This window comes from Sciurus carolinensis, chromosome 3, assembly GCF_902686445.1.
Source record: "Sciurus carolinensis chromosome 3, mSciCar1.2, whole genome shotgun sequence".
In the NCBI taxonomy this organism is placed as follows: Eukaryota; Metazoa; Chordata; class Mammalia; order Rodentia; family Sciuridae; genus Sciurus; species Sciurus carolinensis.
In genome coordinates, this window is record NC_062215.1 from 57,662,818 (window position 1) to 57,725,945 (window position 63,128).

The 63,128-nt window shown below is 39.0% G+C and overlaps 1 protein-coding gene across 1 annotated transcript; it reads right to left on the bottom strand.

Moving 5' to 3' along the window:
- Positions 1-14,649: 14,649 nt before the first annotated feature.
- LOC124979378 (putative olfactory receptor 3A4) lies at positions 14,650-15,600 on the bottom strand. Its single transcript, XM_047543829.1, has one exon. It carries the CDS (start codon positions 15,595-15,597, stop codon positions 14,650-14,652), a length of 948 nt encoding a protein of 315 aa, XP_047399785.1. The 5' UTR covers positions 15,598-15,600.
- Positions 15,601-63,128: the final 47,528 nt, after the last annotated feature.

The window sequence follows — 63,128 nt, forward strand, 5'->3', positions numbered from 1 at the left end:
GCCAGAGAAAAGACCTGTAGTCACCTGTGGCTGTGGTGTCAGGGGCAGCTCTGTCCCATTTAAAACTCTCTGGGGAATGTCAGCAGTGCCTGCAACAGCAGCACCTGGGAAAAAGAACTGCATGCATAGGTCGCAGGATGAGCAGCAGAGACACCCAGAGAGTACACCTCCAGGTGTCTGGAGCAATGGTCTCGGGGGCAGTTGTTTCCCACCCCCCCCAGAGAAGACCACTGTGTGGCAACTTTGGTGGCAGCTTCTGTAGAGGCCAGAGAAGCTTCAAAGCCACAGCAGCCAGAGAAAACAGCTCTGAGCATTGCCTGGTCATTTTTGATGGAATCCTGTACTTGTATTTCCCAGTTTTCTGATAAAAAAGTATTTCTATCAGATCTAGAGTGAGAATAGAGACTTTTTTTTTCTGCCAGGCATGTGGGAGCTCTGGAAATCTAGGATCATGTCAATCCAATATTAAGGGTAGAGATAAACTGACATTGTAGTTCCTGCTAGTGTTCCTTTCAGTTCAACCTTCACTGTTAAAGTATAGACATTTTGGGTCCTAACCCTAAACAAAGGGGTTTGTCACCATTGGGCTCCCTATTCCTCCAGGTTCTATCCAGACAGTAGTTCACTTTTTTTTTTTTAAATTGTCTTTGTGGTATCTGCAAGAATGTATTTTGAAATATTTTTCCCAGTGATGCCATCCAGCAGAGTCAATTTGGCATGGGCAGTGAGACTCTTGAATTTAAAGTGGTTTATTGATGATTCAGGAACCCGGGAACACCGGCGCTCGAGGAGAGCCAGCTTATATTCCCTCCAGGAGGTGGAGGGTAGGGCCAATGCTAGTTAAGCGAAGATCAGGCGAGGAGCTAGCTGTCCAATCATGGTAAAGGTCAAAACGAGCAGGCACGAGCAGGAGCACTCGGGAACACATGTGCATGTGTTGTGTGTGTGGACTTAATTGAATATGGCCAATGATAAAGCACCTGAGTGTGTTTATGTTAACCGACTTCCTCACCACCGATGTGATCAAAACAACTTCTGGCTGGCTGCCAGGTGCCATCTTGGTGTAGCCCACATGGCATAGCCCCCAAGATCTCCCCCTTCCTTATATGAAATGAAAATGAAGCTGGCAGGGATCATGTCTGTCTTAGGTCCCGAGAATCAACATCCTGTCCTTACCTGTCATCAAAGGATACCTAAGCAGGGTTGGCCCTTCTGTCTTAGGTTGGTACAGTGTTTTCCCATGGTTACCTGTCTTTGACTACCAATCCAGCATACTAAGCCATATATTGGGAGATTGTCCTGCTTCAAGGGCTGCCATGGCCTGTTTTATTATCACATTATGAGCCTGTTGACTTGTTTTGAGGCATTTGTAAATGTAGAATAGAATTAACACAAGCACACCCAAGCTTAAAATTAGTGTGAGACTTAAGAGTCCCCCAAATTTGGTGCCAAATTGTGTTAGTTTATCTAATGCTCCTGTGATAAATTCTCCCAGTTTGACTTCCACCTTAGTGCGCTTATGGTGAGGATTTGTTGTCGAAGCCTTGTTACTAGCTTGTCGAATCTGTCTGTTGTGGGATCTGTGAAGATAACTGTCTAGAGAGGTTGTCATTAGAAGTCACAAAAAGGAAAGGGAGAGTTAGGCACACAGGAATATATGAAAAAACAATTGTTTCACTCTCTGTACATATTTCAGTATTAACTCTATTAATCTTTTGATCAGTGCACTTTCCTTTACTTATAGACCCTCCTTTTACAAAAGCCAGGGGGCTTATATCCATACATACCTTAGGCCCGCATAAGGACCAGATGGATAAGGGGTTGAAATTACCTTTATATTCCAAATTTTCTATAAAACCTTCTGGGCTTTGAGATATGATATATATTTGATTAGGTAAATACCAAGGTCCAAAAGTCAGACTACTGGAGACCTTTTTATCAGGTCCTAGGTGCTGACAAGCTTCCCATAAAGGAGGCCAAGTAATAGGCCTTTTGAAGGACTGGCAATGGCCATACCAATGGATATGAAAATCATTCTTATTACTAATAGCTTTGGGCATGTAACCGGTGACATTTGTATTGGAATTGTTTTCTTTATTTAAGGTAATACCTGCCAAAGTACGATTAATCAATTGTACACAAGGTGTGCCATTGCTAAAGGTGAGGCATAATATATTCTTTAGTGATAAATTTAGGGTAAATTTGGAGTCCAATGGTGGTGTGTACCTAAGGGTAGCTTGCCCAGTAGATTCATCAGTGGAAAAGAACTGAGGAAAGACTGCACCATTTATTAGCTTGTCCATATGCTAACTGTTTTATTAAAGGCATTGCTTGTTCTGAATCCCCACTCTGCCTGCTGTTTGTAACAGACAGTCTACAAATTCTGCATATGGTTCATTTGTGCCCTGTATAACTTTGGATAATTGCCCTTGCAAGTCCCCATGACCTTGTAATGTTTTCCAAGCTCTAACAGCAGTGGTAGCTATCTGAAGATAGACTGCTGGATCATACATAATTTGTTGCTGTTGTTCAGCGTGTAGTCCTTGTCCCAGTAACATATCTAGCTTTCGTTGATGGAAACCTGCAGCTACGTTTCTATGAGCTGTCTCTGCACAGAGCTCTTGATTGGTTACTTTCCACATTAAATATTGTCCACCATGCAAAACTGTTCGACACATACTTGCCCAATCACTAGGAGTCAGATTAAGTGTTATGATGGATTCCACCATACTCATGGTAAATGGAGCTTGGGGCCCACAAGTAGCAACTGCCTCTTTAAGATTTTTTACTGTTTTAAATTCTAGGGCCTGATGAAATCGCTGCCCCTGACTGTCCGCCAAGACCGGGCAGGACAGTCTTAATGGACCTTCCACAGGGTCCCAGTGATCCCCGGTCTGTTTATCACTTGGAACTCCACTACAACATGGTTGACAAGAGTCCTTACAAAATGTCAGGTCTTCCCACCTTTTATCATGAGGGGGAGCTGAGGGGGTAATTATCTCATGGTCTTTCCTGCCCTTTAGCAATTCTGCAATGTTAACTCGCTTATTTTCTAATTCCTCCCCAGTGTCTCCTTCCTCTTCACAACTTTCTTCCTGTTTTTGGCTACTGCAGCTAACTTCCTTTTTAATTTGAATTATCCTTTCAGACTGATTTCATGATATTTCTGAACTCATCTTTTGCTGCTAAATAAGTTTGATACAGGACAAACAAAGACCACACTAATAGTAGTACAAACACAAAAGCAACACAAAATACACGCACTACGGAGCTCATTTACTATCCTATTTATTTTTGTATTTCACTACCTGGCCAGCTATCCTGAGCACCTAACTGCCTTAGAGACAGAGGCTACAGCTTACCTCGCTACTTACTGTTTGGGTAGACAAACGGGTACCAAAACTCTTGAATTTGACAAACACACAAGTAACACAAAATACACCCATTTTTGCAACTTCACTACCTGGCCAGCTATCCTGAGCACCTAACTGCCTTGGAGACAGGGGCTGCAGCTTACCTTGCTACTTACCATTTGGGTTCTTGGGAGGGGAGATGAATGCAGAGTTCCCCATATGGGCCACCACTCGATGCTGTCCAACGAAGTCAATTTGGCGCGGGAGACAAACAGACAGCGAGACTCTTGAATTTAAAGGAGTTTATTGAAGATTCAGGAACTCGGGAACACCAGCGTTTGAGGAGAGCCAGCTTATATTCTCTCCAGGAGGCAGAGGGTAGGGCCAACGCTAGTTAAGCGAAGATCAGGCGAGGAGCTAGCTGTCCAATCATGGTAAAGGTCAAAACGAGCAGGCACGAGCAGGAGCACTTGGGAACACATGTGCATGCGTTGTGTGCGTGGACTTAATTGAATACGGCCAATGATAAAACACCTGAGTGTGTTTATGTTAACCGACTTCCTCACTGCCGATGTGATCAAAATAACTTCTGGCTGGCTGCCAGGTGCCATCTTGGTATAGTCCGCATAGCATAGCCCCCAACAGCCCATCATTGACAGTTGTTCTCAAAAAGAGGTTCAGTCCAAACTAGCTAGCCTGCTTTAGAAGAAGTCAAAGTCCATTTAACTCCTTATCCTTCACATAAGAATGGATCCTCACTTCTCTCCAACCTTGACTTGGGAAGCTAATATGTTATTCTCTTTGAGTCTAGCATTTTCAAATTTCACAATGATTGCTTTGCAGTCAATCTGTTTTTATCCATAATGTTTTGAATTTGGGGATTTTTTTCAGTTCCAGAAAAAAATAAAAGTTGTTTTTTAAAAAAACGATTACCTGGATCATTTCTTCACCCCATTTTCCTTGAGCTTTCTCTAGGGAGATTTTATTATTCAAATATTAAAATGTTTGCTTCTCTTTTATAATTTCTTTTCTTCTATTCCCCATCAATATTTCTCTTTACTTTCTGAAGTTTCTAAACTTTATTTTCCAATCATTCTATTGATTTGGATGAATTTCTGTGGTCATATTTTTCATTTTAATGAACTCTTTGCTGCTATTTTTCTTTCCATGATATCTTGTTCTTATTTTATTGGTTCAACATCATCTTTGTTTTCTCAGGATTCTTGTTATAGTTTGATTTTTCTTTTTTCTTTGTTACTTTTCTTGTTTAGTCCTCTTTCTCTCTCTTCCTTTTGGCTCTCATTATTGGTCTTATACTTCCTTCCTCTGATGATTTGGGCTTTCCTCACTATTTAAGACACAGGCTCTAAAAATATGGCTGGAAGTTTTGTGAAAGTGTGAGGTTTTGGACCAATAGGCATGACTTGTTTTATTGGTTAGTTGGTTTAGTTGCCCTCTAACTATTTAGTATACAAATGCCTTTTCTCTTATCCTTGTTAGTTTCCTGAAGGAGAAACCCTCCTGTGACTTGTCTACACTTACATTAATTATCTCCTATGAGATACAGAATACGATCACAAAAGGGTGAAGTAACTGGCTTTCCTGAGAAGATGAGTTGGTAGTCAGGGTAAGGGTAAGGAGGGATGAAGCATTTCTTCACTCAGAAAATATTTATTGATAGCTACTTTGTGTGCTAGGTTCTAGATACATGTCAAGAAATAATACAGAAATTCTTTTTTCAATCTCAGGGCCTCTCACATGGTGGGGCAAGTACTCTACTACTGACCTACAACCCCAGCCCCAGAGAAATTCTTAATCTCATGAAGAACTCTGCCTAGTCTGAAAGGGGAAGTGTTAAGCGTGCATCTCAGGTTTGGACACAGCTAACCAGAGGTGTCTGGGCTCCCAGACTGTCTAATATTTGAATACAACTTCAAAATTATATTCTTCTTACATTTATTAAAATATTATTCATTGTGGTATGTTGAATAGATTTTCAATTAATAATAACTACAACTCCCTCACTTGGCTTGTTAATGGATTTAAAATTTATATTGAACATACTATTTGAACTTATTTAAAATTCTCTTTTATTTAATTTCCTCCCACTATTTGGGTTTCTGGACATTAGGGACAGAAAATGTTTATATGAATCTAGTTTTAAAGTTTTGTCCAAATATGTGTGGAAGATGGTTGTTTTCCTGACTTTTTCATCAGCAAATTGAATCACATTTATTATTTCTTCAGTTTTATTTTCTGAAACTCCAAACCAGACAGTTTTTCAAGATAAAGATTAATGTGTTTAAAATTTAGGTAATATGTATGATTACACAAATGGTACACCTCTACTTCATGTATAATCAGAGAAACAAGTTGTACCCTATTTGTTTACAATAAAAAAAGAAAAAAATCTGGACAGACATAAAAAAATTTAGGTAACATAAAATATAAATTATCTTAAAAATGACTATACTATGAGTTGTTCAATTTTAGAATTTTTAAAATTTTTAGTTATAGATGAACACAATGACTCTATTTTATTTATTTACTTTTATGTGCCTCACATGTGCTAGGCAAGTGCTCTACTACTAAGCTATAACCCCAGCCCCTCAGTTTTAGAATTTCAACCAATGTCACCTGCTGTATTCAAAACACATACCTGACTGATGTCAGAACTAGTGACATGTTTTTATTTCCACCACAAAATATTGAATGAAGATAAGTCATTCTCCTAGCATTGGCTAAGAGAGATTTTAAATTTCCCATGACAAGGCTCTTTGTGTTTCATCAGGAATAAATGGAGCTTGGGGTGTCACACTTTCTTAGCCATGAAAGAAATTGCACAAGGCAATCCATGTGATGCCAAGGAAATTGATCATTTATTTTGGGAAAAATATCTCATATATAGGTATTATAAAATTTATCAAAATAAACGCAGAGTGGATTACCATTCTAGCAAAAGGATCAGTAGGTCTGACTATGTAAACATTTTTTATATATGAATCCATAAAATGTTTTTTAAAGGTATGGAAAATAATCCAAGTTAAAAGACAAACAATGAACTTAGGGAAATATTTGTAGAAAATATAAAAAGGTTAATATCTTTATGCTCTACAGATCCATAGAAATACATAAAAAAACACTGAGATTTCAAAACATAAATAAGTCAAGAACATAAAGGCAAGTTACAAAAGACAAAAATGCAAACATGGTTAACATAATTTGGCCTCTCAGATTAGCAATGATTTAAAATAATGAATTCTTGTGATGACATGGAGAAATGGAAACAGATTTCTTCCAAATGGAGAAAAGATGTCACCTTCCTGATGATAGATAAATTATCACTATGTATCAAGAATTCCAAAATATTCATATCTAACATTAAAATGTCCACTTCACAATAGTAAAAAAAGAAGTATTACATATTGAGAAATAAACTTCATAAAAAGGCAAAAACTCTAGATTTTAAAAGCATACAAAACTCTTCTCTAGAAATAGTACCTAATTCATGTCCCTATCTGGAAAAATCCAATATTGTAAAGATATCAGTTCTCCCCAGATCAATCTATAAATTTAACAGATTTGAGTAAAATCCTAATGGGAGAAAATCCCAGTTGGCAAAATGATGCTACCTATAGTTAAACTGCAAGAGAAAACAAGTGAGACTAATAAAGTTTCGGTAAGAGAGAGAGTCATAATATCCCTTCCCAGAAAAACAAGCAAATCTAACTGTAAGAAGAGGCAGGCTGCAGTGCTGGAGACACTATAGCACCAACACAGGATGGTGAAACAGAATATAAGGCTCAGACCCAGACTAAAGTATACAGAGGTAGGGACTTTGGGAAGTGATTGTATCATGGGGGCTGTGACCCCATCAATGGATTAATCCATTGATAGCTGAATTGACTAGTGTGAGATGGGGTCTAACCAGAGGAAGTCAGTCACGGGGGGTGTGCCCTTGGGGACTATATCTTGTCCCTGTACTCTCTCTCTCTCTCTCTCCCCTTCCTGACTTCCACTAGATGAGCAACTTTCCTCTGTCACACTCTTCCATCCTAATGTTCTGCCTCACCTAAGGCTCAAACGATGGAGCCAGCTAACCATGGACTGAAACTTCTGAAAATGTGAGCCCAAATAGATCTATAAATATTTCCTCCTTTAACTTGTTCATATATTTTGGTCACAGTAACAAAAAATTTGACTAACAGCATATGTATATACACACACATATATGTATACACACACACACACACACACACACACACACATCTAAATGGTGACACTTTAAATTTTTGTTGGGAACAATTTTGGGACATAAGTTATAGAGCTAAAAATATAAAGAGGATGTATTATTACACCATATCAGGTACTAAATTGAATTTGGATAGAAAAATTATAAAATATGAAATATATAAAATAAAGACCTGAAAAGTAGTAGAAAGTAGATGATAATTTTTGTAAACTAAAAATGAGGAAAATAATTTCAAGTGTGAAATTTTTGTAAACTAAAAATGAGGAAAATAATTTCAAGTGTGACAGCAAAGACAGAAGTCATAAAGTAAATATTTATATATCTGACTATATGAAACTATTAATACACCATTAGCATTAAAGAGATAAAACCGTAATAGTAAAAATATGACAAAATTTCAATTTTGCCTTAATATGAGGGAAATCTCAGTCTCTTTTACAAAGAAGTGCAAACTAAAACAACAAGGGAAACAGCAATTCATGTATCACATCATAAAGATTTTTTGAATGATAATATCCAGGGTTGATTAGGATTAGGGAAGTAGCCTCACACTGAATTGGTAGGAAAGTCAAATGATACAATCTGTCTAGTTGAAGTTTGTCAAATTTATAAAACTGTTGAAATTTCCAGGAAATCATGCAAAGTTCTATCTAAGTGTGGCTCTTGATAGTGAAAAACTGGAAGCCATCCAAAGGGTTAAGATAAGGGTTTGATCCAAGAAATCATGTTGTGGTTATAAAACGACAGCCATTGCAAACTATGAAGCAGATGGATTTATTAATAGGGAATAAAAAAAATAAAAACCAAAAAGCTTATGATAGGAAGAAGAGCAGGAGAACAGGAGACCAGTGGGGTTTGCTGGTGAGAGCAAGAATGGAAATACTAGTAACCAGTCAAAAATGGAATGACTGGCTCCTATTTGCAGGAGGCTAGCTCAGGCCCAGGTCTTCTCTTTTTTAACACATTTTCCCTCACCTCCTGACATGGCTATAAGTCTTGCTAATGACACTATTGAAATCATGCATTATTAACTTGTTTCCTCCACTCTCTAAGGTCCCAGTTCCTGTCAGATTAAGTACCAAAAAGAAAGTAACTCTTTCCTAGGGGCCTTTCCCCCGGTCTTATTAGCAGAAAACAACCTGTAAATCCCTGGGCTTCCCTCAGCTCCTAGGCTGCTTTATCCTAACTCTCATATGGGAGCTAATTAGAGGATTCTGTTTATGGAACTCACAAGAACGTCAGTCCCCAGTCCTAGCCTTGGCTGTCTCAATGGAAATAGTTGCTGGAGGTGAGCCTCCTGAGGCCCTGTGGAGCTGGGGAAGTTAACAAAGTTTACCAATTAGTTTCCTCTTGTCGGATACATCAAAATATACTGAATATTGGGGACTTGAGATTAATCCCAGTGTGTGGGGGAGATTCGTTTTTTTTCTATAGGTCTGAGCCCTTCACTAGTTCTTTCATGGAAGTGCAGTCAAGTGTGGTACAAGACCCGTAGCACTGGCCAGAGGATTGGAGTGGGTATTATTTAGTGGACTTGGGTGGGTGAATCCATGCTCTGCCCCTTATTTGAGAGAGAGTGAGCACAGATTCTAGGATTATACTAACTCCTTCAACTAAAAATCCAACAGAATTTCAACAGTTACACTATACCTAACATCAATTCAATAATTCTGAAACTCAAGTCACTTAATCCTCAGAATAATCATTTCATAAATGAAGAAACTGGAGCCTGCAGAGCCAACTGGCCTGATGTCACATGGTGGTGTTAGCCTGGGACCCAACTCTCACTGCTCCTCACCCCGTGATGCCTTCACTGGGTGGCTTGATGCAGCAAGGGCCTGGGCCTCTCACATTTCTCCCTGACATGTAGAAAATGCAGGAATCATGTTTTCCCTTCCTGATATTCTGTCCTGGAAAAGCACCTTTCACTACTGAATAAATGTCTGAGTCCCATTAGGGCCCTGTTATCTTTGTTGCCCTGGATTCCACAAACACAAACTCTAACAACAAAGTTAAGTATTTTCTGTCTGATGTTTCAAGACTCCTTCTCAAACTCACTTCTTTCCATTTTCATATATTGTTGCCTCTCAGACCTTCACATCTCTTCTTGGCCCACTGCCATCATATCTAATTTGGGCATACTGATGCCCAATAACCAGGTCTATACATCAGAAATCCAAGGTGGTGAATTGTTGATGGCTTTATGCACCTGTTCTCAACTTTATTGGTGAGAACTCTCCATTTAATTGCCCAGAGTCATTTATTACCCTCAGTTCTTTGGCATCCTGTGTGGGTTTGAGCATTTACCATATAGTAGGTGAATGAAGAAGAAAAAAACCTAAAAATCTTGGAGGAGACTAATTCTACGGAGAGAGGAATTGAGACTTTAGGAACTCATAGGCTAAGGTGCTTAGACCTGAATTAGAAATGGGGTCTCCATGTGTCCTATTTATGTCTTTCTTCATTCAGCTTTACTGCCTTTTGTATTTCTGAAACTCATTGCATCTAGAATCAGTATCACTCTGAATGAATTACTCAATGATTTTCTAAAGGCAGGGAGGAGGTAAAGACACTGGCCTAGAAGCCACTACTTGGAGGCTGCTCTAACTTCTAATTTCACAGGCTCTGGCAAATCACTTAGCCTGTCTGTACCTTTTTATATCTGTGAAGTGAGGATTTTTAAAAAGCTGATTTTCTTACTCTCAAATCATAGCCCTGGTGGTCACTGTGGATAATACTCAGCGATAGTGTTGCAAAATCCAAATGAGAACTTAGATTTTAAAGTGCTTTATAACTAGTGTTATGGGCTATTAGAATAGTAATAGTAATAGTAATAGTAATTAGTGCTATGGTTCTCCTGAGTCCCAGCAGCGCATTTCTCTGTGGTGGACACATGGTAAGGCTCTGGGTGTAGGCTGGAAGGGGGATGTAGGATGTGGGAGGTAGAATGGTTGTGATGTGTGGGCACATCTCCAGGTAGACACATGCGGATGCTCAGCTTCACAGTTGAGTCATGGTTCCCTCAAAAGGTCACAGGTGTGTTGAGGACTGATAATAGCTGGAATGTGTTCCTTTGGATATGAACCATCTGAAGTTGGGGCTGGTAAACTAAAATATTGCTTTTACTGTTAGGAATCTGTGTACCTACATTCACAAAGGGCAACACATGCATCTCAACCAAGATTGGTCACTATTTTCAACCAGACTTAGGTAAAGAGGGTAAAACAAGACAGTAGGGAAAGGGTGCTAGGGCTGGGTAGATGCTGAAGATAGTGCCAGATGAGGTTTGGTGTGGCAGAGCATGAATTTTCAGTTTTTTTCAGGGCCAGGTCATAGGGAGAAACAAGGAAGTCTACTGGGAATATTCTCTTAAGGATAGGGACAGTTTCATTTAACTGTTAATTCAGGAAGGAGGTATGAACAAGATGACCACTTCATGTCTTCTCTAGGTCACTGAATCCTGGGAAAGTGGACAGAGTGGCCTTGTAAAGGATGGAGAGGCCAATGTACTAGTTTTCTCAAAAGTGAGGGTGTCAAAAGAAGGTTAGTTGTAGGTGGACACAATACCTTTTATTTTATTTTTGTGTGGTGCTGAGGATGGAACCCAGGGTCTTACACATGCTAGGTGAATATTCTACCACTGAGCCACAACTCTGGCCCCACCATTAGTACTTTTAAAAATTCATTTTATTTTTTTTAAATTACAGAACTCAGTGAAAAACTTCAAATAATGTCAGAGTAAATGGGATAAAATTCAATAGTCCTTCTCCATTTCCCAGTGCCCTCCAGTTCTATTCCCCTCCATAGAGGGAACCATCATCTGCAATTGAAGGTTATTTACCAGGATGCTCTTCACCCCATTCAGATGTCACATCACCATCACTTTCTAAATTTAGCAATATTTGCTAAATATCTTTTCAGGTCAATAATGAAGTTCTTCTTTTTAAACCAAACTATGCTCTTTAAATTTATTATATGAAATGCAAATTAGTCATATTTGCATAGCAGATTTAGACACTATTCACTTTAGAACAAGAATTAAAAAAAGATAAATCCTCGTGCATAACTTTTGATTATTTATTTTCTATTACTATCCCACCTCTCTATAATGTTCTCCCAGTCTTTGGATGCTATCATATTTCCCACTCTGGTGCTCTGTGCTCAGCTTTTGCCAATTAAATGATGTTTTTCTAGTTCTTTGCAAGGAGACACTTCTTCAGTTTTAGCTTCAGGCAGTTTTTCTTAATTTTAAGGAGAACTGATAATGCAGTTTATGCATAGTCAACAAAACTTCCCTCTATTATGTCAAGTACAATGATCACTTTGCTGCATCTGAAGAAAACTTCTTAAAAAATTTCCCTTTGTATCTTTATTATCTTAATGTTGGGTATTTTAGGGTGTTTTGAAAACCTGCATCAGTTTCACTGACCTCTGACAGAAAATAAGTTCCTTCTAAAAAGAAATGCTTCCTGGACTGCTGGACTATGGACTATCTACTTGACTCCCTGCTGGGCGTTTCAAGAACATGGTGTGATGTAAGACATGAAAGATGACCTGAAGCTGGGTGTAATCTAGTTGGAGAGAACAAAAGAAGTTGCATGAAATACAGAAATAACTGACATTGTCCTGCTGTGTGAGTCACAGAGAAGATTAAGAGCAGTGACTCCAAGCAAAGGGACACATGAATCACTTGAGAGAGGCTGTGATTGGGAGATAAAAATTGAGTTGGAGGGGCCAGGAAGGAAAGATGGAAGGCCTCACACACCTGACATAATGAAACATTCTCATGGCTTTGGAGGAGGGTCTTGAGAACCAGCTAATACACTGGCATGTAAGTGTGTTCTGCCCACACATGAGTTAGTCAGGAAGGGAAAACTGGTTTTGGGAATAGTTGTCTGATGATTCTGTCCTGAAGAATGTGTTGGCAGGATGATTTGACAGGTACCAACAGGTTCCTAGAGTGTGTCAAACACAATTTAACATCACAGTCTTAGACTTATTTCTTAAAGATGGATCTTTAAAAAAGACCAAATAATATTTGTACAAATATAGTTCATCTAAAAAGGGGAGCAAGCATTTTTTTTATTAACATTTTAAAAATGTCAGTGAACAGTCATTAAATAAAAAAAAAACACAAATAGTTAATCTCCCATTTCCTAACCCACATCGTAATTTTCTCCCATTTATCTTTAGTCCATTTTCTATCAGCAACTTAGATACTCTTTTATGTAAGCTCTTTATTATCAATCCAAGTCTACCTTGACCCATTTGACCCAACCCTGAAGATTTCCCCTGCTGACACCCAGGCTCTCAGCATAAGCAAGTTAGTTGGTTGCTCAGGAAGGGAGTGACTTTTTTGTTTTTTGGTGGTGCTGCTGGGGTTCAAACCCGGGACCTTGTGCTTGCAAGGCAAGCACTCTACCAACTGAGCTATCTCCCTGGGAGTGACATTTTGATACCCTTGTCCTGCTCATGCCAGGGCCTTTTCCCCATCAGCATGCTCTTCAGGATGCCCTGCTTGTCAGGATTCTGGAGGCTGTAGATGACAATGTTCAGAATGGGACTGAGTATCAAAGGAATACTATGCAACCACAGAAAAAGATGAAGGTCTATATTTTAATGTCATGGAGAGATGTGCAACTATATTATTAAGTTTACAGACTTTAGATATAGAACAATTCTTTTTTATAAATATATCTTATGAATGAAAAATTTAATATACAATGCTAAATATTCATAATGATTATCTATGAATGGTTAACCTATGGGTGATTTTTATTTTGTTCTTTGTGTGCATCTGTGTGTGTGGTTTTGTTTTCATTGGTGGTGGTGGTGATACTGGAGATTTAACCCAGGGATGCTTTACACTGAGCCACAGCCACTTTTGGTGTTTTTTTGTTTGTTTATTTTATTTTTCTTTATTTTGATACAGGGTCTCTTTAAGTTGTGTAGGGCTTTGCTTGCAAAGGTGCTGAGGTTGACTTTGTGATCCCTCTGCCTCAGTCTCCCAAGTTGCTGGGTTTAAAGGCACATGCCACCACACCCAGCTGTTTTTATACCTTATAACTTTTCACATTTTTAGGCATTATGGAAACAGTTGTTTAAAACTATAAATTCAATAAATAAAGTATCTTCCTCCTGATAGCAATGTGCAGAGAGAGGTGGGTTTCACGTTTAAGTTGGGGCTAACAAAAATCTTCATTTGGACAAGGAGATTTTTCCATGTGGGCCAAACCCCTTTCACTAATTTACTTTATCAGATTTTTTTTGTTGTTGTCAATGATCCAATAAGAAAACATTTGACCTCCTGTCTCTAGTTTTTCTAAACAGTGCCTTCAGAATTGGGGTTTTAACTTGCTTTCTTCTTTTGGCTTTATTTATTAAAATTGATATCCAGCAATTCCTCAACCTGGACCAGTTGCTATGGAAAAAAACAAATTTGTTAAGGAAATAAAAACTTCCTAATTCACATTTTCATGTACCTTTTCATATTTTTTTACTCTTTTTTGTCCATCCCACCTCTTCACCTTAAGATACCCTTTCTCCTAGAAATAGTCCATTACTTTTTTATTGTTTGTTATATTTAGTTATACATGACAGCAGAATACATTTTGATTCATTGTACACAAGTGGAGTATAACTTTTCATTTCTTTGGTTATACACTATGTTGAGAGGCAATAATTACAGGGTTAGCTCATCCATGGGTTCAAATTCGAGATGTGACATTCATTAGCTTTGTAACTTTTTAGAAAATTATTCAAACCTTCTGAGGTTCAAGTTTATAATATACTATTTGTAAAACTGTATCTACTTCAAATGGTTATTGGAACTGAATGAGAATCAGAGGTCACTCCCTTAGAACAGTGGCAGTCACATTGTAGTTGTGATGTAAGTGACGACTCTCATCATTTTTATTGCACCTTCCTCCTGAGCTGGTCTCTGACCCCATTCCATCATACCCACACTCTACTTCCAGTAATCACAAAGCTTCTCAGAAGCTTAAGTGGAGCCATGGCATTTGTTAAGACCAGAGGCAGGGAGTGTCACTTGGGGGGCAACTTCCCCGTGAGCACCCTCCAGAGGGCACCTTTCACATCAGGGTTCCTGAGACTGTAGATGAGTGGGTTCAGCATGGGGCTGACAACAGTGTTGAGAATGCCAATACCCTTGTCCTTGTCTGAAGCCTCCACAGAACCCAGTCTCATGTAGCTGAAGACGCCAGTTCCATAGAAGATGCCCACCACAGTGAGGTGGGAGCCACATGTGGAGAAGGCCTTCTTCCTGCCCTCAGCAGAGCGGATGCGTAGCACAGCAGCCACCACATGGGCATAGGACACTATGATGAGAATCAAGGGGGCCACACCCATGAAGGCTGCTGCTGCAAAGAGCAACTGCTCATTGAGTTGGGTGCTGGAGCAGGAGAGTTGGAAGAGCTGGGGGAGGTCACAGTAGAAGTGATTGATCACATTGGGGCCACAGAATTTAAGAGTAGACAAGGCAACCGTTTGAGTCAGTGCATTGGTGAAAGAAAAGACACATGACATGCCTGCCAAGGTTTTCTGCTTTCCCCAACCCATACGGGTATTGTAGGTGAGAGGCTGGCAAATGGCCAAATAACGGTCATAAGCCATGACAGTAAGTAGAAAGCAGTCTGTCCCAGCCAGGAGATGGAAGAAGAAGAGTTGTGAGAGGCATTCCCTATAGTGAATGATCTTGTTTTTGGACACAAAATGCCTCAACATGACAGGGACAGTGACACTGATGCTCCCAACATCTAGCAGAGACAAGTTTCCCAAGAAGAAGTACATGGGGGTGTGGAGTCTGGGTTCCATAAAGATGGCGGCAAGCATACTAAAATTACTACCAATAGTAGCTACATAAGCAAGAAGGAAGATGACAAAGAGGATGGGCTGTAGAGCTGGAGTCTCTGTTAAACCCAGCAGGACAAACTTGGTCACAAGTGAACCATTTCCTGAGGCTCCCAGATCCATGACCTTCTTCCACCTGCAGTAGATGGAACAAAGATTGAAGGCACTAATGGTGGTAAAAGGAGAATGAGATCTTTATAACAACCACCAAGCATGGCAATGTCTAGGAGAGCAAGGACACACAGTTTAAGGAGGAGAAAGTTAAAGATTGAGATGTAATAAGAAAAGACTTGATAAATCTGACTCTAAATGGGCAAGAACAGAGGCATTGGATCTATGCACACAGATAGGGATGAACTGATATAAAAAAGAGGAGCAAAGATGACATTTGAAAGTTAGAGGGAGAGACTTTTTTTCCTGAGACCAGAGTTCCAGGACAGAACACACAAGTCGGTAGATGGTTTCACTGTGACAATTTGTGGCACACAAGATCCCAGAGGATGAAAGGAAAGCTTTGGGAGAAGAGGTAGACATGGTCCCCATAACCTGCATCACCCCAGCCCCCACATATTCATGTCATCATACAGTTATCCCTTGGTAATCTCAGGAGTTTGATTTCAGTACTCCTTGGTTACTAAAACCTGTAGATGCTCAAGTCCCATAGATAAAGTACCATATTATTTGCACGTATTATATGCACATTCTCCTACATACTTATATATACATAATATATATTACCTAATACAATTTAAAAGTTATGTAAATAATTGTAATACTGTATCATTTAGATAATAATGGCAAGAAAAAAATCTGTACAAATCGTACAGATGCAAGTTTCTTCCAAATACTTTTTGTCCATGTTGAGTTGATTCCATGGATATGGAACTTACAGAGACAGAGGAATGACTGTGAGTGATGGCAGTAGTAAGATGATTTCTGTGGCTCAGACTATTAAAAGTTTAACTTGTGAAGCCATGAGACTTCATCTGTACTCTTCAGAAAAAGGTAAAAATGCAATGACAAAAAGTGAAACAGCTTGAAGACACATCATTGGAGATATTTCCAGCTCCAAAATTGTTGACTGAAAGTCATTTAAATTTCCTAAGTGTTAACATTATTTTGAATTTCTCCATATAGAACCTGAGAAATTTGGGGTCCAAAGTAGTGACATTTTACTAATAAGACAATAAAATGAGCTTTGAGAAGAGTGAGAGTTTTGAGGTTTAAACTCCTAGATGATTGAGTGGATACACAACAGAGTTGCTTTACCAGATACCCAGATGACCTCTTCCAGATGGAGTCTTGAATAAGCAGAGAACCAGATCCTGAATTTCACTCTGCTTCCAATTCTACCACTACTTAACTTTTTGCTCTTCTTTTGGCTGAATCTAATTACTCATCACTTAACCAATGTAGTATCATGGACCTGATGACCAGATAAAGCCACAGACAGAGTCATGAATGATGGTCTTGTGTGTGGGCCATACCTTCACTCCAAAGTGGCAACCCCAACAAAACACATGGTGACCCACCTTGAACTCTGCTGTAGTGGTAGATATTTAATTCATTCACCTGGAATCTAATTCATGTAGAAAATGGCTTAAGTCAAAGATTCCCCCAGGTTACAGGCATGAACAGAGAAAGACACATCCTGATGAATAGTGTCCTCAGGTCCACAAGGGATCAACCTCCTCCTACAGGTCTGGTCTTTTCTGCATAGACATGTTCTTACCATTACCTCCAACTCAGTCTCTCCAATGCTGGACTGTCCTCTCTCTACCTCACCTGCCCTTCATTGAACTGTTTTGGTAATAGCCTTTACATCCTCCCAGTTAGTGTGACTCAAAAATTTAGTCTTGTCTGACTGGTGCCTCCCTCTGCCCTCTCACAGTCAAATACCCAGGTCCCACTGGATCTTTAGTAAGAGAAGGAAAAGCCATTCCAGAGTCCAGAGGGAGATCTTCACTTATATGGAAACCTAGTTGTTAGTTGGCACTGAGGGGTCTGGGGAAGGCACTCACCTGGCTAAGAAGAATTAACAGGCACTTCATGGGCAAAGAAGAGGGACAGTCATGCTGGCCCACTGACTCAACATAAGAAGAATTTATAAAAGGCAGGTAGACAAAGAGACAAACAACTTGGCTGACATCATTTTCACATTGGGGTTTTTCTCCTCCACATTGTTACCCCTTGGAGGTTTCAGAAATTAGTGCCTTCTGGGGGGACCAGAGCCAGGTAAACACCTGCCTTTGCCAAACAGATAATGATCTCCAGTACCTTTAAATTGTTTTGAGATTTCTCGTTTTTTCCAAGTACAAACTTGTGAATACAGAAAATTCATTTATTTTACATATGTGTTTTTGAGCATCTATTAAGAATCAGCAATCTTATTACCAGCATTTTATACAGTTAAAATGAGTCTTAAAAGTGTTACAGTCTAGGAAGTCATGCAGTGTTGGGGAAAGAGATGAGATTTGGGATATCTGGTTTATTACAGGCTGGCATTGTAGAAGAGGAAGTGACTTGAGACCCTTTAGCATTGCCTGCAACATGGCGAGAAGAGGAAGGTGGAGTCTGGGGTGAGATATGCTCCTAGTTCATCCCTGGAGAAGTGTCCTTGCCAACATCTCTCAAGGTCACCTCACATCACATTACCATCCTCAAATCCAGCTTCTCTTCTAGTCTCAAACAAATGTCTTCCCTTTTACTCTGCTCTCATGGTATAATGTGGACCCTGTAGCATCTGGTTCTAGATGTTTTCCAGCCTCATGCCTCCAGTACCATAAAGGTTTAGAGCATCTTCTAGTCCAGGGTCACCCTACTTTTACTAAATCCTCAAAGTGAGTTTAGGCAGCAAAAATAATTTTTAACAACTCCTTGTTAATTAATAAAGATTTCCCACTGGCTTAAGGCTATCAGAGGTCAAGAGGAGTTGATAGGAAATTAAGGTTATCTGAGACTTCTATTTACAGCTGTCTGTGGAAGAGGACCTCTAGGTTACAGAAACTGAACAGAACCCATCATATGTATTTCCTTTGAATGACTTAACAAAGGCTTGTTTTCTTTCTAGAAGTTTCCATTTCTTCCAGACTGGCAATCTGGAAAACTCAAACTGGGACAACTAATTGCAGGTCTCCCGTCTTCTTGGAAACTCTCCATAAGCTCTTGGGTCTGGGCCAGTTGACCTTCCTTTGTATGGTCACAGTAATCTGAAGGTAAATGCATGTTGCTGACCCTAAATTATCTCCATCCCAGACACTGCTCTGTTGGCTCTCATTCCTGTGTTTGCATATTTCTATGTGAAGAACCCACAGGGACTTCAAGAAGTACGAGAAAAAGTGTATTGTGCACCCCTTTTATACAAAAATGTATGTGTGTGCATGTGCACACACGCAAACTAATAGAACCATATGACTTATGGTGGAAACATTTACAAATAAAAGGTAGTAGAAAAGAGTGATCCCCTGCACCTCCCTGTCCCACACAGAATGAAGTCCAGGGTGAGCCTCACTAGACTGGACACACAATGGCAAGCTTTTCAGTAGAGAGGCACTCCACCCCCACAAACACTGTTCATATTGATAAGAACTGGGAGTGGGAGTGGGAGTGGGAGTGGGATTGGGAGCACGTAGGCAAGTGGCATAACAGCTGGTGCTTCCTGGATGAGGGTATAACTGTTTAAACAGGGCAGGCTCCAGTGGAGCTCAGCCACCATTAGTCCATTCTTCCACTGAGCTGCTGAGTCAACCTCTTAGCTACTAAGAAAGGAGATGCTACTCCTCACTCTCTAATGGAGATGGGAATGTGCCATTCAGTTATTGAGCAACAATTGATTGAATAAGTCTATGTGCTAGTGAAGACATGACCAAAAACAGACATGGGCCCTGCACACGTGGAGTTTACTGCCCAGTGAAAAGTCGGTTTTAAACAGTTACCCCCTGATCACTGTCTCCATATGCCATGAGTGTTTTCACATGTACACACATTCACACACATGCATTTTAATATTTTATTTTGTGTATGAAAATACAAAGGATTGAGCAGAATTTTATTTTCAGCTTTCTTAAAAACCAATCTTTATATTTGAGCATCATTTAATGTACTATTCTTTGAAGTGTTATGATTTTCTGGTATACTATAATTTGCATGTGCCAAAATTTACTTAACCAATGGACATTTAATTCCCAACATTTCACTATTATCGATAAAAATGAAACCATGTCTTTGCATCTCTGATTTTTGTCCTATGTCCTGAGAAGTTTCTGCCCTTTAATTTGTGCAAAGACCTTATCTAATCCACTAATAGTCCACATTTGCATGATTAGATTACTGTTACCTTATGACAAAATAAAAATGACTTAATTATTTATATTTTGTATAAGAGAAAGAGGAAACATATTTTCATGTCCCCTACATGTATTCTTCATATTTTTCTGTATCTTTGTTTTAAGGGAGTTCTGACTGATAGCTTGGGTTTTTATTATTTTATTGGTTCTTTTTTTGTTATACATGAGTGTAGAATTCATTTTGATATAATTATACAAGCATGGAATACATCTTATTCTAATTAGTACCCCTTTGTCTGTGTATGTACACAATTGTAGAATTCACTATGATGTGGTCATATAAGAATTTATGATTCATTTCACTGATTTTTGTTTTCCTTTTTCCCCTCCTGTCCCTTCATTCCCCTTTGTCTAATCTACTGAACTTCTATTTTCCCCCTTGTTCCCCTTATTGTGGATTAACTTTCACATATCATCAAAAATATTCAACCTTTGGCTTTTGGGGACTGACTTATTTCACTTAGCACTATAGTCTCCAGATCCGTCCATTTACTTTCAAAAGTTAAAAAACCATTCTTCTTTATGTCTGAGTAATATTCCATTGTGTATATAATATCACATTTTCTTTATCCATTTGTCTGTTGAAGGGTACCTAGCTTGGTTTCGAAGCTTGGTTATTGTGAATTGAGTTGCTGTAAACATTAATGTAGTGCATCAATGTAGTAAGCTGATTTTAAATCCTTTGGATATATTCCAAGAAGAAGTATAACTGAGTCAATTGGTGGTTTCATTCCTAGTTTTTTGAGGCATCTTCATACTGTTTTACAGAGTAGTTACACCAATTTGCAGTCCCACCAGCAATATGAGTGTACCTTTCCCCCTACATCCTCACCAACATTTATAATTACTTGTGTTCTTAATAATTGCTATTCTGACTCAAAACTTAGTATCTGAAAAACAACCCAATCATTGAATGGGCAAAGAAACTGAACAGGTACTTCTCAGAGGAAGAAATATGTAGGATCAACAAATATATGAAACAAATGTTCAGCATTCCTACCAATTAGAGAAATGTAAATTAAAACTACACTGAGATTTTATATCACTCCATAGTGGAAGTTCTCAAGAATACAAGTGACAATAAATGGTGACTTGTTTGTTAACAGAGGTGTTCAATGTAGTTAACTATGAAAGAAAAGGAAAAAGTCATTTATTTGATAAACATGGCAGATTCAGGGCCCTCGTGTAATAAAGATCATGTGGTGAAGAGAAGTAAATTAATTGTCTTTTTAGACCATTTAATCCATATCAGAATGATGATGATGATGAATATGATGTTGATGATGATAATATTTGCTTATAGTTATATGGATATGAATTTTATTCAAGAGCATGAGGTTGCTATAATGCCCACACTTCAAGTACCTACAGAGCTAAAAGATTCTATATTATTTGTTTTTCTGATTATTTTTCTATTTGACTGATAACACTTTTCCCCATTCATTTATTTTTAATGCATTTCATAAACACAGTGCTAATACAGGCATAACAATATTACACATGCAGTCATATGCTTAGCTTGAGAATCAAAATTACTTTATCTTGGAATTCAGACAATCCTGGCAACACTGGATACCACCACATTCAACTTGCACAGGGATGGTAGAGGTTCCTAGAAGAAGGCAGCTCAAGTTCATATGCCTAAGTCCAGTGACAATTCGTGGAACACCTGAAAAAGCTGGTATCACTCCTCTCTGGTTCACCTCCCGATATGCTGGATTCAGGGAAAAGAGCTTCAGTAACAAACCTACATAAATGGTCTATATAAGAGGGATAACTCACTAGTCATTCTCCTTTGGAGTGCAAATTTCACTCAGTATTGTTTGTGTGGCTCTCTACACCAGTACCTACAGCTGTTATTCACTTATTTCCATGGTTGCATCACACTGCAAGGCATCAGAGTTCCATGATGTATCATTTCTTCTCTGTTTGAAGATACTTTGCTTCTGTGAATGCTCTTGCACACATCTCCTGGTGCACACATACAAGAATTTCTCTAAGGTCTCTAATTAACAATGGAACTAATGCAACTCAGGTTTAAAGGAAAAAAAATATTTTCCAGTGTGACCCTCATGTATGTTGAACTTACTGGGACCCTCCCAGTGCTGCCAAGTTTGTCTGACTTCCAAGGTAAAGTAATTTAATTCTCAAGCTGAGAGTACCATTGCATATGCAATATTGTTACCTCTGTATCAGTGTGTATTTGTGAAATGCAATAAAAAATAAATGGGACAAAGTGTATTCAAACAAAAATAATAAGACATTGCAGGATACAATTTGATGGTATCAACAGCAGTGTGTCAGTTTCTATTGCTCTCCATTCTTATTAAAGCGTGATATTATCACATTTCTTCATTCAGCTCATGATGGTAAGTGTAAAATTGTATCTACATTGTGATTTTTACCCTGCATTTGCTAGTACCAATAATTCTGAATTTTCTTTTCTATGTTCATTGACCATTGTTTCCTCTTCTGTGAGATTTGTTTATATCTTTTGCCTGTTTTCTATTGAGTCTTTGTCTTTTTCTCATTGGTTGCAAAAGTTTTTAATATGTTTTGGATACTTCAGGATAGCTATATGTGATGAAATATTTTTTAATCCGTGGCTTATCTATTTACTTATAAAATGATCTGAAATTTTAGTTAAAGCAAATTTCTCAGTCTTTTTAAAATGAAATTAATGCTTTGGGGGCTTCTTTAAGAAGTATTTACTTCCTAAAAGATCATAAGAATAATCCATAGAATAAATTTAAGAATATATTGCATATATATTATTAGATTATGTTTTAGATTTTACATTGTTACTCTGCAGCATAAGAATCTCATATACCTGAAACTGGGTTTTGTGCACTGAACGTGCAATGAGAAAGAGAGTGTGGTCTTTTCCTCCATGGATCCTTGATTGCCCCAGGGCTGTTTACCAAGACCCCTGTTTCCTACTGCTCTTTAGGCTACCCATGCCATGTGTCAAATTTCCACATATTATTGATAGGCCCTCTACTGTGTTGTTTTGGTTCATTTCTCTAATTTTGCTCAAACATGACCTATCTTAATTACCATGCCTTTAAAATATGTTATAATGGGCAGGAGCTGCCTAGTAAAACAGAAAGTTACACCATGGGTGGTGGCAGTTTTTAACTGGAGTTGGAATCCAGAGTTGAGTACTGGACTTGTCAGAGTGAGCATGCCTTGGATGTAGTGCCCGGACTTGTCCATTGCCTAACAGGTACCAGGGACTTTGACAAGTCTAGTGGCAAGCATCTGAAGGTGGTTGCTAATCCTTTCCCAATTGGCCAGCATCCTGTAGGTGGAGATATCCAGGACTACATCATGAAGAAGTTGCAAAGGACTGGCACCAACCTCAGAGTCTCAAGGACAGAGAAGAGCCTGGTGGTGGGATGATGCATCTCAATTGCTTTTGAAGCAGTTGGAAGAGAGGGACTGGAAAATCTTGCGGAAAAGTTGTTAAAATCATGTTTTGGGATTTGAGTTCCAACTCTGCCACTTCCAGCTGTGTAACATCAAGCAAGTTACTGTCTTTGAGCCCCAGTTTACTCCTCTGTAAAATACAGCAAATAATCAAGCTGCATCAAAGACTTGTCAGGAAGATTAGGTGAGATAATGTACAAAAATAAGGTAACTATTAGTGATGGCTATTTTATCATTACTATTAATATTTATAAGTACCTTACATATGGTATTTGATATAATTCCCAGAACATTCTGGGTTGTTTGAAATATTATTCTGTTTTCACAGATGAAGAAAATGATGACCAAGGAATTCAGCAGCTGGTTCTAAGTCATATGATTAACAAATGAAAAGAACTAGTTTGACTGTAGACCGACCGCATCAGTGTACTTCATATTGCCTCAGGCTGCCCTGGGTAAATATCGAGAGCTGGGGCCCTATAACTAGGGAAATGCAAGCTCTCCATCTGGTGGGAAATTAGGCTTGAAATGGAGCAGGACACTGAAGAAGAGCCAGACAACCTCTTCACATTTTCTGCCCATTAATTTCATTACCAGGACCCTCACCTTCTAATTAGGCCTAGAAAATCATAGTATGGGGTGACAACACTGGGGACCCTAGAGCACTCTTAACTCAATTCAGCTCTTCTCCTACCACTTCAAAAATCATTATGGGACCTCCCCCAACAAGATGCAAGCCCAGCAGCTCCCCCTAACAAGGTTCTGAGAGGGAAAGCACTGCATTCCTGAGGACTCATTAGGAAACCATGTTTGGAGAAAGCTTCTCCCTTTTGCCTCTTTCTTCTACCTCCTTCTCACCTCCAGGTCAAGGCAAACCTGGAAGTTGGCTAAGAGTTCTCACTGGGGCAAGGAATCTGGGGAAACAAACCATTTCATCTGGGGACTCTGATCTGGCTTTAGCACCACCATTAACTCCATGGGTGACTTTGGAAAGATGAACAAACTCTCTGGGCTTCATTATCCTTGTTTGATAAATGGAATGAATAACCCTCTATTTACCCCATGTGATTAATATGAACAGTGGTGTGGGGAATTGTGTGAAATCTTTTTTTTTTAAAAATCAAAATCATCACAGAGTCACAAGGCACCATTACTGGGTTCATTAGATTCTTAGATTGTTTATAGGTTTGTGACTCCCCAGACTCCCTCTCCTTCCTGGGAGGGCCAATTTCTGAGGTCCTCAGAGCATACATTGCAATGGATGGAGCTCCATGACAGAATCTCATCTCTCTTTCATTTTCTTATATATCACCTTTCCATATTCTCTGGGACTAGGGTCTAAATAGTGCTTCAAATTCTTCCTTTCCCTTTTGCAGAAACCTTGATGACTATTGTATGTGTAACAAGTTGAGTACTCTCCAGCAACTCGAGGCACCAAATTTGTTACTTAAGTGAGTCAAACCTCTCATTTTACAGAGGTTTCAGGAGGGAGAGTCTTGCTCAGGGAAACTGATCAAAAGAGAGAAAGAACTTGGACATTCTTATCTCAGGGCATTTTGCCTGCCTTGACAAAGTCATTGAATGGAACCTGCTTTCTATGTCTATTGGATTATGAGTGCATTCAGAGCATCAAGCATTCTTCCTGGACCAATTCCTCAGGAGGCAACCTTGGACTAGAGGCCTATATCAGGCAGACACATCAGACAGTAAAGGGTTTAGCTGGAATGTCAGAGCAGGGGTGATGAATGTTCTCTGAAGCTCATGCTGGACACCTAGGAATGTTAATCTAGGAGGACATTTTCATTGAAGGTCATCACCATAATCTTAGGTACTTAGATGGTGCTTATCCTAGGATCTTGGTAATGACAAATTTCACCTTGTCAGAGTAAGGGTCATAGAACTTCTTTCTAACATGTGATTTCCTTGCCTATTTTTTATTCACAGGGCCTACCCCTTCTATTTGCCCAATTCTTTTGGACTGTTTTTGTGAAAAGGCAAATATCATATGAATGGATTTGATCCGATGTCTCCCAAATCATTTCTTAGAAATGCCCCCATCTAGACAGAGGGAACCGAATTTCCTACGGTAGTACTTTTGTGCCTTAGACTTAAACCCATACTTTAAATCATATAAATATCTTATCATATTGCATAAACTACAACTTATTCAGAAAAAGTTCTACAGCCCAATTTCATGCACTCTTTCACTGATCTTGTTGATCTTATGGTCTTAGTTTCAACGTCCACTCACTCATTTATTTCAGAAATATCAAACACAAACTGTATATAAAGTATAATGGCAGGCATTGAGAATGCAAAGCTGAATCAGTTGTAAATCCCTCTGCGAGTCAGTGTGGAGAGGAGGTTTGTTCTATAGAGAAATGACAGTGCAAGAGGTTAACAGGTATAAGAGCTGTGAAGTGTATAATTCAAGAGTGGTGGAAGTTTAGTGAAAGGAATTTTAGATGGGGAAGAACCATGAAAACTTCAATAGAGGAGGAACAATTTAATAGGGTCAAAGGATTTGAGAACTTGGAGTAAGCAAGAAGATATTCCAGTTAAACAGTTTGAGAAAGGGTTAAGGATTCTTAAAAGAATTTAGGAGACACCACATCAAATGTCTCACCTATAGAGTCCCCTACACATTTGTTGCCAACATCTTATTTGTGCTTGTGATACTGGCTTTGAGTTTTCCACCAACTACCCTGAGAGTGGATAGCTGCTTCTCAACCTTAGTAACATGTAGAAAATGAATCTGTGTAGAAAAGGGGACATATGCTCATTTAGTCCCATCACCTTATTTCACAGTGGTATAGCAACTTCCACAATATTTGAAAGAATCCTTTCATCAATGGTGGAGCACATACTCAGAAATTTTAACCCATACATTTGTATTTTTCCTGAGAGTACAAAGTAATTTATATTTAATTACCTCCCATCTTCCTATCTCCTGTTACCTCTGAGAGAAAAATTCCCAGAGTCAACTTAAATCATTTTATTTATATGACATAAACATTGGACTTTTATTGCTTTTGGTGTCTTTTCTATGGAAAAATATGACAGATATTGGCTGTTAAGAATGGACTGTTTATGTCACATATTTTTTGGCCATTTGTATGTCTTGAGAACTGTCTATTCAGATAATTTACCCATTTTAAAATCAGATTATTATTTTTTCCTGTTGAGCTTTAGATGTTATTATTAGTGTCTGTGAGTATTTAGACCATTTTAAGAGTATAGCTAAAAGCATCATAGATAATAATAAATGTTGTGAACTTTGAAACTTTCATTGCCCTATTTTGTATTTTACTTCAAGATATGGTCTCACTGAGTTGCTTAATGCCTTGTTTTTTTTGCTGAGATTGACTTTGAACTCAAGATCAACCTGCCTCAGCCTCCTGAGCTGCTAGGATTACAGGCATGTGCCATGGCACCTGAATATATTCTGGATATTAATTCATTGTCAGATGAATAGTTTGAAAGATTTGTGTGCATTCTGCTGGTTGTTTCTTCACTTTGTTGATGGTTATTTTCTTTATAAGAATAAAGAAGAAGAAACTTCTGTGCAGAAACTTCTTATTTTCATATAATTCCATTTGTATATTTTGACTTTTGTTGCCTGTACTTTTGAGGTTTCATCCATAAGTCTTTATTTATATCAATGTCTCAAAGTTTTTCTGTTTTCTTCTAGAATTTCTTAGTGTCAGGTCTCACAATTAGGGTTTTTTTTCCTACTTTAAGTTGATTTCTGAGGACAGGCAGGGATGTATTTTTATTCTTTTTGGTATGTATAATGGATTTTCTAATGCCTCTTTAGGTATCAGGAAGTGTCTCTAGGGCATTCAGTTAGACACTCTTATCTAATGACTTTTATCCAATGACTTCATAGTTATTTGGGGATTAACAAACATAAAATGAGTAGGCTCATCAATGGGCACTATTTTGAGAAAACACAAAACCAGAGATTTTATAAGTACCTTCAGTATTCACTCAAACCCCTGTAATTCCAACTCAACCGTGTTCCCCCGTAGTCTCCTCACTGGTGAAATGAGGGAGTAAATGTTCTCCAAGAACCAAATCACATTAGGCCAGTGTACATGGGAGCAATGACAACTAGTTATGGGCACTGGCAAGGCCATTGGTGTGAGTAGAGGCTGTGTTCAACCTGGTACTCTATGCCAATGGATTCCAGATGAATATGACCCTAGATGTGGAACCCAATAGTGACTCAAGATCTGCATTATCAATAGGAAATTAACACAATGTATTTTATAATAATTAGGAATCTATTTTCATTATCTCCAGATCAGGGCAATGAAAGTTTCAAAGTTCACAACATTTATTATTATCTATGATGCTTTTAGCTATACTCTTAAAATGGTCTAAATACTCACAGACACTAATAATAACATCTAATTACTGAATGTTCAAAGATTCATCGAAGGAACCAAAGTATGCTAAAACATGCACACAAAGAATAAAACAGGACTTCAGCTTCCATTGATGGGCACCACACAGATTAATTGTGGTGGAAACTGATAAGCTAGTTGGTTGCTTTGTTACAGGAAGAATTTCTACAAGGAGGACATAATTGAGTAAATTTTATTTTATTTTTTCAGAGCATTGAAGCAAATATACGTAGTATTCTATACCTTTATTTAATCTGTAGGAGATGCACAAGGCAGTCATTGACACTATATCTATCCTTGGTCATTAAAGACCTCTGTAATCTTTTTAAAAATTGTTCTATTTAGTTATACATGAAAGCATCTTAAAGAATCAAAATATATAATTTTATTAACTTAGAATATATATGATTATAAAAATTTTCCAATTCATTGTAGATCATCTGAGAGGAAAAACTATGTTCCAACTGTTGGTGGGAGTCATTTCCTTCCTGTCATTTTCCAGGTTCCAATGTTCATGCTTCAAGTATAAATTTATTTCCTGCTCACTCTTAATTTTACATCAGAAGATATCATCTGCTATGAATTGGAATGGAATGTACCAATTTTGCATCTAATTATTGTTGGCGTCTAAGAAATCTACTGACTTGTGTATGATTACTTTTTATCTACATTGCTAATTTCTTAATAATTCTGTTTCCCAGGTTCGTTTGTTTGTTCCTCCCTTGGGTTTTTTTTTTTTTTTTTTACTTTCTTTTTTTTTTTATTATAAAATTGTAAACAAATGGGATACATGTTATTTCTCTGTCTGTACATGGCGTAAAGGCATACCATTTGTGTAATCATAAATCTACATAGGGTAATGTTGTTTGATTCATTCTGCCATTTTTTCCCTTCCCCCCCTCCCCTCCCACCCTTCCCCTCCATCTATACAGTCCTTCCTTCCTCCATTCCTGCCCCCCTCCCTAAACCCAACTCCAACCCCAACGCTAACCCTTCCCACCCCCCATTATGTGTCATCATCCACTTATTAGCGATATCATTCTTCCTTTGGTTTTTTGAGATTGGCTTATCTCACTTAGCATGATATTCTCCAGTTTCATCCATTTGCCTGCAAATGCCATAATTTTATCATTCTTTATGGCTGAGTAATATTCCATTGTATATATATACCACATTTTCTTTATCCATTCATCAATTGAAGGACATCTAGGTTGGTTCCACAATCTGGCTATTGTGAACTGAGCAGCTATGAACATTGATGTGGCTGTATCTCTGTAATATGCTGATTTTAAGTCCTTTGGGTATAGGCCAAGGAGTGGGATAGCTGGGTCAAATGGTAGTTCCATTCCAAGTTTTCTAAGGAATCTCCACACTACTTTCCAGAGTGGCTGCACTAATTTGCAGCCCCACCAGCAATATAAGAGTGTACCTTTCTCCCCACATCCTCGCCAACACCTGTTGTTGGTTGTATTCTTGATGATTGCCATTCTAATTGGGGTGAGATGGAATCTTAGGGTGGTTTTGATTTGCATTTCTCTTATTACTAGAGATGTTGAACATTTTTCCATATGTTTGTTGATTGCTTGTATATCTTCTTCTGTGAAGTGTCTATTCATTTCCTTAGCCCATTTGTCGATTGGATTATTTACATTCTTGGTGTAGAGTTTTTTGAGTTCTTTATAGATTCTGGAGATTAGCGCTCTATCTGAAGTATGATTGGCAAAGATTTTCTCCCACTCTGTAGGCTCTTTCTTTGCATTGCTGATAGTTTCCTTTGCTGAGAGAAAGCTTTTTAGTTTGAATCTATCCCAGTTATTAATTCTTGCTTTTATTTCTTGTGCTATGGGAGTCCTGTTGAGGAAGTCTGGTCCTAAGCCGACATGTTGAAGCTCTGGACCTACTTTTTCTTCTATAAGATGCAAGGTCTCTGGTCTGATTCCGAGATCCTTAATCCATTTTGAGTTTAGTTTTGTGCATGGTGAGAGATATGGGTTTAGTTTCATTCTGTTGCATATGGATTTCCAATTCTCCCAGCACCATTTGTTGAAGAGGCTATCTTTTCTCCATTGCATATTTTTGGCCCCTTTGTCTAGTATGAGAAAATTGTATTTATTTGGGTTTGTGTCCATGTCCTCTATTCTGTACCATTGATCCACCTTTCTATTTTGGTACCAATACCATGTCGTTTTTGTTACTATTGCTTTGTAGTAGAGTTGAAGATCTGGTATTGCGATACCCCCTGCTTCACTCTTTCTGCCAAGGATTGCTTTAGCTATTCTGGGTTTTTTATTCTTCCAGATGAATTTCATAATTGCTTGCTCTATTTCTGTAAGGTACATCATTGGGATTTTCATTGGAATTGCATTGAATCTGTATAGCACTTTTGGTAGTATGGCCATTTTGACAATATTAATTCTTCCTATCCAAGTACATGGGAGATCTTTCCATCTTCTAAGGTTTTCTTTAATTTCTTTCTTTAGTGTTCTGTAGTTCTCATTGTAGAGGTCTTTCACCTCTTTTGTGAGATTGATTCCCAAATACTTTATTTTTTTCGAAGCTATTGTGAATGGGGTAGTTTTCCTAATTTCTCTTTCTGAAGATTCATCGCTTATATATAAAAATGCCTTCGATTTATGTGCATTGATCTTATATCCCGCTACTTTACTGAATTCACTTATGAGATCTAAAAGTTTTCTGGTGGAATTTCCTGGTTCCTCTAAGTATACCATCATATCATCAGCAAATAGGGATAGTTTGAGTTCTTCTTTTCCTATTCGTATCCCTTTAATTTCTTTGGTCTGTCTAATTGCTCTGGCTAGAGTTTCAAGGACGATATTGAATAGAAGTGGTGAAAGAGGGCATCCCTGCCTTGTTCCAGTTTTTAGAGGGAATGCTTTCAGTTTTTCCGAATTTAGAATGATATTAGCCATGGGTTTAGCGTAGATTGCCTTTACAATGTTAAGGAATGTTCCCACTATCCCTATTTTTTCTAGTGTTTTGAGCATGAAGGGGTGCTGTATTTTATCAAATGCTTTTTCTGCATCTATTGAAATAATCATGTGATTCTTGACTTTAAGTCTATTGATATGGTGAATGACATTTATTGATTTTCTGATGTTGAACCAACCTTGCATCCCTGGGATGAAACCCACTTGATCATGGTGCACTATCTTTTTAATATGGTTTTGTATGCGATTTGCTAAAATTTTGTTGAGAATTTTTGCGTCGATGTTCATTAAGGATATTGGTCTGAAATTTTCTTTCCTCGATGTGTCTCTGTCTGGTTTAGGAATCAGGGTAATATTGGCTTCATAGAATGAGTTTGGGAGAGTTCCCTCCTCTTCTATTTTCTGGAATACTTTGAGAAGTATTGAAGTGAGTTCTTCTTTAAAAGTTTTGTAGAACTCGGCTGAGAACCCATCTGGTCCTGGACTTTTCTTTGTTGGTAGGCTTTTGATGACTTCTTCTATTTCATTACTTGAAATTGGTCTATTTAAATTGTGTATGTCCTCCTCGTTCAGTTTAGGCAATTCATATGTCTCTAGAAATCTGTTGATCTCTTCGAAATTTTCTATTTTGTTGGAGTATAGATTTTCAAAATAGCTTCTAATTATGTTTTGTATTTCGGTCGTGTCTGTTGTGATATTTCCTTGTTCATTCCGAATTTTAGTGATTTGGGTTTTCTCTCGTCTTCTCTTTGTTAGTGTGGCTAAAGGTTTATCAATTTTGTTTATTTTTTCGAAGAACCAACTATTTATTTTGTCAATTTTTTGTATTGTTTCTTTCGTTTCAATTTCGTTGATTTCAGCTCTCAGTTTAACTATTTCCTGTCTTCTACTACTTTTGGTGTTGGTCTGTTCTTCTTTTTCTAGGGCTTTGAGCTGTAGTGTTAGGTCATTTATTTTTTGAGTTTTACTTCTTTTATTAAATGCGCTGCATGAAATAAATCTTCCTCTAAGTACCGCTTTCATAGTGTCCCAGAGATTTTGATATGTTGTTTCTTTGTTCTCGTTTACCTCTAAGAATTTTTTAATTTCCTTCCTAATATCTTCTGTTATCCATTCATCATATAGTAGCATATTGTTTAATCTCCAGGTGTTGGAGTAGTTTCTGTTTTTTACTCTTTCATTAATTTGTAACTTCAATCCATTATGATCTGATAGAATACAAGGTAGTGTCTCTATCTTCTTGTATTTGCTGACATTAGCTTTGTGGCATAATATATGGTCTATTTTAGAGATGGATCCATGTGCTTCTGAGAAGAAAGTGTATTCGCTCTTGGTTGGATGGTATATTCTATAAATGTCTGTTAAGTCTAAATTATTGATTGTGTTATTGAGATCTATGGTTTCTTTGTTCAATTTTTGTTTGGAAGATCTGTCCAGTGGTGAAAGAGGCGTGTTAAAATCACCTAGTATTATTGTGTTATGGTCTATTTGGTTTCTAAAATTGAGAAGGATTTGTTTAACATACATGGATGAGCCACTGTTTGGGGCATAGATGTTTATGATTGTTATATCTTGCTGATTTATGCTTCCCTTAAGCAGTATGAAATGTCCTTCTTTATCCCTTCTAACTAACATTGGCTTGAAGTCCACATTATCTGAAATGAGGATGGATACTCCAGCTTTTTTGCTGAGCCCATGTGCATGGTATGTTTTTCCCCATCCTTTCACCTTTAGTCTATGGGTATCTCTTTCTATGAGGTGAGTCTCTTGCAGGCAACATATTGTTGGATCTTTCTTTTTAATCCAATCTGCCAGTCTATGTCTTTTGATTGATGAATTCAGGCCATTAACATTCAGGGTTATTATTGAGATATGATTTGTATTCCCAGTCATTTGGTTCATATTTATAATTTTTGACACATCTTGGTTCCTCCTTTATTTGACAGTTCCTTTAGGATAATTCCTCCCTTTGCTGATTTGCTTCTTTGTTTTTTATCTCTTCCTCATGAAATATTTTGCTGAGAATGTTCTGTAATGCTGGCTTTCTTTTTGTAAATTTTTTTAGCTTTTGTTTATCGTGGAATGATCTTATTTCATCGTCAAATTTGAAGGTAAGTTTTGCTGGGTATAAGATTCTTGGTTGGCATCCATTTTCTTTCAGAGCTTGAAAAATGTTGTTCCAGGCCCTTCTAGCTTTTAGGGTCTGGATTGAAAAATCTGCTGATATCCGTATTGGCTTCCCCCTGAATGTAATTTGGTTCTTTTCTCTCACAGCCTTTAAAATTCTGTCTTTATTTTGTATGTTAGGTATTTTCATTATAATGTGCCTTGGTGTGGGTCTGTTGTAATTTTGTGTATTTGGAGTCCTATAAGCCTCTTGGACTTGATTTTCCATTTCATTCTTCAGATTTGGGAAATTTTCTGATATTATTTCTTCAAATAGATTGTTCATTCCTTTGGTTTGTTTCTCTAAGCCTTCCTCAATCCCAATAATTCTCAAATTTGGCCTTTTCATGATATCCCATAGTTCTTGGAGATTCTGTTCATGATTTCTCACCATCTTCTCTGTTTGTTCAACTTTGCTTTCGAGGTTAAATATTTTGTCTTCAATATCTGAAGTTCTGTCTTCCAGCTGTTCTATCCTATTGGTTATGCTTTCTATGGAGTTCTTAATTTGGTTTATTGTTTCCTTCATTTCAAGGATTTCTGTTTGGTTTTTTTTCAATATCTCTAACTCTTTATTGAAATGATCTTTTGCTTCCTGAATTTGCTCTGTTAACTGTCGATTGGTGCGATCGTTCAATGCCTGCATTTGCTCTTTCATCTCATCGTTTGCTTCCCTAATCATTTTAATTATGTACATTCTGAACTCCCTTTCTGTCATTTCTTCTGCCATGCTGTCGTTGGATTTTATTGATGTAACATCTAGATTTGTTTGGGGCATTTTCTTCCCTTGTTTTCTCATATTGTTCAGGGATCAGTGGGTCATTAAGATATTGCAGATTTCCTCTATCAACTTATAATGTCCCTGAAGATTGCTAGTATATCCCCTCTTATCCTTCAATAGCCTGAAGTCTTGGAGGAGGTTGATAATGCAGAGCTCCACGAAGAAGCTGCCTCTCTAGGTGTGGTAACCCTCAGGTGGCGTATATTCCCTGCTAGTGGGCGGAGGTGCCTCCACTTGTTGACCAATGGTCATCCAATGGGGAAGTAGACTGTGGGCTGAGGCAAGGCCTGTTTGTGCCTATGTCTCTGGTTTTACCGTCCCTGTGGGAAAACCTCCCCCGGCCGGGAAGAGTCACTCGGTGGGGACGTCTTGCTAGTCAGTTGCCCTCCTAGAGGTTCCCCTCAATCTACAACTACCTCCTGGGCTGGGCTGTCTTCTTCTGCAACGATCCCAGGGGCCCGGACCTACGTCCTGGGCCTGGGAGCCTCACCCTTCGCAGGCGAGTCTCCTTCGGCTGCCTCTCCCAGAGAATCTGCCCGCAGCCCTGGAAACTTCGCTCCGCCCCTAGGCGTGTCTCTGTGTGGCTCTTCCAGCAAGAAGCCACCTAGCTCCTGGGACCCTGCTCTGCACCAATCGCCTGGCTATGCAGCCCCTCCCCTGAGCCACCACCTGGAGCCCCGTACAATAGCTCCGAGACACAGAGACCCGCCACACACCTCCTCCTCCGGACAGCCGCCCGTTTTCCGACGCAGTCACTAGGAATCCAAACAACTCACTTCGGGTCTCCTCCTCCCGCCAACCACCCGTAGCCCTAGGCAGTCACTCCAAGTCCAAGTGACCCGCCCTGTTCCTCCTCCTCCCCCTTGGGGTAGCCCCCCAGGTGTTCAGGAACGGTGGCTCCGAGACCAGGTGACTCACCACGCTCCTCCTCCAGGCAGGCCACCGGTGTTCAGGAGCGGTTGCTTTTAGTCCAATCAGCTCACCACTCGCCTCCTCCTCTGGCAACCGCCTGTGGTTCTGATGCAGTCACTCCCAGGCTAAGCGTCCCACTGCTCTCCTCCTCCAGGCAGGCCACCAGTGTTCTGGAGCAGCTGCTCCGAGTTCAAACAGCTCGTCACGCAGCTCCTCCTTTGGCAACTGCCCGCAGCTCTGATGCAGCCACTCCCAGGTCAAGCAACACGCAGCGCTCCTCCTCCTCCTCCGGGCAACCTCCCGGCACTCAGGAGCGCTCGCTCTGGGTTCAAACAGTTTACCAAGCAGCTCCTCTTCTGGCAACCGCCTGTGGTTCTGATGCAGTCACTCCCAGACCAAGCGTCCCGCCGCGCTCCTCCTTCTCCTCCGGGCAACCTCCCGGCACTCAGGAGCGCCCACTCTGAGTTCAAACAGCTCACCACGCAGCTCCTCCTCTGGCAACCGCCCGTGGCTCTGATGCAGTCACTCCTAGACCCAAGCGACCCGCCAGGCCTCTCCTCCTCCTCCGGGCAACCCCCCAGTGTTCGGAAGCGGTCACTCTGGGTCCAAACAGCTCGCCACACAGCTCCTCCCCAGGCAGCCACCTGGAGCCCCAGCGGCTGCTCGAGTCCAAGCGCTATGCTGAGCCGCCTCCTCTACGATGATCCCAGTTGTCCGTGTTTACCGCTCCAGCGGGGGGAGGGGCGTCTCGCCGAGCAACTCCACTTCACAAATTCCCTGTGTTCCGGGGCTACCGCCCCATCCGGGACGCCTCCCCAACAGGAGAGACTCACCCGGCAGCTTTGAGTTGGTCCCAAGTCTCTCACTATCTCCTCTTTTGAATCTTGCGTCCTGGAGCAGCGTGAAATGCAGCCGCCCTCTAGTCCGCCATCTTGGCCCGCCTATCGAGGAGACATTTTGAAAGAGCCCTCCCTTGGGTTTTTAATGAGACAACTTTGTTATTTCCAATTATTCCTTTATTTCTCCTCTAATGTTTAAGCCTCTTGTGCCTCTTTGCCTGATACTTTTAGAATAATGAAAAGAAATTGAAATAACAAAGACCAGGACTTTTTTGGTCCTGATTTTAATAGAAATATCACTTTTTACCATCATAAAGTATACAGGTTTTCAGTCATCATTCCCTGTTATATAAAGTCACATAAAGTTATGTACTTCCATTCCATGTAGCTACAAGAATTAAAATTATTTTTTCTCTGCATCACAAATGGATGTAGACATTTATGCATGTTCTTTTGGAAAATTTTCCTCTTTTAACCTAATTATGTGCTCTGATGTTAGTATATTTACTAATGTTAAACCATCCTCTCTTTTCTATAAAATTTTATTATGATAGGCTTAATTTGTTGTGCTTAGGGTTTTTCATACATCTTGCCAAATGTAGTGAAGAATAATTACATTTTTTTAATCATTGTAATATTTTAGCATCAGGATTTCGTGATGATGAAAAATGAATGGGAAGGCTTTCTTTCTAAGCTAGCAAAGGTGTACATGATATGGATATTCTCCTTATATTGACAAATTTAAAATAATTTACATATAAAAGGAATAAAACCCACACATTTGGAAGTACATTTCTGACAGTGTTTTGTTATTGTTGTTTCTTTCTTTCTTTCTTCTTTTTTGGTTTGGTTCATTTCTGATGGTTCTTGAATCATGTGTACAAATTTAGGAGCAGATAGTATTCAATTATTATTCAAATTTGTTTTTAGTCTGTGATTATCCTGACTTTTTGATTAATAATTCTGTATATCTTTGGTTTTTTCCCTTCCTTAGATGTTTTGTATTTCACTCATGTTTGTTGTGATTTTTCCTTGTTCAAAGAACCAACTATTTATTTTGTCAACTTTTTCAATTGTTTCTTTTGTTTCAATTTCACTGATTTCAGCTTTGATTTTAACTATTTCCAGTCTTCTACTACTTCTGGTGTTGCCCTGTTCTTCTTTTTCTAGGACATTGAGCTATAGTGTTAGGTCATTTATTTGTTGATTTTTTTCTTCTTTTATTGAATGTGCTCCATAAAATAAATTTTCCTCTAAGTACTGCTTTCATAGTGTCCCAGAGATTTTGATATGATGTATCTTTGTTCTTGTTTACCTCTAAGAATTTTTAAATTTCCCTTATGATGTCTTCTGTTATCCATTCATCATACAATAGCATATTATTTAATCTCCAGGTTTTGGAGTAGTTTCTGTTTTTTATTCTGTCATTTATTTCTAATTTCAATCCATTATGATCTGATAGAATACAAGGTAGTATCTCTATCTTCTTGTATTTTCTAACATTAGCTTTGTGGCATAAAATATGGTCTATTTTAGAGAAGAAGGATCCATGTGCTGCTGAGAAGAAAGTGTATTTGCTCTTGGTTGGATGGTATATTCTATAAATGTCCGGTAAGTCTAAATTATTGATTGTGTTATTGAGATATATGGTTTCTTTGTTCAATTTTTGTTTGGAAGACCTGTCCAGTGGTGAGAGAGGCATGTTAAAATCACCTAGTATTATTGTGTTGTGGTCTATTTGATTTCTGGAATTGAGAAGGATTTGTTTGACGTACGTGGATGAGACACTGTTTGGGGCATAGATATTTATGATTGTTATGTCTTGCTGATTTAAGCTTCCCTTAAGCAGTAAAAAATGTCCTTCTTTATCCCTTCTGACTAACTTTGGCTTGAAGTTCACATAATCTGATATGAGAATGGATACTCTGTCTTTTTTGCTGAGTCCACGTGCATGGTATGTTTTTTCCCATTCTTTCACCTTTTGTCTGTGGGTATCTCTTTCTATGAGGTGAGTCTCTTGTAGGCAGCATATTGTTGGATCTTTCTTTCTAATCCAATCTGCCAGTCTATGTTTTTTGATTGATGAGTTCAGGCTATTAACATTCAGGGTTATTATTGAGGTATGATTTGTATTCCTGGTCATTTGGCTCATTTTTTTTTTGACATGACTTGGTTTCTCCTTTATTTGGCTATTCCTTTAGGATAGTTCCTTCCTTTCCTGATTTGCATTGTTGTTTTTCATCTCTTTTATTTTTTTTTTCAAATTTTTTTTATTGTAAACAAATGGGATACATGTTGTTTCTCTGTTTGTACATGGCGTAAAAGCATACCATTTGTGTAATCATAAATTTACATATGGTAATGTTGTTTGATTCATTCTGTTATTTTATCCCTTCCCCCCTCCCCTCCCACCCCTCTTTTCCCTCTATACAGTCCTTCTTTCCTGAATTCTTGGCCCCCTCCCTAACCCTAACTCTAACCCTAACACTAACCCCTCCCACCCTCCATTATGTGTCATCATCCACTTATTAGCGATATCATTCGTCCTTTGGTTTTTTGAGATTGGCTTATCTCACTTAGCATGATATTCTCCAATTCCATCCATTTGCCTGCAAATGCCATAATTTTATCATTCTTTATGGCTGAGTAATATTCCATTGTATATATATACCACATTTTCTTTATCCATTCATCAATTGAAGGGCATCTAGGTTGGTTCCACAATCTGGCTATTGTGAACTGAGCAGCTATGAACATTGATGTGGCTGTATCTCTGTAGTATGCTGATTTTAAGTCCTTTGGGTATAGACCAAGGAGTGGGATAGCTGAGTCAAATGGTGGTTCTATTCCAAGTTTTCTAAGGAATCTCCACACTGCTTTCCAGAGTGGCTGCACTAATTTGCAGCCCCACCAGCAATGTATGAGTGTACCTTTCTCCCCACATCCTCACCAACACCTGTTGTTGCTTGTATTCTTGATACTCGCCATTCTAATTGGGGTGAGATGGAATCTTAGGGTGGTTTTGATTTGCATTTCTTTTATTACTAGAGATGTTGAACATTTTTCCATATGTTTATCGATTGCTTGTATATCTTCTTCTGTGAAGTGTCTATTCATTTCCTTAGCCCATTTGTCAATTGGATTATTTGCATTCTTGGTGTAGAGTTTTTTGAGTTCTTTATAGATTCTGGAGATTAGTGCTCTATCTGAAGTATGATTGGCAAAGATTTTCTCCCACTCTGTAGGCTCTTTCTTCACATTGCTGATAGTTTCCTTTGCTGAGAGAAAGCTTTTTAGTTTGAATCTATCCCAGTTATTAATTCTTGCTTTTATTTCTTGTGCTATGGGAGTCCTGTTGAGGAAGTCTGGTCCTAAGCCGACATGTTGAAGCGCTGAACCCACTTTTTCTTCTATAATCTGCAGGGTCTCTGGTCTGATTCCGAGGTCCTTAATCCATTTTGAGTTTAGTTTCGTGCATGGTGAGAGATATGGGTTTAATTCCATTCTGTTGCATATTTATTTCCAATTTGCCCAGCACCATTTGTTGAAGAGGCTATCTTTTCTCCATTGCATATTTTTGGAACCTTTGTCTAGTATGAGAAAATTGTATTTCTTTGGGTTTGTGTCCGTGTCCTCTATTCTGTACCATTGATCCACCTTTCTATTTTGGTACCAATACCATGCCGTTTTTGTTACTATTGCTTTGTAGTAGAGTTGAAGATCTGGTATTGCGATACCCCCTGCTTCACTCTTTCTGCCAAGGATTGCTTTAGCTATTCTGGGTTTTTTATTCTTCCAGATGAATTTCATAATTGCTTGCTCTATTTCTGTAAGGTACATCATTGGGATTTTAATTGGAATTGCATTGAATCTGTATAGCACTTTTGGTAGTATGGTCATTTTGACAATATTAATTCTTCCTACCCAAGAACATGGGAGACCTTTCCATCTTCTAAGGTGTTCTTGAATTTCTTGCCTTAGTGTTCTGTAGTTCTCATTGTAGAGGTCTTTCACCTCTTTTGTGAGATTGCTTCCCAAGTATGTTATTTTTTTCGATGCTACTGTGAATGTGGTAGTTTTCCTAATTTCTCTTTCTGAAGATTCATCACTTATGTATAAAAATGCATTAGATTTATGTGCATTGATCTTATATCCCGCTACTTTACTGAATTCACTTATGAGTTCTAAAAGTTTTCTGGTGGAATTTTCTGGTTCCTGTAAGTATATAATCATATCATCAGCAAATAGGGATAGTTTGAGTTCTTCTTTTCCTATTCGTATCCCTTTAATTTCTTTGGTCTGTCTAATTGCTCTGGCTAGAATTTCAAGGACAATATTGAATAGAAGTGGTGATAGAGGGCATCCCTGCCTTGTTCCCGATTGTAGGGGGAATGCTTTCAGTTTTTCACCATTTAGAATGATATTAGCCATGGGCTTAGCATAGATGGCCTTTATAATGTTAAGGAATGTTCCCACTATCCCTATTTTTTCTAGTGTTTTGAGCATGAAGGGGTGCTGTATTTTATCAAATGCTTTTTCTGCATCTATTGAAATAATCATGTGATTCTTGACTTTAAGTCTATTGATATGGTAAATTACATTTATTGATTTCCTGATGTTGAACCAACCTTGCATCCCTGGGATGAAACCCACTTGATCATGGTGCACTATCTTTTTAATATATTTTTGTATGCGATGTGCTAAAATTTTGTTGAGAATTTTTGCATTGATGTTCATTAAGGATATTGGTCTGAAATTTTCTTTCCTCAATGTGTCTCTGTCTGGTTTAGGTATCAGGGTGATATTGGTTTCATAGAATGAGTTTTGGAGGGTTCCCTCCTCTTCTATTTTATGGAATACTTTGAGAAGTATTGGAATAAGCTCTTCTTTAAAGGTTTTGTAGAACTCGGCTGAGAACCCATCTGGTCCTGGACTTTTCTTTGTTGGTAGGCTTTTGATGACTTCTTCTATTTCATTACTTGAAATTGGTCTATTTAAATTGTGTATGTCCTCCTCGTTCAGTTTAGGCAATTCTTATATCTCTAGAAACCTGTTGATGTCTTCAAAATTTTCTATTTTGTTGGAGTATAGATTTTCAAAATAGCTCTAATTATGTTTTGTATTTCAATCGTGTCTGTTGTGATATTTCCTTGTTCAATCCGAATTTTAGTGATTTGGGTTTTCTCTCCTCTTCTCTTTGTTAGTGTGGCTAAAGGTTTGTCAATTTTGTTCATTTTTTTGAAGAACCAACTATTTATTTTGTCAATTTTTTGTATTGTTTCTTTGTTTCAATTTTGTTGATTTCAGCTCTCAGTTTAACTATTTCCTGTCTTCTACTACTTTTGGTGTTGGTCTGTTCTTCTTTTTCTAGGGCTTTGAGCTGTAGTGTTAGGTTGTTGATTTGTTGAGTTTTACTTCTTTTATTAAATGTGCTCCATGAAATAAATTTTCCTCTAAGTACTGCTTTCATAGACATTTTGATATGATGTTTCTTTGTTCTCATTTACCTCTAAGAATTTTTAAATTTCCTTCCTAATATCTTCTATTATCCATTCATCATACAATAGCATATTGTTTAATCTCCAGGTGTTGGAGTAGTTTCTCTTTTTTACTCTTTCATTTATTTCTAACTTCAATCCATTATGATGTGATAGAATACAAGGTAGTGTCTCCATCTTCTTGTATTTTCTAACATTAGCTTTGTGGCAGAATACATGGTCTATTTTAGAGAAGGATCCATGTGCTGCTGAGAAGAAAGTGTATTCGCTCTTGGTTGGACATATTCTATAAATGTCCATTAAGTCTAAATTATTGATTGCGTTATTGAGATCTATGGTTTCTTTGTTCAATTTTTGTTTGGAAGATCTGTCCAGTGGTGAGAGAGGTGTGTTAAAATCGCTTAGTATTATTGTGTTGTGGTCTATTTAATTTCTGGAATTGAGAAAGATTTGTTTGATGTACATGGATGAGCCACTGTTTGGGGCATAGATATTTATGATTGTTATGTCTTGCTGATTTATGCTTCCCTTAAGAAGTATGAAATGTCCTTCTTTATCCCTTCTGACTAACTTTGGCTCAAAGTCCACATTCTCTGAAATGAGGATGGATACTCCAGCTTTTTTGCTGTGTCCGTGTGCATGGTATGTTTTTTCCCATCCTTTCACCTTTAGTCTGTGGGTATCTCTTTCTATGAGGTGAGTCTCTTGCAGGCAACATATTGTTGGATCTTTCTTTTTAATCCAATCTGCCAGTCTATGTCTTTTGATTGATGAATTCAGGCCATTAACACTCGGGGTTATTATTGAGATATGATTTGTATTCCTGGTCATTTGGTTCATTTTTTAAGTTTTATTTATTTATTTATTTTTTTGTCACAACTTGGTTCCTCCTTCATTTGACAGTTCCTTTAGGATAATTCTCCCTTTTCTCATTTGCTTCTTTGTTTTTTATCTCTTCCTCATGGAATATTTTGCTGAGAATGTTCTGTAATGCTGGTTTTCTTTTTGTAAATTCTTTTAGCTTTTGTTTATCATGGAATGATTTTATTTCATCGTCAAATTTGAAGGTAAGTTTTGCTGGGTATAAGATTCTTGGTTGGCATCCATTTTCTTTCAGAGCTTGAAAAATGTTGTTCAAGGCCCTACTAGCTTTTAGGGTCTGGATTGAAAAATCTGCTGATATCCGTATTGGTTTCCCCCTGAATGTAATTTGATTCTTTTCTCTCACAGCCTTTAAAATTATTCTTTATTTTGTATGTTAGGTATTTTCATTATAATTTGCCTTCATGTGGGTCTGTTGTAATTTTGTGTATTTGGAGTCCTATAAACCTCTTGTACTTGATTTTCCATTTCATTCTTCAGATTTGGGAAATTTTCTGATATTATTTCATTGAATAGATTGTTCATTCCTTTGGTTTGTTTCTCTAAGCCTTCCTCAATCCCAATAATTCTCAAATTTGGCCTTTTCATGATATCCCATAGTTCTTGGAGATTCTGTTCATGATTTCTTACCATCTTCTCTGTTTGTTCAACTTTGTTTTCAAGTTTAAATATTTTTTGTTCAATAGCTGAGGTTCTGTCTTCCTGGTGTTCTATCCTATTGGTTATGCTTTCTATGGAGTTCTTAATTTGTTTTATTGTTTTCTTCATTTCAAGAATTTCTGTTTTTTTTTTTTAATATATCTAACTCTTTATTGAAATGATCTTTTGCTTCCTGTATTTGCTCTTTTAACTGTCGATTGGTGCAAACATTCAATGCCTGCATTTGCTCTTTCATCTCATCATTCAATGCCTGCATTTGCTCTTTCATCTCCTCATTTGCTTCCCTGATCATTTTAATTATGTACATTCTGAACTCCCTTTCTGTCATTTTTTCTGCCATGCTGTTGTTGGATTTTATTGATGTAACATCTAGATTTGTTTGGGGAATTTTCTTCCCTTGTTTTCTCATATTGTTCAGGAATCAGTGGATCATTAAGATATTGCAGATTTCCTCTATTGACTTATAATGTCTCTGAGGATTGCTAGCATATCCCCTCTTATCCTTCAGTAGCCTGAAGTCTTGGAGGAAGTTGATAATGCAGTGCTCCACAAGGAAGCTGCCTGTCTAGGGGTGGTGACCCTCAGGTGGGGTGTATTCCCTGCTAGTGGGCAGAGGTGCCTCCACTTGTTGACCAATGGTCATCCAAAGGGGAACTAGGCTGTGGGCTGAGGCATGGCCTGTTTGTGCCTGTGTCTCTGGTTTTACCATCCTTGTGGGAAAACCTCACCAGGCAGGGAAGACTCACCCAGTGGGGAGGTCTTGCTGGTCAGTTCCCCTCCTAGAGGTTCCCCTTAATCTACAAGTACCACCTGGGCTGGCTGCCTTCCTCTGCAACGTTCCCAGGGGCCCGGACCTACCTCCTGGGCCTGGGAGCCTTCGCAGATGAATCTCCTTAGGCTCCTCTCCTCAGAGAACCTGCCTGCAGTCCTGGAACCTTCCCTCCGCCCCTAAGCGTGTCTCTGTGCAGCTCTTCCACCAAGACGCCGCCTAGGTCCTGGGACCCTGCTCTGCACCTAATCGCCTGGCTATGCGGCCCCTCCTATGAGCCACCACCTGTAGCCCCATACAACAGCTTTGATTCCCAGGGACCTGCCACACACCTCTTCCTCCAGGCAGCCACCTGGTGTTCCAACGCAGTCACTAGGAGTGCAAAGAACTCACTTCCCTTCTCCTCCACCCGCCAACCGCCCGTAGCGCTAGGCAGTCACTCCAAGTCCAAGTGACCCGCCCTGTTCTTCCTCCTCCTTGGGGTAGCCCCCGGGTGTTCAGGAGTGGTCACTCTGAGACCAAGCGACCCACCGCGTTCCTCCTCCAGGCAGCCCACTGGTGTTCAGGAGTGGTTGCTTTGAGTCCAAACAACTCACCACTTGCCTCCTCCTCTGGCACCCACCCGGAGCTCTGATGCAGTCACTCCTAGACCAATCGATCCACCACGTTCCTCCTCTTCCTCTGGGCAGCACCCCGGTGTTCAGAAGCGGTCGCTCTGATTCTAAACAGCCCGCCACGCCGCTCCTCCTCTGGCAACCACCTGTAGCTCTGGTGTAGTCCCTCCGAGTCCAAGCGACCGGTCGCACTTCTCCTCTTCCTCCCGGCAGCCCCCAGTGTTCAGAAGCGATTACTCTGAGTCCAAACAGCTCGCCACACAGCTCCTCCTCAGGCAGCTGCCCGGAGCCCCAGTGGTTGCTCCGAGTCCAAGTGCTGTGCTGAGCAGCCACCTCTACAATGTTCCCAGTTGTCCATATTCTCCGCTTCGGCGGGGGGAGGGGCATCTTGCCGGTCAACTCTACTTCACAAAGTTCCCTGAGTTCCGGGACTATCGCCCCATCCGGGACGCCTCCCCAATGGGAGAGACTCACCCGGCGGCTTTGAGTTGGTCCCAAGTCTGTCACTATCTCTTTTGAATCCTGCGTCCTGGAGCAACATGAAATGCAGCTACCCTCTAGTCCGACATTTGAAACCTCTCTGTTTTTCATCTCTTCCTAATGGAGTATTTTGCTGAGAATGTTCTGTAGTGCTGGCTTTCTTTTTGTAAATTCCTTTAGCTTTTGTTTATCATGGAAGCATTTATTTCATCGTCAAATCTGAAGGTAAGTTTTGCTGGGTATAAGATTCTTCGTTGGCATCCATTTTCTTTCAGACCTTGATAAATGTTGTTCCAGGCTCTTCTAGCTTTTAGGGTCTGGATTGAAAAATCTGCTGATATTCTTATTGGTTTCCCCCTGAATGTAATTTGATTTTTTTCTCTTGAAGTCTTTAAAATTTTGTCTTTATTTTGTAATTTAGGTATTTTCATTATACTGTGCTTTGATGTGGGTGTGTTGCAATTTTGTACATTTGGAGTCCTATAAGCCTCTTGTATTTGATTTTCCATTTCATTCTTCAGATTTGGAAAATTTTCTGATATTATTTTATCGAATAGATCATTTATTCCTTTGGTTTGTTTCTCTGTGCCTTCCTCAGTCCCAATAATTCTTAAATTTGGCCTTTTCATGATATCCCATAATTCTTTTAGATTTTGTTCATGACTTCTTACTATCTTCTGTGTTTGGTCAATTTTGTTTTCAAGATTAAATATTTTGTCTTCAATGTCTGAGGTTCTGTCTTCCAGGTGTTCTATCCTATTTGTTATGATTTCTATGGAGTTTTTAATTTGGTGTATTGTTTCCTTCATTTCAAGGTTTTGTGTTTTTTTTTTTTCAGTATCTCTCTTTATTGAAATAATCTCTCGCTTCCCATATTTGCTCTTTTAACTGTTGATTGGTGTTCTTATTCAATGCTTGCATTTGCTCTTTCATCTCATCATTTGCTTCTCTGATCATTTTAATTTTGTACATTCTGTACTCCCTTTCTGACATTTCTTCTGCCATGCTGTCATTGGATTTTATTGCTGTAGCATCTAGGTTTGTTTGGGACATTTTTTCCCCTTGTTTTCTCATATTGGTCAGGTATCAGTGGAACTTTGAGATATTGCAGATTTCCTCTATTGACTTATAGTGTCCCTGTAGATTTCCAATAACTCACCTCCTAGCCTTCAGTAACCTGAAGTCTTGGAGGAACTTGGTAATGCAGTGCTCCACCAGAAATCTGCCCCTCTTGGGGTGGTGGCCTTCAGGTGGGTATATTCCCTGTTGGTGGGCAGAGGTGCCCCCACTTGTTTACCAGTGTTCAGCCAAAGGGGAACTAGATTGCTGGCTGGGGCATGGCTTGTTTGGGCCAGTGTCTCTGGTTCTACCACCCTGGTGGGAAAGCCTCACTTGGTGGGGAAGTCTGGCTGGTCAACTCTTCTCCTGGAAATTCCCCTGGATCCAGAACTACTGCCTTGGCTGGGCAGCCTTCCTCTGCAATGTTCCCTGGGACCCGGACCTACCTCTTTGGCCAGGGAGCCCTGCCCTGTGCTGAAGCGTCTCACTGGGTGGCCCCTCCTCTGAGAAGCTGCTGAGGGTCTTCCAACATCATTCTTAATGGAGAAAACTGAAAGCATTCCCTCTAAAAACTGGAACAAGACAGGGATGCTCTCTTTCACCACTTCTATTCAACATCATTCTTGAAACTGTAGCCAGAGCAATTAGACAGACCAAAGAAATTAAAGGGATATTAATATGAAAAGAACTCAAGTTATCACTATTTACCAATTACATGATTCTATATTTAGAGGATCCAAAAATTTCACTAGAAAACTTCTAGAACCAATAAATGAATTTAGCAAAGTAACAGAATATAAAATCAACGCTCATAAATGTAATGCATTTCTATTCATATGTGATTAGTTAGGAAATTAGGAAGACTACCCCATTCACAAGAGTTTCAACAAGTATAAAATACTTGGGAAAAAAAGAGGTGAAAGACCTTTACAGTGAGAAGTACAGAATGTTAAAGAAAGAAATTAGAGTAAACCCTAGTGATGGAAAGATCTCCAATGTTGTTGGATAGGCAGAATTGATATTGTCAACATGGCCATACTGCCAAAAGTGCTATATAGATTCAATAAAATTCCAATTAAAATCTCACTAATGTTCTTCATAAAATTAGAGAAAGCAATCATGAAATTCATTTGGAATAATAAGAGACCCTTATTTGCCAAAAAACCCTTAATGGGAAGAGTGAAGCAGGAAGTATCACAATAACAGAACTTCAACTATACAACAGAGTAATAGCAACAAAAATGTCATGATATTTTCACCAAAATAGACAGGTAGACCAGAATAGAGAACACAGAGAAAAAAATCCACATAATACAGTTATCTCATACTAGACAAAGGTGCCAAAAATATACAATGGAGGAAAGATAGCCTCTTCAACAAATGGTGCTGGGAAAACTGGAAATCCATATGCAGAAGAATTAAACCCCTATTTTTCACCCTGTACAAAAACTCAACTTAAAATGGATCAAGGACCTAGGAATTATACTAAAATCCCTGCACCAAACAGAGGAAAAAGCAAGCCCAAATCTTCATCATGTTGACTTATGACAAGACTTCCTTAACAAGATTCCCAAAGCACCAGAAATAAAAGCAGGAATCAATAATTGAGATAGATTCAAACTAAAAATATTTTTCTCAGAAAACAAAGCAATCAACAATGTGGAGAAAGAGCTTACAGAGTAGGAGAAAATCTTTACCACATGTGCTTCAGATACAGCACTAATCTCAAGAATTTAAAAAGAACTCAAAAAACTTTACAGCAAGAATACAGATAATCCCATCAATAAATGGGCTAAGTAACTGAGCAGACTCTGTAAAGAAGAAAATTCACAAATAATCAACATATATATGAAGAAATGTTCAACATCTCTAATAGTAAGGGAAATGCAAATCAAAATCACCCTAAGATTTCATCGCACCCCAATTAGAATGGTAATTATCAAGAATACAAGCAACAATAGGTGTTGGCAAGGATGTGGGGAAAAAGGTACATTCATACATTGCTGGTGGGATTGCAAATTGGTGCAGCCACTCTGGAAAGCAGTGTGGAGATTCCTTAGAAAACTTGGAATGGGACCACTGTTTGTTCCTGCTATCCCACTCCTCTACCAAAGGACTTAAAATCAACATCCTACAGTGATAAATCCACATCAATATTTATAGCAGCTCAATTCACAATAGCTAGGCTGTGAAACAACCTAGATGCCCACCAATAGATGAATGTATAAAGAAACTGTGGTGTATACACACAATGGAATATTTTTTTGCCATAAAGAAGAATAAAAATGTGACTTTTGGAGGTAAATGGATGGAGTTGGAGAATATCATGCTAAGTGAGATAAGCCAATCCCAAAAAAGCAAAGGCTGAATGTTTTCTTTGATAAGTGGAGTATGATACATAAAGGGAGCAGGGGAAGTGTAATGGAAGAATGATGGAAGGATGGATTGTGTAGAAGGAAATGAAGGGTGGGAAGGGGGCATGGGAAGGAAAGATAATGGAATGAGACAAACATCATTACCCTATGTACATGTATGATCACACAAATGGTGACTCTACCTCATGAACAACCAGAGAACTTAAAAGTTGTACCCCATTTATGTACAACAAATCAAAAAAATAAAAAAAATGACAACCTCCTGGTATTGGCAGCAGAGTCTGCTGGACTTTTTCTATTAAATTCATAACCATTTATATTTTATTGATCACTCCTGAGAGGGCCTGTTTTCCCATATCTTGTCAAACAAACCAGGAAGAGTAGATGGATAACATACACACCAGAACTGATGGAACAGCATTTATTGGGAGAAAACTCAAAGAAGTAGAAATAGTATCAAGAACTCAGGTCCCCGACACCCATCACATTCTGGGATACCACCTCACTTTCGTAGGCCACATGCGTGGAAAATTACCAGCCCTTCTCTGGCATAACTAGAAGCTGAGGTACAAGCCTCCCAGCTGCAATTCTAGGATGTGGTGGAACCCTTCTTCTGCACTGAATCAGGATCAACCATGTTAAGATCTAAGTTACAGACAATTTCCCCAAAAGGCCAGTCTGTAGGGAGTAAGTCTTAAATGAATTAAACCTTATTTACCATAAGATTTTAGTGTATTCCAATCTCATAAAGGAAAATTTTTAGTGTAGTTTAATTTGTGTTCTTCTAATTAAAAGTAAACTTGATCATATTTTCTTGTTTTAAGACTTTAATATTTTTAATTTTTATTTTTTTTATTATTGTATACAAATGGGATACATGTTGTTTCTCTATTTGTACATGGAGTCAAGGCATACCATTTGTGTAATCATAAATTTACACAGGGCAATGATGTTTGATTCATTATTTTTTTCCCATCCCCACACCCCTCCCACACCTCTTTTCCCTCTACACAGTCCTTCCTTCCTCCATTCTTACCACCATCCTTATCCCTAACCCTAACCCTAACACTAACCCCTCCCACCCCCCATTATATGTCCTCATCCACTTATCAGCGAGATCATTCATCCTTTAGTTTTTTGAGATTGGCTTATCTCACTTAGCATGATATTCTCCAATTTCATCCATTTGCTTGCAAATGCCATAATTTTATCATTCTTCATTGCGGAGTAATATTCCATTGTATATATATACAACAGTTTCTTTATCCATTCATCAACTGAAGGGCATCTAGGTTGGTTCCACAATCTGGCTATGGTGAATTGAGCAACAATGAACATTGATGTGGCTGTATCTCTGTAGTATGCTGATTTTAAGTCCTTTGGGTATAGGCCAAGGAGTGGGATAGCTGGGTCAAATGGTGGTTCCATTCCAAGTTTTCTGAGGAATCTCCATACTGCTTTCCAGAGTGGTTGCACTAATTTGCAACTCCACCTGCAATGTATGAGTGTACCTTTCTCCCCACATCCTCGCCAACACCTGTTGTTGCTTGTGTTCTTGATAATCGCCATTCTAATTGGGGTGAGATAAAATCTTAGGGTAGTTTTGATTTGCATTTCTCTTATTACTAGAGATGTTGAACATTTTTTCATATATCTGTTGATTTCTTGTACATCTTCTTCTGTGAAGTGTCTGTTCATTTCCTTAGCCCATTTGTTGATTGGATCATATGTATTCTTGGTGTAGAGTTTTTTGAGTTCTTTATATATTTTGGAGATTAGTGCTCTATCTGAGGTATGAGTGGCAAAGATATTCTCCCATTCTGTAGGCTCTCTCCGCATTACTGAGAGTTTCCTTTGCTGAGAGAAAGCTTTTTAGTTTGAATCTATCCCAGTTGTTGATTCTTGCTTTTATTTCTTGTGCTATGGGAGTCCTGTTAAGGAAGTCTGATCCTAAGCCAACAAGTTGAAGGTTTGGACCTACTTTTTCTTCTATAAGATGAGGGCCTCTGGTCTGATTCTGAGCTCCTTGATCCATTTTGAGTTGAGTTTTGTGTAGGGTGAGAGATAGGGGTTTAATTTCATTCTGTTGCATATGGTTTTCCAGTTTTCCCAGCACCATTTGTTGAAGAGGCTATCTTTTCTCCATTGCATATTTTTGGGCCCTTTGTCTAGTATGAGAAAATCATATTTATTTGGGTTTGTGTCCATGTGCTCTATTCTGTATCATTCATCTACCTGTCTATTTTGGTACAAATACCACGCCGTTTTTGTTACTATTGCTTTGTAGTATAGTTGAAGATCTGGTATTGCAATACCCCCTGCTTCACTCTTTCTGCCAAGGATTGCTTTAGCTATTCTGAGTTTCTGATTCTTCCAGATGACTTTCATGATTGCTTGCTCTATTTCTGTAAGGTACGTCATTGTGATTTTAATTGGAATTGCATTGAATCTGTATAGGACTTTTGGTAGTATGGCCATTTGACAATATTAATTCTGCCTATCCAAGAACATGGGAGATCTTTCCAATTTCTAAAGTTTTCTTTAATTTCTTTCTTTAGTGTTCTGTAGTTCTCATTGTAGAGGTCGTTTACCTCTTTTGTGAGATTGCTTCCCGAGTGCTTTATTTTTTTCGATGCTATTGTGAATGGGGTAGTTTTCCTAATTTCTCTTTCTGAAGATTCATCACTTATGTATAAAAATGCATTGGATTTATGAGCATTGATCTTGTAACCTGCTACATTACTGAATTCACTTATGAGTTCTAAAAGTTTTCTGGTGGAATTTCCAGGTTCCTCTAAATATATAATCATGTCATCAGTGAACAGGGATAGTTTGAGTTCTTCTTTTCCAATTCATATCCCTTTAATTTCTTTGGTTTCTCTAATTGCTCTGGCTAGGGTCTCAAGGACGATGTTGAATAGAAGTGGTGATAGAGGGCATCCCTGCCTTGTTCCAGTTTGTAGGGGGAATCCTTTCAGTTTTTCACCATTTAGAATGATATTGGCCATGGTCTTAGTGTATATGGCCTTTATAATGTTAAGGAATGTTCCCACTACCCCAATCTTTTCTAGTGTTTTGAGCATGAAGGGATGCTGTATTTTATCAAATGCTTTTTCTCCATCTATTGAAATAATCATGTGATTCTTAACTTTAAAGTCTGTTGATATGGTGACTGACATTGATTTCCTGATGTTGAACCAACCTTGCATCCCTGGGATAAAACCCACTTGATCATGGTGCACTATCTTTTTAATATATTTTTGTATGCGATTTGCTAAAATTTTGTTTAGAATTTTCGCGTTGATGTTCATTAAGGATATTGGTCTGAAATTTTCTTTCCTCGATGTATCTCTGTCTGGTTTAGGTATGAGTGTGATATTGGCTTCATAGAATGAGTTTTGGAGGGTTCCCTCCTCTTCTATTTTATGGAATACTTTGAGAAGTATTGGAATGAGCTCTTCTTTAAAGGTTTTGTAGAACTCGGTTGAGAATCCATCTGGTCCTGGACATTTCTTTGTTGGTAGGCTTTTGATGACTTCTTCTATTTCATTACTTGAAATTGGTCTCTTTAAATTGTGTATGTCCTCCTCGTTCAGTTTAGGCAATTCATATGTCTCTAGAAACCTGTTGATATCTTTGAAATTTTCTATTTTGTTGGAGTATAGATTTTCAAAATAGCTTCTAATTATATTTTGTATTTCAATCGTGTCTGTTGTGATATTTCCTTGTTCATTCCGAATTTTAGTGATTTGGGTTTTCTCTCGTGTTCTCTTTGTTAGTGTGGCTAAAGGTTTATCAATTTTGTTTATTTTTTCAAAGAACCAACTATTTATTTTGTTAATATTTCTGACTGTTCTTTTGTTTCAATTTCATTGATTTGGGCTCTGATTTTAACTATTTCCTGTCTTCTACTACTTATGGTGTTGGTCTGCTCTTCTTTTTCTAGCGATTTGAGCTGCAGTGTTAAGTCGTTTATTTGTTGATTTGTACTTCTTTTGTTGAATGCGCCCCATGAAATAAATCTTCCTCTAAGTACTGCTTTCATAGTGTCCCAGAGATTTTGATATGTTTCTTTGTTCTCGTTTACTTCTAAGAATTTTTTTATTTCCCTCCTGATGTCTTCTCTTATCCATTCATCATATAATAGTGTATTATTTAATCTCCAGGTATTGGAGAAGTTTCTATTTTTTATTCTGTCATTTATTTCTAATTTTAATCCATTATGATCTGATAGAGTACAAAGTAGTATCTCTATCTTCTTGTATTTGCTAACAGTAGCTTTGTGGCATAAAATATGGTCTATTTTAGAGAAGGATCCATGTGCTGCTGAGAAGAAAGTGTATTCGTTCTTTGTTGGATGGTATATTCTATATATGTTGGTTAAGTCTAAATTGTTGATTGTGTTATTGAGATCTCTGGTTTCTTTTTTTTATTGTAAACAAATGGGATACATGTTGTTTCTCTGTCTTTTTTTTTTTTATTATTTACTTATTTTTTTTACGTTTACATAGGGTAATGATGTTTATTATATTTTTCCCCTCCCCCCCTGTTTCTCTGTCTTTACATGGCGTAAAGGCATACCATTTGTGTAATCATAAATTTACATAGGGTAATGTTGTTTGATTCATTCTCCCATTTTTTCCTTTCCCCCCTCCCTTCCCACCCCTCCCCTCTATCTATACAGTCCTTCCTTCCTCCATTCCTGCCCCCCTCCCTAATCCTAACTCTAACCCCAACACTAACCCTTCCCACCCCCCATTATGTGTCATCATCCACTTATTAGCGATATCATTCTTCCTTTGGTTTTTTGAGATTGGCTTATCTCACTTAGCATGATATTCTCCAATTCCATCCATTTGCCTGCAAATGCCATAATTTTATCATTCTTTATGGCTGAGTAATATTCCATTGTATATATATACCACATTTTCTTTATCCATTCATCAATTGAAGGACATCTAGGTTGGTTCCACAATCTGGCTATTGTGAACTGAGCAGCTATGAACATTGATGTGGCTGTATCTCTGTAATATGCTGATTTTAAGTCCTTTGGCTATAGGCCAAGGAGTGGGATAGCTGAGTCAAATGGTGGTTCCATTCCAAGTTTTCTAAGGAATCTCCACACTGCTTTCCAGAGTGGCTGCACTAATTTGCAGCCCCACCAGCAAAGTAAGAGTGTACCTTTCTCCCCACATCCTCGCCAACACCTGTTGTTGGTTGTATTCTTGATAATCGCCATTCTAATTGGGGTGAGATGGAATCTTAGGGTGGTTTTGATTTGCATTTCTCTTATTACTAGAGATGTTGAACATTTTTCCATATGTTTGTTGATTGCTTGTACATCTTCTTCTGTGAAGTGTCTATTCATTTCCTTAGCCCATTTGTCAATTGGATTATTTACATTCTTGGTGTAGAGTTTTTTGAGTTCTTTATAAATTCTGGAGATTAGCGCTCTATCTGAAGTATGATTGGCAAAGATTTTCTCCCACTCTGTAAGCTCTTTCTTCGCATTGCTGATAGTTTCCTTTGCTGAGAGAAAGCTTTTTAGTTTGAATCTATCCCAGTTATTAATTCTTGCTTTTATTTCTTGTGCTATGGGAGTCCTGTTGAGGAAGTCTGGTCCTAAGTCGACATGTTGAAGCTCTGGACCTACTTTTTCTTCTATAGGATGCAAGGTCTCTGGTCTGATTCCGAGGTCCTTAATCCATTTTGAGTTTAGTTTCATGTATGGTGAGAGATATGGGTTTAGTTTCATTCTGTTGCATATGGATTTCCAATTCTCCCAACACCATTTGTTGAAGAGTCTATCTTTTCTCCATTGCATATTTTTGGGCCCTTTGTCTAGTATGAGAAAATTGTATTTCTTTGGGTTTGTGTTTGTGTCCTCTATTCTGTACCATTGATCCATCTTTCTATTTTGGTACCAATACCATGTCGTTTTTGTTACTATTGCTTTGTAGTAGAGTTGAAGATCTGGTATTGCGATACCCCCTGCTTCACTCTTTCTGCCAAGGATTGCTTTAGCTATTCTGGGTTTTTTATTCTTCCAGATGAATTTCATAATTTCTTGCTCTATTTCTGTAAGGTACATCATTGGGATTTTAATTGGAATTGCATTGAATCTGTATAGCACTTTTGGTAGTATGGCCATTTTGACAATATTAATTCTTCCTATCCAAGTACATGGGAGATCTTTCCATCTTCTAAGGTTTTCTTTAATTTCTTTCTTTAGTGTTCTGTAGTGCTCATTGTAGAGGTCTTTCACCTCTTTTGTGAGATTGATTCCCAAATACTTTATTTTTTTTGAAGCTATTGTGAATGGGGTAGTTTTCCTAATTTCTCTTTCTGAAGATTGATTGCTTATGTATAAAAATGCCTTAGATTTATGTGCATTGACCTTATATCCCACTACTTTACTGAATTCACTTATGAGATCTAAAAGTTTTCTGGTGGAATTTCCTGGTTCCTCTAAGTATACAATCATAAAATCAGCAAATAGGGGTAGTTTGAGTTCTTCTTTTCCTATTTGTATCCCTTTAATTTCTTTGGTCTGTCTAATTGCTCTGGCTAGAGTTTCAAGGATGATATTGAATAGAAGTGGTGAAAGAGGGCATCCCTGCCTTGTTCCAGTTTTTAGAGGGAATGCTTTCAGTTTTTCACCATTTAGAATGATATTAGCCATGGGTTTAGCATAGATGGCCTTTACAATGTTAAGGAATGTTCCCACTATCCCTATTTTTTCTAGTGTTTTGAGCATGAAGGTGTGCTCTATTTTATCAAATGCTTTTTCTGCATCTATTGAAATAATCATGTGATTTTTGACTTTAAGTCTATTGATATGGTGAATTACATTTATTGATTTCCTGATGTTGAACCAACCTTGCATCCCTGGGATGAAACCCACTTGATCATGGTGCACTATCTTTTTAATATGTTTTTGTATGCGATTTGCTAAAATTTTGTTTAGAATTTTTGCGTTGATGTTCATTAAGGATATTGATCTGAAATTTTCTTTCCTTGATGTGTCTCTGTCTGGTTTAGGAATCAGGGTAATATTGGCTTCATAGAATGAGTTTGGGAGAGTTCCCTCCTTTTCTATTTTCTGGAATACTTTGAGAAGTATTGGAATGAGCTCTTCTTTAAAAGTTTTGTAGAACTCGGCTGAGAACCCATCTGGTCCTGGACTTTTCTTTGTTGGAAGGCTTTTGATGACTTCTTCTATTTCATTACTTGAAATTGGTCTATTTAAATTGTGTATGTCCTCCTCGTTCAGTTTAGGCAATTCATATGTCTCTAGAAACCTGTTGATGTCTTCGAAATTTTCTATTTTGTTGGAGTATAGATTTTCAAAATAGCTTCTATTTATGTTTTGTATTTTAGTCATGTCTGTTGTGATATTTCCTTGTTCATTCCGAATTTTAGTGATTTGGGTTTTCTCTCGTCTTCTCTTTGTTAGTGTGGCTAAGGGTTTATCAATTTTGTTTATTTTTTCGAAGAACCAACTATTTATTTTGTCAATTTTTTTTTGTTTCTTTCGTTTCAATTTTGTTGATTTCAGTTCTCAGTTTAACTATTTCCTGTCTTCTACTACTTTTGGTGTTGGTCTGTTCTTCTTTTTCTAGGGCTTTGAGCTGTAGTGTTAGGTCATTTATTTTTTGAGTTTTACTTCTTTTATTAAATGTGCTCCATGAAATAAATCTTCCTCTAAGTACTGCTTTCATAGTGTCCCAGAGATTTTGATATGATGTTTCTTTGTTCTCGTTTACCTCTAAGAATTTTTAAATTCCTTCCTAATATCTTCTGTTATCCATTCATCATATAGTAGCATATTGTTTAATCTCCAGGTGTTGGAGTAGATTCTGTTTTTTACTCTTTCATTAATTTGGAACTTCAATTCATTATGATCTGATAGAATACAAGGTAGTGTGTCTATCTTCTTGTATTTGCTGACATTAATTTTGTGGCATAATATATGGTCTATTTTAGAGAAGGATCCATGTGCTGCTGAGAAGAAAGTGTATTCGCTCTTGGTTGGATGGTATATTCTATAAATGCCTGTTAAGTCTAAATTATTGATTGTGTTATTGAGATCTATGGTTTCTTTGTTCAATTTTTGTTTGGAAGATCTCCAGTGGTGAAAGAGGCGTGTTAAAATCACCTAGTATTGTTGTGTTATGGTCTATTTGGTTTCTAAAATTGAGAAGGATTTGTTTAACATACATGGATGAGCCACTGTTTGGGGCATAGATGTTTACGATTGTTATATCTTGCTGATTTATGCTTCCCTTAAGCAGTATGAAATGTCCTTCTTTATCCCTTCTGACTAACATTGGCTTGAAGTCCACATTATCTGAAATGAGGATGGATACTCCAGCTTTTTTGCTGAGTCCATGTGCATGGTATGTTTTTCCCCATCCTTTCACCTTTAGTCTGTGGGTATCTCTTTCTATGAGGTGAGTCTCTTGCAGGCAACATATTGTTGGATCTTTCTTTTTAATCCAATCTGCCAGTCTATGTCTTTTGATTGATGAATTCAGGCCATTAACATTCAGGGTTATTATTGAGATATGATTTGTATTCCCGGTCATTTGGTTCATATTTAAAATTTTTGACACATCTTGGTTCCTCCTTTATTTGACAGTTCTGTTAGGATAATTCCTCCCTTTGCTGATTTGATTCTTTGTTTTTTATCTCTTCCTCATGAAATATTTTGTTGAGAATGTTCTGTAATGCTGGCTTTCTATGTAAATTCTTTTAGCTTTTGTTTATCATGGAAGGATCTTATTTCATCGTCAAGTTTTGCTAGGTATAAGATTCTTGGTTGGCATCCATTTTCTTTCAGAGCTTGAAAAATGTTGTTCCAGGCCCTTCTAGCTTTTAGGGTCTGGATTGAAAAATCTGCTGATATCCATATTGTTTTCCCCCTGAATGTAATTTGGTTCTTTTCTCTCACAGTCTTTAAAATTCCGTCTTTATTTTGTATGTTAGGTATTTTCATTTTAATGTGCCTTGGTGTGGGTCTGTTGTAATTTTGTGTATTTGGAGTCCTATAAGCCTCTTGTACTTGATTTTCCATTTCATTCTTCAGATTTGGGAAATTTTCTGATATTATTTCTTCAAATAGATTGTTCATTCCTTTGGTTTGTTTCTCTAAGCCTTCCTCAATCCCAATAATTCTCAAATTTGGCCTTTTCATGATATCCCATAGTTCTTGGAGATTCTGTTCATGATTTCTCACCATCTTCTCTGTTTGTTCAACTTTGTTTTCGAGGTTAAATATTTTGTCTTCAATATCTGAAGTTCTGTCTTCCAGCTGTTCTATCCTATTGGTTATGCTTTCTATGGAGTTCTTAATTTGGTTTATTGTTTCCTTCATTTCAAGGATTTCTGTTTGGTTTTTTTTCAATATCTCTCTTTATTGAAATGATCTTTTGCTTCCTGAATTTGCTCTTTCAACTGTCGATTTGTGTGATCGTTCAATGCCTGCATTTGCTCTTTCATCTCATCCTTTGTTTCCCTAATCATTTTAATTATGTACATTCTGAACTCCCTTTCTGTCATTTCTTCTGCCATGCTGTCATTGGATTTTATTGATGTAACATCTAGATTTTTTGGGGGCATTTTCTTCCCTTGTTTTCTCATATTGTTCAGGAATCAGTGGGTCATTAAGATATTGCAGATTTCCTCTATCAACTTATAATGTCCCTGAAGATTGCTAGTATATCCCCTCTTATCCTTCAGTAGCCTGAAGTCTTGGAGGAAGTTGATAATTCTTAGCTCCATGAAGAAGCTGCCTCTCTAGGTGTGTTAACCCTCAGGTGGCGTATATTCCCTGCTAGTGGGCAGAGGTGCCTCCACTTGTTGACCAATGGTCATCCAAAGGGGAACTAGACTGCGGGCTGAGGCAAGGCCTGTTTGTGCCTGTGTCTCTGGTTTTACCGTCCCTGTGGGAAAACCTCCCCTGGCAGGGAAGAGTCACTCGGTGGGGACATCTTGCTGGTCATTTGCCCTCCTAGAGGTTCCCCTCAATCTGCAACTACCGCCTGGGCTGGGCTCTCTTCCTCTGCAACGGTCCCAGGGGCCCAGACCTACGTCGTGGGCCTGGGAGCCTCACCCTTCGCAGGCGAGTCTCCTTCGGCTGCCTCTCCCAGAGAATCTGCCCGCAGCCCTGGAAACTTCACTCCGCCCCTAGGCGTGTCTCTGTGCGGCTCTTCCAGCAAGAAGCCACCTAGCTCCTGGGACCCTGCTCTGCACCAATCGCCTGGCTATGCAGCCCCTCCTCTGAGCCACCACCTGGAGCCCCGTACAATAGCTCCGAGACCCAGAGACCCGCCACACATCTCCTCCTCTGGACAGCCGCCCGTTTTCCGACGCAGTCACTAGGAGTTCAAACAACTCACTTCGGGTCTCCTCCTCCCGCCAACCACCCGTAGCCCTAGGCAGTCACTCCAAGTCCACGTGACCCGCCCTGTTCCTCCTCCTCCTCCTTGGGGTAGCCCCCCAGGTGTTCAGGAGCGGTGGCTCTGAGACCAAGTGACCCACCACGCTCCTCCTCCAGGCAGGCCACCAGTGTTCAGGAGCAGTCGCTTTTAGTCCAATCAACTCACCACTCGCCTCCTCCTCTGGCAACCGCCTGTGGCTCTGATGCAGTCACTCCTAGACCAAGCGTCCCACTGCTCTCCTCCTCCAGGCAGGCCACCAGTGTTCTGGAGGCGTCATTCTGAGTTCAAACAGCTCACCACGCAGTTCCTCCTCTGGCAACTTCCTGTGGCTCTGATGCAGTCACTCCTAGGTCAAGCAAGCCGCCGCGCTCCTCCTCTTCCTCCGGGCAACCTCCCGGTGTTCAGGAGCGCTCGCTCTGAGTTCAAACAGCTCACCACGCAGCTCCTCCTCTGGCAACTGCCTGTGGTTCTGATGCAGTCACTCCTAGACCAAGTGACCTGCCAGGCTTCTCCTCTTCCTCCGGGCAACCCTCCGGTATTCAGAAGCGGTCGTTCTTGGTCTAAACAGCTCGCCACGCAGCTCCTCCTCAGGCAACCACCCTGAGCCCCAATGGTTTTCTGAGTCCAAGCGCTGTGCTGAGCCGCCTCCTCTAAGATGATCCCAGTTGTCCGTGTTTATCGCTCCAGCGGGGGGAGGGGCATCTCGCCTAGCAACCCCACTTCACAAATTCCCTGCGTTCCGGGGCTACCGCCCCATTCGGGACGCCTCCCCAACGGGAGAGACTCACCCGGCGGCTTTGAGTTGGTCCCAAGTCTCTCACTATCTCCTCTTTTGAATCCTGCGTCCTGGAGCAACGTGAAATGCAGCTGCCCCCTAGTCCGCCATCTTGGCCCCGAGGCGAGATCTATGGTTTCTTTGTTCAATTTTTGTTTGGAGGATCTGTCCAGTGGTGACAGAGGTGTGTTAAAATCGCCTAGTATTATTGTGTTGTGGTCTATTTGATTTCTGGAATTGAGAAGGATTTGTTTGATGTACGTGGATGAGCCAATGTTCGTGGCATAGATATTTATGATTGTTATGTCTTGCTGATTTATGCTTCCCTTAAGCAGCATGTAATGTCCTTCTTTATCCCTTCTGACTAACTTTGGATCGAAGTCCACATTCTCTGAAATGAGGATGGATACTCCAGCTTTTGTGCTGAGTCCATGTGCATGGTATGTTTTTCCCCATCCTTTCACCTTTAGTCTATGGGTATCTCTTTCTATGAGGTGAGTCTCTTGCAGGCAACATATTGTTGGATCTTTCTTTTTAATCCAATCTGCCAGTCTATGTCTTTTGATTGATGAATTCAGGCCATTAACATTCAGGGTTATTATTGTGGTATGATTTGTATTCCCAGTCTTTTGACTCAGTTTTGTTTTTTTGACATGATTTGGTTTTTCCTTTATTTGGCTATTCCTTTAGGCTAGTTCCTCCGGTTGCTGATTTGCATCATTGTGTTTCATCTCTTCCTCATGGAATATTTTGCTAAGAATGTTCTGTAATGCCGGCTTTCTTTTTTAAATTCCTTTAGCTTTTGTTTATCATGGAAGGATCTTATTTCATCGTCAAATCTGAAAGTAAATTTTGCTGGGTATAAGATTCTTGGTTGGCATCCGTTTTCTTTCAGGGCTTGGTAAATGTTGTCCAGGCCCTTCTAGCTTTTAAGGTCTGGATTGAAAAATCTGCTGATATTCTTATTGGTTTCCCCTGAATGTAATTTGATTCTTTTCTCTCACGGCCTTTAAAATTCTGTCTTTATTTTGTATGTTAGGTATTTTCATAATAATGTGTCTTGGCGTGGGTGTGTTGTAATTTTGTATATTTGGAGTCCTATAAGCCTCTTGTACTTGGTTTCCATTTTGTTCTTCAGATTATGAAATTTTGTGGTATTATTTCATTGACTAGATTGTTCTTTCCTTTGGTTTGTTTCTCTAAGCCTTCCTCAATCCCAATAATTCTCAAATTTGGCCTTTTCATGATATCCCATAATTCTTGTAGATTCTGTTCATGATTTCTTACCATCTTCTCTGTTTGTTGAACTTTTTTTTCAAGATTAAATAATTTGTCTTCAATGTCTGAGGTTCTGTCTTCCAGGTGTTCTATCCTATTGGTTATGCTTTCTATGGAGTTTTTAACTTGGTTTATTATTTCCTTCATTTCAAGGATTTCTGTTTTTTTTTTTTTTTCAGTACCTCTAACTCTTTATTGAAATGATCTCTTGCTTCCCGTATTTGGTCTTTTAACTGTTGATTGGTGCCATTACTTAATGCTTGCATTTGCTCTTTCATCTCCTCCTTCAATGCCTGCATTTGCTCTTTCATCTCCTCATTTGCTTCCCTGATCGTTTTAATTATGTACCTTCTGAACTCCCTTTCTTACATTTCTTCTGCTGTGCTTTCATTGGGTTTCATTGATATAGTATCTAGGTTTCTTGGGACATTTTCTTCCCTTGTTTTCTCATATTGGTCAGATGTCAGTGGGACCCTGAGATATTGCAGATTTCCTCTATTGGATTATAGTGTCCCTGTTGATTTCCAGTGTAACACCTCCCAGACTTCAGTAGCCTGAAGTCTTGGAGGAACTTGATAATGCAGTGCTTCCGAAGAAAGCTGCCCCTAGCCCTCTACTGGTTCCAGGGTTTGAAGCTGGCTCTGTGAGGAAAGGCTCTCACTGAGGGGCCTGCACCGTGCAGCTGGCCGTGTGGGAGGAGCCCACCTCTGGAGTGTGCAAGGTTACCTGGGGAGTACTCTAGCTGCCCTGCCCTGGTCTGATAAGCTGCCCCTATCCGTCATCTCTCAATGCCTCCCCTTCTTGAATCCTGGGTTCTGGAGCAACTGGAGATGCAATCACCCTCTAGTCCACCATCTTAGATCGCCCCGAGGCAAGTGCCTGTGGCCGGAGGGGGCAGGGCTGTCTGGAGAAATCCCTGGCTGCCCTGCCCTGATCCCAGAGGCTGCTTGTGGATTGAAGCTCTCTGTTGGCTCAGGGACTTGTGGCTGGCTCTGTGTAGAAAGGCTCTCACTGGGTGGTCTGCTCCGAGAAGCTAGCCTTGAAATGCGCCTCCCGACACAGGGGGCCGGTCTGCTTGGGGAAGTCCCTGGCTGCCCTGTCCTGGTCCCTGAAGCTGCTGTGGGCCAAAGCATGCCACGCTGGCTCCAGGACTTGGAGCTGGTTCTGATCAGAAAAGCTCTCACTGGGGGGCCTGCTCTGAGAAGCTGGAGAAGCTGGCGGTATGGGAGGGGCCCACCGCCGTAGTGCACAGGGCTGCCTTAGGAAGAGTCTAGCTGCCCTGTCGTGCTCCGATAAGCCACCTCTATCCGGGCCTGCTGCCCAGGCCGAGCTTTACCTGGTGGGTGAGACTCACCTGTGGCTCTATTTTAGTCCAAGTCTCTCAATGCCTCCCCTTCTTCTGGGTTCTGGAGCGACTGGAGATGCAGTCACCCTCTAGTCCGCCATCTTGGATCACCCCGTGGAAAGAGCCTGCGGCCCGAGGGGCAGGGCCACCTGGAGAAATCTCTGGCTGCCCTGCCCTGATCCCAGAGGTTGCTTGTGGGTCAAAGCTCTCCGTTGGCTTGGGGACTTGTGGCTGGCTCCGTGGTTCTATTTTAGTCCGAGTATCTCAATGCCTCCCCTTCTCGAATCGTGGGTTCTGGAGCAACTGGAGATGCAGTCACCCTCTAGTCCACCATCTTGGATTGCCAAGACTTTAATATTTTATTCATGAAATGTTAATGTCTTTTGTGCATTTTCCTATTGAGTTATTGATCTTTATATATACAAGAGGTAGTTTTTTATCTGTTGGGAAACTTGTTCACTGTGTCTGCTGTCAGCTGTAAATATTTTTTCTGAGATTTTTGCCTTCTGCTTATGTTTATATCAATTCAGTTATCAATCCAAGAAGCAGAAGTATTATGAATATTTGGAACAATTTATTATAGGAATTAGACTTTAAACAACACCTGAAGTAAATTACTTATCAATTATTTTTACCTCTCAAATAATTATATTGAAGGTTTTGTGTGTTTTCTCAGAGTGTTTGCTTGTTTCACATGCTAAGAACATAATCCAGGGCTTTGAGAATGCTAGGCAAGCATACTATCACTGAGCTACATCCTATATTTATGTTTTCTGATAGTCACAATTTATTGTCAAATTAATTCTATATGGATTGTAAGTCACCAAAATATGCTCACTGCTATCTTGTTTCTGGCTCTTTCTCTTTGAATTTCCTTTATGTAACAATACTACACATTTGTAGCATCCATTTTCATAACTATATTTTCTTGTGCATTTTATTATTACAAAGTGCTCTTGTTTTTTCCCATTTAAGTCCTCATTTCAAATTCAAATTAATCTCATATTAAGATCATAGTTCCTATTTTATTTTTGTTTGCAATCAACTGCTTTCCTTTACCTACAAATTTTTTAGTTAACGTTGCTTTTGCTAGATATTCTGGCATTAGTCTAAAGTTGGATGGCTTTTGATATCATATGAAATCCACTTCTATTACTAAATAAGTTTGGCCCATTTAACTTTATTAGTTTTTTTGTTTGGTTTGATTTTATTGGTACTGGGGATTGAACATAGGGGCACTTAACCACTGAGTCACCTCTCCAGTACTATTTATTTTAATTTTTTTTTTTTTTGCGGTGCTGGGGATTGAACCCAGGGCCTTGTGTTTTCAAGGCAAGCACTCTACCAACTGAGCTATCTCCCCAGCTATTTTTAATTTTTGAGACAAGGTCTCACCAAGTTGCTCAGGACCTCACTAAGTTGCTGAGGCTGTTTTAGAACTCATGACCCTCCTGCCTCAGCCTCTGAAGTTGCTAGGATTACAGGCCTGCACAATCACACCAGGCTCAGCTTTATTGTTCAAGTATGTTTGATTCTAATTCTGTTCTATTTTTTCATGTTATGCTGTTTGCTTTTATTGTTTATAAAAATTATTTCACTGTAAGGTCTTTTTTTTTTTTTTTTACTTTGTTTTGTAGGAATGTTTCT

Coding starts and splice junctions, on each gene's coding strand:
- LOC124979378 (XM_047543829.1), bottom strand. CDS start 15,597: ATGGATCTGGGAGCCTCAGGAAATGGTTCACTTGTGACCAAGTTTGTC.